The sequence below is a fragment of the Eucalyptus grandis genome, chromosome 3, assembly GCF_016545825.1.
Source record: "Eucalyptus grandis isolate ANBG69807.140 chromosome 3, ASM1654582v1, whole genome shotgun sequence".
NCBI lineage: Eukaryota > Viridiplantae > Streptophyta > Magnoliopsida > Myrtales > Myrtaceae > Eucalyptus > Eucalyptus grandis.
Window position 1 is genome coordinate 12,401,218 of NC_052614.1, and position 70,749 is coordinate 12,471,966.

General features: G+C 39.9%; 6 protein-coding genes across 8 annotated transcripts; 3 read left to right on the top strand and 3 right to left on the bottom strand.

Moving 5' to 3' along the window:
* Positions 1-16,185: 16,185 nt before the first annotated feature.
* On the top strand, positions 16,186-23,935 carry LOC104436570 (putative ABC transporter B family member 8). Its single transcript, XM_010049382.3, is given in 10 exon segments — positions 16,186-16,517; positions 16,660-16,714; positions 17,078-17,256; positions 17,788-18,245; positions 19,834-20,374; positions 20,535-20,603; positions 20,605-20,715; positions 21,021-22,304; positions 22,434-22,849; positions 23,067-23,935. Coding segments are annotated over 10 exon segments (3,726 nt in total). The 5' UTR covers positions 16,186-16,256; the 3' UTR covers positions 23,419-23,935.
* A 1,793-nt stretch (positions 23,936-25,728) lies between these two features.
* LOC104436571 (E3 ubiquitin-protein ligase RZF1) lies at positions 25,729-26,388 on the top strand. Its single transcript, XM_010049384.3, has one exon. The coding sequence runs from the start codon at positions 25,785-25,787 to the stop codon at positions 26,118-26,120; it is 336 nt and encodes a 111-aa protein (XP_010047686.2). The 5' UTR covers positions 25,729-25,784; the 3' UTR covers positions 26,121-26,388.
* Positions 26,389-31,136: 4,748 nt separating this feature from the next.
* LOC104436572 (2-oxoglutarate-Fe(II) type oxidoreductase hxnY) lies at positions 31,137-35,770 on the top strand. Of its 2 annotated transcripts, none has more exons than XM_010049385.3 (11): positions 31,137-31,355; positions 31,487-31,682; positions 32,191-32,292; positions 32,385-32,436; positions 32,549-32,670; positions 32,753-32,853; positions 32,948-33,006; positions 33,538-33,594; positions 34,215-34,260; positions 34,684-34,763; positions 35,325-35,770. In XM_010049385.3, exons 1-11 carry the CDS (start codon positions 31,224-31,226, stop codon positions 35,413-35,415), a joined length of 1,038 nt encoding a protein of 345 aa, XP_010047687.2. In that variant the 5' UTR covers positions 31,137-31,223; the 3' UTR covers positions 35,416-35,770. The 2 variants fall into 2 exon arrangements, with proteins under 2 accessions (XP_010047687.2, XP_010047688.2); XM_010049386.3 differs by having other exon boundaries at positions 32,194-32,292.
* Positions 35,771-36,193: 423 nt separating this feature from the next.
* LOC104436573 (NADP-dependent malic enzyme) lies at positions 36,194-41,245 on the bottom strand. The gene is made up of 19 exons (XM_010049387.3): positions 40,972-41,245; positions 40,027-40,147; positions 39,841-39,915; positions 39,454-39,605; positions 39,267-39,372; positions 39,102-39,167; positions 38,805-38,900; positions 38,659-38,730; positions 38,486-38,569; positions 38,309-38,407; positions 38,000-38,047; positions 37,851-37,904; positions 37,660-37,758; positions 37,470-37,559; positions 37,237-37,314; positions 37,052-37,126; positions 36,875-36,965; positions 36,602-36,730; positions 36,194-36,496 (listed from the first exon to the last, which is right to left on the bottom strand). The coding sequence occupies exons 1-19, from the start codon at positions 41,097-41,099 to the stop codon at positions 36,408-36,410; spliced, it is 1,752 nt and encodes a 583-aa protein (XP_010047689.2). The 5' UTR covers positions 41,100-41,245; the 3' UTR covers positions 36,194-36,407.
* Positions 41,246-42,473: 1,228 nt separating this feature from the next.
* LOC104436574 (golgin candidate 1) lies at positions 42,474-52,574 on the bottom strand. Of its 2 annotated transcripts, none has more exons than XM_018869838.2 (21): positions 52,248-52,574; positions 51,004-51,078; positions 50,205-50,254; positions 49,478-50,113; positions 49,336-49,398; positions 48,628-48,705; positions 48,334-48,537; positions 47,160-47,216; positions 46,943-47,017; positions 46,795-46,866; positions 46,568-46,630; positions 46,371-46,469; positions 45,516-45,587; positions 45,258-45,326; positions 44,194-44,241; positions 44,029-44,124; positions 43,839-43,915; positions 43,593-43,638; positions 43,411-43,509; positions 43,264-43,308; positions 42,474-43,008 (listed from the first exon to the last, which is right to left on the bottom strand). In XM_018869838.2, exons 1-21 carry the CDS (start codon positions 52,273-52,275, stop codon positions 42,937-42,939), a joined length of 2,124 nt encoding a protein of 707 aa, XP_018725383.2. In that variant the 5' UTR covers positions 52,276-52,574; the 3' UTR covers positions 42,474-42,936. The 2 variants fall into 2 exon arrangements, with proteins under 2 accessions (XP_018725383.2, XP_018725382.2); XM_018869837.2 differs by having other exon boundaries at positions 45,516-45,593.
* Positions 52,575-67,865: 15,291 nt separating this feature from the next.
* LOC104436575 lies at positions 67,866-69,241 on the bottom strand. The gene has a single exon (XM_010049391.3). The coding sequence runs from the start codon at positions 69,151-69,153 to the stop codon at positions 68,494-68,496; it is 660 nt and encodes a 219-aa protein (XP_010047693.1). The 5' UTR covers positions 69,154-69,241; the 3' UTR covers positions 67,866-68,493.
* Between the last annotated feature and the right edge of the window lie 1,508 nt (positions 69,242-70,749).

Below are 70,749 nucleotides of genomic sequence, written 5' to 3' on the forward strand. Positions count from 1 at the left end.
TCGCTTGCGAAGGCAACAATACCCTCACCCACACTCGCCGGCCTATGATTTTAAGAAAGAAGAATTTTTAAAAAAAAAAAAAAATACATAAATAAATCAATAAAATATTAAAATATCATAAAAATGATCTATATTAGCATCGATTGTGCCACGTAATATGATTTGTTTCCACGTCAATGATTTATGATCAAATTTGACCGAATAAATTCAACGGGTAAAACGTGAAAAGACTTATAATTCAATTGGCGAAATTGAAAGATTTATGATTAAATTGATAAAAATACAATAGGTTTAAAACTTTTTAGATAATTTCCTCATTGTTAACTTTGGTCTTATCAAATCAATCAATAATAGTTCGTTACCCTATCAGTAGCCAAACTTAGTCCTTTTGTAAAAAGCCTTTGTTTATTTATAATACCTTGAAATTTCACCAAAAATATATGGCAAAATCAGATAAAAAAAAAAATGTTAGATGCACTCATTGAATCAATGATTAGGTAAATAAAGTCAATCGATTTCCTGTTCCAATACTATTATATATATATATGGTTTGTAAAATTGGCGGAGCCGTGAAGCTGAAATAGTTTGTTCTCAACGAATTTATGTCGAGACTTTAAGTTAGCCAACCTCTAAATGCATGGATCCATCTGTTTCGACGGTTAACGAAAATATACCACGATCCTCTTTTTTTTTTTTTTTTTTTTTTTTTGGAAACAAGTATTGGTGAAAAGTCTTTGCTCCTCTGCATTATGCTGAATTTATTTATCCATGCGAAGGTCCGAACTTTTACCAAAGAGGCCAAAAAGAACAAGAAAAGGCCAAGGAATCAACTGGAGCGAAATCTAGCGACACTCATGTCATCTTTACGAACAAAAACATCTAAGCAGAAATGAGAACTCGAAAAAAGCTGGAATATTTTAAGGTGGTCTGTTGCTTCTGAAGTTAGTTCAAAACGATATTTGAAGAAATATTTTAAGGTGGTCTGTTGCTTCTTGATAGAATGTTTTTCTATATTGCATTTGCGCATTATATATGTTTGGCCATGACATCTTTATCTCTAAATCTTATAGAATAAGGTTATAGGCCTTTCACGTCCAATAAAATAAATATTTGAAGAAAGGAATTACGTGCGAAGAAAAACACAAGAGTAGAGCACACGGTTTTGTTGCATTTCAAGCATATTTTCCACTAAATAGGTGGATAGGTTCTTTTATTTTATTTTTTATTGCACATAGAAAAGAGTGTGTTTTTTCAGTTTCAAAAGGGATGAAAATAGTACTAGCTAGAACAATCAGTTCATTGTTAAACTAATATGGGAATTCACAACCAACGAATAAAACATTTTTATTTTAATTTAAAAGATACAATTTCAAATAATGAATTCTAGTTGAGCTAGTCATGTCTTAGTAATCATTTTAACTATCTATATAAAATAAAGAAAATCTCCTACTTTTAAGAGACATCAACCGCTTTCTTTTTGCCTCGAATATTCTTAATTACTTATTTTATAAAGATCGTGTCCATGGGTGAATGCGTAATTCCGTGATTTTATGTTGTGTCTCATGTTCTTCAATATTATAATTTGGATGCCTTTTATCCTAAGAAAGGGAAAAGTACCAAAATAATCCTAAACCTTTAGCATTGGTACTAATTCAGTCCTAAATTTTTTAATTGGACCAATTTAGTCTTAAACCTTTTTATATTGGTACCAATTTAGTTCATCCAACTAATTTAAGTAGGAAATTGTTGATGTGACCGCCGGCGGTCTTATGTGGCGCCGCATGGACAAATTTGATAATTTTTTTTTATATTTTTCAGATTTTTAAATTATTATTTTTTCTTTTTTTTTTTGTTCTTTTTCTTTTCTCCTTATCCCTTGGCCGGCGAGGTCGCCGGCTAGCCAACCATCGCCAGCCATAGGCTGGCCGGGCGAGGGCCTCGCGCCCTCGCCCGCCACAAGCGAGGCTGCCGTGGCCCTCACCTGGATCTAGGCGAGGGCTCGATGCCCTTGTTCGTAGCGAGCGAGGGCATCGTGCCCTCGCCTGATCTGGGCAAGGGCCGCCGCGCCCTCGCCTATGGCCAACGAGGGCACAAAGGCCCTCGCTTGGATCTGGGCAGGGGCCAACGCCCTAGCTTGTGGCCAGCGAGGTGCGGCGGCCCTCGCTAGTGGCCGGCGAGGACGCAGGGCCCCGCACCCCAACCGGCCGGTGGCTGGTGATGGTCGGCCGGCCGGTGACCTTGCTAGCCAAATGATAAGGAGAAAAGAAAAAGAAAAAAAAAAAGGAAAAAAATAATTTAAAATATCTGAAAAAATTTAAAATTATAAAATTTGTCCACGTGGTGCCACATAAGACCGCCAGCGGCCATGTCAACAATTTCCAGCTTAAATTAGTCAGATGAACTGAATTGATACAAATATAAAAAGGTTTAGGACTAAATTGGTCCAATTAAAAAGTTTAGAATTGAATTGATACTAATGCTAAAGGTTTAGGATTATTTTGGTACTTTTCCCTCCTAAAAAAACCATCTAAAAACGATTTTATATCTTGAAAATTTTATTTTTCCATATGTTTATTAATAATGTATTTCATTATTTAACGATTTAAATATTTCCTAACAGACTTCAACTTTTAAATAACAATTTCTTGCACACACATATCACATGTACATTTTTAGTTTAACATCATATTATCTTAAAACTTACCTTATATGTATTGATAATCTCCATGTGCTCTAATACATGGGCAAGATCCTAAAAAATAGCACTTAAGTGTATGTACATCAGTTTCTCCTTCATATCCTACGTGGTATATCCTAAGAAATGACAAATTGGTGCGTAGAGTTGATATGGTGTTTGGCATCAAGACTGTATATATACGTCTTGACTCCCTTTTTTTGTATTGCGTTAGCGAAAAAGAGATAAAGGGAAACCCCTTCTGACAACTATATGTGACCTCGATTTTTTTTCAAAGAAGACCTTCAAATGAAAACATACAAGAAGTGGAATGTACAACGTTATGATCTCAGTCAAGAGGGACTTGAAAATGGACTTAAGTAAGCCAAGCAAGACCCCATATAAATTTGAAGACTTGGAGGAAAAGATGGTTCAAACTGGGAAAACAATATCCAAGTACTTTATATTTTCACTTAGGGTTTTTCCTTGTAAATAAAACATCACATAAGAGTAAATTCGCTAAAGGGTCATCATCTTTTGGGGTGTCTACTTGTGTGGTTGGAGAACTTCCACACATAGTCCAACTGAGATTCTAATGAAAAAGAGGCGATTAAGAAAAAAAGTAATAACCTTTTGCATGGCCATAAATCTATAACTAGGAAAAGCCACGATGCAGTGAACGAATTGACAGATTCGAACAGCACCTCATGGTTCTAGCAGATTCAATCTGAGTATTGTCGTTCTCTTGTTGCTTTGAGACAGCAAGTTGCCTGAAATATTGATAGCAAAACAAGACAAGAGGGTCGTAAATGCAAAAGAGACCAATCAGGTGTAAAAGTTTAATGTTGGAAGATAAACTTCGCAATTTACTTTGTAGTTGAAAGATACAAAGGACGTGCCTCGAAACCCATTGCTCATACCCAGTAGGCATGCTTTGACAATGACAGAGAAAAGGGTCTTGAAAATGCATCTTATGTTTGGATAACTATATATCACATCAATTGAGTAATACCAGACTTGCTAAGACCGATTTACAAAATCGATTGACAAAGTGACATATCAAACCGTATTGATTCTTAAATATGTTCCACTTGTTCAAAAGGCCATTCACGGCCCAACACATCACTTCATAAGTCATCATTATTAAAATTTATACTCTAAAAATCAGTCTTCATAAGTCTAGCAATCCTCGAATTCCGTTGTTTGGGTATGAACCGCAAAGAAAGTGCTTTGGCAAACTTGGCATCTCCCAGCTATCGGCTTTATGGTGTGTTGCGCCTTTAATGGCCAATAACCATACAAGATTTTCGGCTTTTTATCTTTTGTCTAAAGTGACCCTTCGCTTTCATAGCACATTGTTCACGGCAATTGCGAACGGTCACAACAACTAAAAATAGTGGCTGGGGACAAAAGCAGCCATGGATTCACATTTGATCACGTCCTACTCTAGCTTGAACTATAGTAGTGATGAATGATGATGACCATCAGGATCAAAGTAAATCTAGATCCGAGATTCGCTTTATGGACCAAAGATAGGTAAAGTTAAATTGACAGTCTTAGGGCAGAATGTATGCATAGTTCACTAAAGGCGCAAGGAAAAGGCTTTGGCCTCTGCAATATGGAAAAGTTGTCTATTAGTCCTAAATCTTTTGTGCAAATGTCAATTCGGTCCTCAACTTTCAACTCTACCAATTTAGTTCTAAATCTTTTGTACGATATTCTAATTTAACCCTTCCAGTCAATTTGTATCGAAAATCATTGACCTGGCGATATGCCTTGCAAGATAGCTGATGATAATTGGACTGCAACGACAACAATTTTTAGTCAAAAATTGACCAGAATGATAACGATGGAACTTTACATAAAAAAATTTAGGACTAAATTTGCATTAATGAAAAGTTTATAACTGAGTTTGCATTGTTCAATAAGTGTGGGAATGATGGGGTAATTTTTCCATGCGATACTAGGGCTACAACGGTGAGCTATAGTTTCAATGATTCTTTAGTTTTCATCAACAAGATTAATTTTCCTAATTAAAAAAAAAAGAGAGAGAGAAAAGGCTCTTTAATATATGTTAACATTAATACTAGTCATGCTATATAAGATAACTGGTGTTGACTAAATTGTCACATCAGCGAGTTTGGTCAAAATTTATTGAAATGATTAAATTGACAAATCGTTAAATGATTTATGACTAAATTAGCAAATCATCAAAAGTTTTAGTGCTAAATTGACACAATTAAAATTTTAAGACTAGATTGGCATAATTGAGAAATATGACTAAATTGGTAGTCATACAATAGGTTCACGACTTTTTAGATAATTTGCCCATCATATGATGAAGTATTTTCAACTCATCCATGAGATTAGTTCATTGATCAATTAATGCCTCATACCACCAATTGCAAACATGTCGATCTTGCGACAACCCACTTGAGTTTTGGGCAAGGGCAAACATCGTTAAGCCAGTGGTACACCCTCGCCCAAGTGAGAGTGGCCCTTGCCTGAAGCTATCATCCATCGAGGTAACCTGGCAATGGTCGATAGAGGGAAAAAGGTAAAAAGAAAAAAGAGAAAGGAAAGGAAAAGAAGAAAAAAGAAAATGCTTCAATTTTTTTATTAAAAACTTGTAAAATTATCAACGTCAATGCCGACCGTGCCATATAGAATGGCTAGTGCTAAATAAATTGCCATGTTAGCGATTTTTGATCAAAATTAATCTAAATGATTAAATTAATAAATCATTAAAATGTTTAGTGTTAAATTGGTAAGTAATCATAAGATTTAAAACTAAATCGGCACAAATGAAAGGTTTATAATAAAATTGATTATTACTAATAGGTTTAGAACTTTTTGGAGAATTTATCTTTATCATAGGGTGAACTATTTCAACTCATCTATGAGATTGACTCATTGATCAATTAACGGTGATGTGTATTCTGTATCAGAATAAGTCATAGGGTGTGGTTTCAATACCTCCTACCACGAATTGCAAAAATGTCGATTTTTCAACTATCCACTTGAGTTTTGGCTCGTCTTTTTCTTTTTCTACTAGGTCAAAACTTTATCAGTGAAATATGTTCTCACTCAAAGCGGCTCTTCTCATCAAAGAAAATGATTCAAACTAGATTAGATTCTAAAGAAAGATAGAGACATCATAGATCTAACATCTTTTGCTAACTTTAGGTCCTATTTAACGAGATAATACCATCCTTTTGCAACCACCCAACCCACCAATTTATAATTAACCAACCTGCTCCCCAGAGTAAAGTAAACCTCATCATTATTGTGCTCTTACAAGTGTAAAAAATTCTTAATATGATCCAAGCACTCAAGATCGTGGATCTTTAAAGTTCCTACCTATTACTTCTATATTAGATTTGCAATCTCACTGCTAAACATTATTAAAATGTGATTTCTCGTCTTCGAATCACTTCCAAAGAATCCTTTTTGTATCATTTCACGTATTTTAATTTGAACCCCCATGATTTTTCCTTTCCCTTGAATAGACACAATCTTTCATACGATCTTTTTTCGAAGATGTCCCTATATCCATCGCTTAATTATTTGGAGACGCTTGTTCTGCCGATTCCTCCTTACATGGGTTTTCTCATCATTGCTCATCATTGCCTTTCGTGCACATTCGCTTTTACCAAACTTGCCCATCAGTTTGGTCCGATTGAATTTCTTGAGCAGTAGGCATTCGTTGAGAATTGTAGCTTTAGAATAAGTTATTTTGCTTATGCTGTCAAGAAGATAGCGCACTAAAAGCCTCATTCTCATCGTGCGCATGCCATTTGTTTATGTTTCTGTGTTGACCTAAACATAAATCATTCTTTGATTCCAAAAATATATATATATATATTATATATATATATATATAATTACATGAAATCTCTATATATACTTTGAATTTTGCATGAATTTAACCAAAAAAAGAAAAAGGAAAAATCTTGTTCTATTCTCCAAAATTATGGAGTAAACAACAATTTCTCAAAATGATAAATCATTTTGATCAAGTGATGTGATTGATGAGATTCTCTCAAAAACATTAGACTTTGTTTATTTCACGGAAAATTAATTATTTAAAAAATATTTTTTTAAAATGATCGTTTATATTACTTACAAAAATGAATAAATTGTGAAATTTTTTTCATTTTTCACAAAAATATTTAGATATAAATTATTATTGATAATAAAATATTTTTTATTGACTAATTATTTCAAATTATATAAGTGATCACTTTTATAATTTTTTTTCCAAATTATGAATTTTTAATGAAAAAGACGAAGCCTTAGTTTACATGCAAAAGAGGGATGGTGGAGTTCAATATTTCCATGCCATCAAAGATTAGATAATGAAATTAGATGGTGAATGCCAAATTGAATTAATCGGATTACGTCGAAAGAATGTCACAGCAAATGGAACTCTAGCTAACTTAAGTTGTCAAGCACACTTTAGGCAAAATGAATTAGCCAACTCGGCATTAGATCCACCGACCCCGGTTCCACGATAAATCACGTTTTCTGTTCAACATAAGAACACCTATTATGCTAGATTTATGTAATATCAACTCACAATTAAAGAAATAATTCAAAAATTAGGATTTATGAAACCTTCGCAGTCGTCGAATCGAACCTTTTTAACCAATCCCACTAAGTATCAAGGTTCCACTAGAGCAACACTCGCTATTGTCCATGGTCGGAGCTTTGTCCATTTCTGCGACGTTTTCTCGCGGCTCCGTCCATCTTCTCATTTTAGTTTATTAGTTTTTCCCAAAACGTGGGTGAATTTCGATGCTGGTGCTACAAGGTTGGGCTTGCCGCCGCCGGCTGCCGAAATTTGGCACGTGTTGCCTAAGAATACGAGAAGCCACTTTTTTCACGCCATTCAAAACATATTCATATCGTACGCCAACGTTAAAATTTACAAAATTGTTAAACCCAGCATGGTGGGGTTTATTTTTATGGCTTAATCTAAATGGATTATTGACCAATCATGGAAAAAAATGCATTATGCGTTAAATTATACGATTGGCATGGCATGATGAATTACCACAATTATCCCAAAATATGTATTTCGACTAATTCCTCCTTTGAATTTAAAAAAATTCTAATTTCAATTCGTTTGCTTCATGTATCTGTCTCGATGTGTGCCAAAATATTCTGTGGTTAGTAGATTAAAAGAAAAATTCTCAGGTCTCTTGCAGTCTTGCTCTCTTGCTAGGGTTTACCGTGATCCTTGTGAGCTAATAGTTACCTAGATATCTGGGCTACATTTCTAGGGTTTCTTTATAGATGCTATTATAATTAAAGCGGGACGCAATTCATGGTTTTATTTGTGTAAAAGCTGCATCATTCGAATCGTGATGGATTTGAGGCGAGAAAATTGGAGTAAAAACAATAACACAACATAAGCAAATAAAGCACGACGTGGTCTGATTAATAAGGTTTACTTGCTGGTTGCATTCAAGGGGGCCAGAATTAAGGGATTTATATAGTAATTTAAGATCAACAGTTGCTCTTAGCCAATAGAAAAGAAAAGAAAAGAAAAGAAACTGCTAGTGCTCGCACATTAAATTCTCAGATTCCCTACCATCATGAAGGTTACAAGAAGATCTCTCAAATCTTTCATATAACAAAAATTTTGCATGTCGAAAATGCAGCATGAACTCTAATCCTGTGAAATGAACTTCTTCTCCAAAAATTCTTTCGCATTTCAAGAACATATAGCATGCAAAAGTCAATTACACATAGCTAGTAATTTTATGACATGCGTGTGGATATAAAGACACTAAAAATACTAAAACTTTCATTTTATATTCACTAGAATACTATGAATTTTCAATCGATCACTTGAGTGTCTTAACTTTTGTATTCTATTTAGTTGAGTATCATGATTTTTCATTCGATCCCTTACGTGCTATAATTTTTAAAATGCCTTCACCACAAGTGTCAGAAATTTGGTGAATGTGCTTTAAAAGTGATTAATTGAAAAGTTATGGCACTCGAGCAAACGTATTATAAAATTTATGATATTTACGACATCTTTTTTCACACGTGTGATGTGCATTAGTTACCAATTGTAAAACATGCTCATGCCCATTGTGAGTCAACTCTTTTTTACTAAGCCAAACTCTAATGCAAATATTTTTGAGCCACTCAAAGCAAAACAATGTCTCCTATCTTACTCCAGCTGTCCATCAGGAGGAACTTTTGGTAGATTTTGACGCTTCCAAAGAACCACCAAAAAAAAAAAAAAAAAAAAAAAGACAAAAGGACCTTAAAAAAAGTGATCAAAAAATAAGCACTAAGAATCATGTTAGCTTTGTGCATTTAATAATGTACAAGTATACGACCAAAAAAAAAAAAAAAATCATGTACTAAAGTAGAGCGTCGTTATCACGTTCTCGAAGTTGAAGCCATCGTTCTTGTTCCTCCAACCAAATCTCTAAACGACAAGTTAGACCATACCCGGACGTCGCTTGAGGTTATTTTCAACGTTTGCACGTGAGCAATTTGAATAATCAACTGATCAAGGGATTGATTGTAGCTGGAAAAATTACCAAAAAAACAAAAATCCTAAATTTATTATATTGGCACGAATTTAATCATAAATATTTCAATTTGATCAATATGGTTCTAAATTTTTTCACAATATATCAAATCAGTCTATTCAGTCAACTTAGGTTGGAAGTTGTTGATATAGATACTGGTTGTTCTACGTAACAAAGTCAATGCTAAAATTGACATTTTTTTTGTAATTCTTTTATTTTTTTTCCTATTTTTCTTTGGCTGAAAATTGATGATATAGATGCTAGTTGTCTTATATAGTAAGATTGGTGCTAACGTTGATTTTTTTTTTTTATAATTTTTTTTTCTATTTTCTTTCCATTTTCTTTTTGCCAATGGCTGGTGGTAGAATGAGAAGGGAAATAAAAAGAAAGAAAGAAATTCAAAAAATGTCAATGTTAGTGCTGAGTGTGCCATGTAAGACTACTAACATTCACGTTAATGATTTTCAACCTAAGCCGGATGAAATTTGTACTGATGTGAAAAAGTTGAAAATTAATTTGGCCCATCTGAAAGGTTTATGAATGAATTATCACTGATGAATTAGTTTTGCAACTTTTTTAATACTTTTCCTTATTGTAGCCGGAAGTTGGCTCTAAAAGGGGCTTTTTCTAATTCTCTAATTTGTAATTTCTTGCGACCCTCAACAAGCCCCTCCGATTTGGGGGAAAAAAAATGACCATGGTTTTTTCAGTACTCGTGGTATGAAAAGATGTAAAATAATGATTGATCTTTGGTTAGAAAGAGGTATAAACTATAAACCATTTGGTGCTGTTTTGGCTTTTCTTAATATATATCTTACCTTTACCAAAAAAAAAAAAAAAAAACTATAAACCATTTGGTGCTGTTAATATGATATAATAGAGGACAACGACTGTAGATAAAAGGATCAAGGAACAACGTGACCAAAAAGATCAGTAAGGAATTAATTAAGACCTTCATACTTGCCAAATTCATTTGGGATTCTTCCTGCAAATCCATGGATGCCGAGTTGCTAGTCAAACTAAGCGTCTTGATCATCATCCGCACATGCTTCCAATTAATGTATGCATTGGATGTACTAAGTGATTCGTACTTCTAGCACTCACATAAAGCAAAATAAAAATATAATCCGAAGGATTCTCTTGTCTTTGGAGACAAAAAGTTTCTGGTAGCGTTGTCGACTAATTATTGTCCGGATTGGCCGTGAATTATTTGTCTTTTTAACATGTCCATGGAGATGAACTAGTCAACTCATCTATTGGTTCTTTTAAATGTACAATACTCAATCACGAAATATTATTTCAAGGAAGAAAAATCATAAACCCTCTCTCTCTCTCTCTCTCTCATCGCCATCATAAGGTCAAAAAAAGTGTTACAATCGTGACCACGGATGGTAGAGAGAGAGAGAGAGCGGGTAATCGGGGACGATGTATGGTGGTCATGTCCATAAACGATAGTGCCTTGTGTGTCCACGAGAGAAGCTTTTGAATAGAAAGTGGCTGGTATAAAGAAGCGGGCTGAGTCAGAGAGAAGTGAAGACATTGGTCAGGGATATCATCTTACTGAGTTTTCTTTGGTGCCAATGAGTATAAAAATCACTTATACTTTAGGTATAAAAATTTAGTCATATCAAATCAATCAATAAGAAATTGTTACGGAAAAATTACTTAATTAGTCTTAATCATATAGTATAAATGCACATTTAGTCCTTTTTTTTTTGCTAATTTAATCCTAACTATTTATGCGAAATTCCAATATAGTGTTTTTGATAAATTTTCGTCGAAATTCACAGACGTGGCGGTCCAGTCATTCTTAGTGATCTTATGTGGTATACCGTCATGTTAGTAATTTCCTGCAAAAATTACCTGACATTACTATATTGGAATTTCACACAAAGGTTTAGAACTAAATTAACAAAATTAAAAAGTTCAAAACTAGATTGGCTTCTTTACAGTATGGTAAGAACTAATTGGATAACTTCCCCAATTATTACCTCGTCCCTCATTATACTTAGCGCATTTGAAAAATGTTTTGGTACATTTGTTATTACTCTTGAAGGCCACTAAAACCTTGAATTTTCCTAAAAGAGTATGTCAAAATCGGAAAAATAATATATTGACTTGTTCAAGTAATGATGTGGTAAATAAAATCAATCAAATCCTTGAGAAAGATGTGTGCCTTTTAAGGAGGTCTAATGTGACTTTCATTATTTCTTAATAGGTGCTTCCGTTATTCTAATAGATTAAGCTGTAAAAATCTATTCTCAACAAATTCACATTGAGAGTTTAAACTGGTCAACCATCAAATTCATGGATCCATTTGTTTAAACACTTAACGAAGATATACCCTTTTTTTTTCCTTGTTTTTTTTTTTTGGAAATACGTAATGCTAAAGGGTCTTCGCACCTCTACAATTATTCTAAGTTTATAGATGTGAACGGTCCAACTTTTGGCGATAAGGCCAAAAAGAAAAAGAAAAAGCCAAGGATCAACTTGAGCGAAATTTAGCAACGCATCATGCAATCTTTACAAACAATACATTGAAGCAGAAATGAAAACGAGAAACAAGTTGGAATATTTTAAGGTGGTCGGTTGCTTCTAAAGTTAGGTCAAATCCATAATCTCTCTCGTAGAAGGTCTTAATATAATACTTTTCTATATTGCATTTGCGCGCTATGTATGTTTGGCCATGACATCTTGATCTCTAAAGCTAATAAAATAAGGTAATATGCTTATCCCGTCCAATCGAGATAAAGATTTAAAGAAAGGTAGTACGTCCAAATAAAGGGAAAAGAGTAGAGCACACGGTTTTTGTGCATTTCAAGCATATTTTCCACTAAATAGGGGCACGGACTCTTTAATTTCATTATTGCACATCAACTAGTATGTGTGTTTTCAGTTTCGAAAGGGATGAAAACATTACTAGTTAAAAAAAATTATGTTCTTAAAACTTATATAGGAATTAATAACCAACGACAAAACGTTTTTGTTATAGTTTACAAGATGCAAATCAGATAATGAATTCTAATTGCATCAATCATGTCTTGGTAATCATTTTTACTATCTATATAAAACAAAGAGAATCTCTTACTTTTAAGAGATCAACAGTTTTTTTCCTTCCCCAAATATATATTTTTTTGGTAAAGGGTAAGAATATATAGCTTGAATCACTAATTACAAAAGATCCGACACCACAAAACTTGCACTCAATAAGACAACGGTCAGAGTGAGTGGAAGGGAGCTGAATGCAAAAGAGGACCGCAAGAGCGGGCCTGAGGAAGCAGAAATAGCCAAAATAATGGCGAAAGGAAAAGAAAAGCAGCGGGAGGCCATAGAAGGCCAGATGAACCACAATCTATGCCCGATCCACTAACGACAAAAGTGAAGAGCCATCAAGGAAGCACCCACGCGGAGGAAGAGTGTCTAGACAACAAACGCCAAGCTAGGGCCTTGCCAAAGTAGAAGATTCCCTAGCTGAAAAAAATGATCAGATCAATACCCCAGCTACGCTACAATCTCTAGTTTCTATAAGTATCATCCACACTTTTGAAGGTGGTGGCTTTGTCTCTAACGACCTTGATGAGTTGATTCTTCACCGCTAGAATGGATAAGTGATGTTCTCTAAAGAGGATGCCATTCCTGTGTTTCCAAATAAAATAACAAAGAGCACCAAAAGAGAAGTGAGCAATGCACTTGTAGAAGTCTTTGCCCGCAAGGAAGGAGACGGCCCAGTTGAGGTGCTCGACCCACAAACTGTTCCGCCACGGCAGATTGCATCTTGAGGCCCAAAAGAAGGCAATGCTAGCATAGATGCGGCATCAAAAAAATAGGTGGTCTATGAAATCTGGTACCTCATTGTAGAAGGGACACAAGGCATTTTCTATCCTACCATAAGATAATAATAGAGCTTGGGTAGGAAGTCTGCGTTTGGCAATAAGCCAAAGGTTTAGTTGGTACCTTGGAGTGATCAAGTTGTTCCATATGAATGTGTGCCAGGAGACCCGTGTCTTCCTCCTCCTAGTCAAATCCCAAGCCGAGGCCACCGTGAACACGTGGGAGGTGTTTCTCTTCAAACCAAAACGATCGGAGAGGTGAGAAAGGGTGGGAAGGGGTTTCGCCTAGGAGTCCAAGACCAACTTGGTCAAAGCTCCACGGTCGGTGAATAGGTCTGCCATTGTCGCCTGCCTAGAGAGGCCATCTCCGGAAAATACAAGTTCAAAGGACCCTTGGGGTGCCAGTTATCAAACCAGAGGGACACCGAGCAACCATCCCCAATTCTCCAATAGAAGGAGCTTCTAAATTCAGTCCTAAGTTGGAGGATCTTCTTCCAAGCCCACGAACAACATGTCGGCTCTTTGGCCACCCAAAATATTCTTAGTTACTTATTATACAAAAATGGAGTCCACGGTGGATGCGTAATTTGTGATTTTATTTTGTGTCTCTTGTTCTTCAATATCATATTTTGGATGCCTTTTTGTCCTGAAAAAACCTTCTTAATTTTTTTTTTAAATCTCAATTTTTTTTCTCTTTCCATAGGTACAATATTCTTTCTATAGTGTATTTTTACCAATAATTTATATCATCATTTAACGATTCAAATATTTCCTAACAAACTTTAACTTTCAAATATCAATTTCTTGCACACTCTCAACACATGTACATTTGCTAAATTAACATTGTATTCTCTTAAAACTTACCTTATAGATATTATATGTACGCTTTTGTACTTATGACAATTTATCTTGTTTAGGTAATTTTTTAGACAATGACATGTGGATGCATGTATCTGTATCTTCACACTTTTCAGTGTTTTGGATTCAGATTGATTTTCTATGGTAAATGATTCACATTAAAATTCGATTATGGAATTTGAGAGACTTACAATATTGGCGTAAATGCTTGGCAATGTTTTGAACATGCTACTTAGCCTCTACACAAAAATCTCCATATGCTCTAATACACTGGCAAGACCCTCAAAAATAGCATTTAAGTGTTATATTTCATGTACATTACTTTCTCCGTCATATCCTATGTGGTATATCCCATGACAAATTGGTGCATTGAGTCAATATGGTGTTTGGCATTGAGACTGTTTACACATACGTCTTGACTCCCTTTACGTGTATCGGGTTAGTGAAAAAGAGACAAAGGGATAGTTCTTTTGACAACTATATGTGACCTCAATTTTCTTTCATTGAAGAACTTCAAAATTGAAAATAATCGAGTAGTGAAATATGTTAGCCAAGCGTGATCCCGTAGGAATTTGCAAACTTGGAGAACAAAAGGGTTATAACTGGAAAACAATACCCAAGTACTTTATATTCTATTTTAGGGTTATCCCTTGTGAACAGGGTAAGGGTCATCATCTTTTGGGTGTCTGTATGCGTGGTTGGGGAGCTCCCACACTTGGTCCAAATAAGGTTCGAGCAAAAAAGAGTTGATCAAGAAAAAAACAAGAATAAATCAGTTTAGAAAGAAAAGGAGCAAAGAAAGAGACAAAGCCTGAGTAATAGGTCCAAAGAGGTTGAGGGTCCAAATTGAACAGCTAAGGGTATAGTGGAATGTAGCTATAGCTCCCAAAGATGCAGGTGACCCAACCAAGATTTGGAGGAATATGCCTCCAAAGAGAGAAGGGTCCCCATCTTTCATCACTTTTTTTTTTTTTTTTTTTGATTAGTTTTCGTTCTTCATTTCTCCAGCAGGGGTCCTGTTCTTCCATTTCTTTCTCGAGGTTGATGAATATGCAGATGTGCTTTCTCAGGGTATCTTGAAGCATGTTTTTATGTCAAATCACTGAAATATTCTGAGCCACATATTTAGAACACGTGACGGTCGTTCATGCGTTTCCTTTGTCATGGAAATGTGACTTTAGTTATGACATGTCTTCATACAGAAATTGGTGGAGCTAAGGCTGCTGATGATTGGGCTCAGTTATAATGAGCTAAAATGATCTAGCATCTCCTGGTTGGGAGCTAAAATAATCTAACTTGTAATCATGGTCGGATGGAGTTGCCCCTTCTGACCTGGTCTGAAGAAACATGGCCCTTACAAGTTTTATACCCATTTAGCTGGCCGGCATTGAATTCACTTGGAGCGAATTTTCTTGGTACTTTAAACGAAAATGCAACATCAGATCTAGAAAAAGATAACACTGTGTTTCACACAAAAATCAGAGTGGATAGGTGAGTATATTTGGAGTACCAACAGGAAACTTACTCTGGCAGCAACTGAAATTTTTTCCACCGACCAAACCTTCTTGGGGCCCGATGATCATTGCATTATTATATTTGTTTTGGTTAATTCTGGGAAAATGGAGACAAAACATATAGTCATCCTCCTCATACTTTCATGAAAGATCCATCATTTACAAAACCTGTAATTTTCCATATTTTCTTGGTGCTTGCTTGAGGCTATACAGTTGTGTGCAGCCACAGCCAATGAGACCAGAGCACCATGACATATTATAATGCGAAACCAATCCTCTTTTCCATATAACACCAAAAGGAAAAGAGGGAGACTTTAAGCAACATGCTCTTAAAGCACGCCCTCATCACATTTACTAAACTAAACCCAAAAGTAAAGGAAATGGGACAAGGACAAGAGGAGAAACAATATATTTTGCTTCTGCCACACGGTGGTCTCAGTCATCTTTCTTTGACAATCTACAAAAATGGGGGTGGTCAAGTCCTTCCTCTATCAGACCAAAAAAACAACCAAAAAAGAAAACAAAGAAGTCCTCCCCTTGATGCTGCCTGAAAGTAACAACCACCAAACACACATGATTGTGCATTATTATTCCTTCTTTTTTCTACGAATGCACACATCAATGAGTTGATAATTGATGGTGAGGCTGTTTTTTTAAAAACACACTTAATAATCATCCTCATGCCTCACGGCTCCCTCCCTATATAGAGGTGAGAAGCTCAGGTGTTTACTTTTGTGCGTTCCTCTTCTCTCTCTCTCTCTCTCTCTCTCTCTCTCATTTCTTAAAGGGTTACATCAAACGGTTTTAAGTTGCAGTTGGCCAAATGGGTTCTCCACAAGAGGGTGAGATAGAGAAAGGAGATCGAATGAGAAATAGAAACAAGGGCACAAAAAAGTCAGTGGCAATAATCTTCAGATATGCTGACTGGGTTGATGTTGTTCTCATGCTATTGGGAACATTCGGAGCTATTGGAGATGGCATGTCCACCAACTGCTTGCTGGTTTTTGCTAGCCGTCTCATGAATAGCTTAGGGTTCGGTCAGACCCAACAAAACAATGGCCACTTCATGGATGAAGTGGAACAGGTAAGTTATAGTCAACATTTATAGAGAAACCCACCTCTCTCTCTCTCTCTCTCTCTCTCTCTCTCTCTCTCCCCCCCCTCCCCCTCCCTCCCCCCTCCCCGAGTTACTCACAAATTTCTATTTTTGGATTTTGTGTTCACAGTGCAGCTTAAGCTTTGTGTACTTGGGATTAGCAGTCATGCTCGTGGCTTTTTTGGGTAAATTTTTCAAGCTTTCCTTTTGCTTTGCTTTCCAAGGACACGAGGTGTTTTGATTCAAAGGGTGCATGGTAAATTATTCTCACAAGACCCACAATCTATAAGTTCATCAAAGTGTTGTACTCAAATGGGGAGACACCATTGTCACTAGAATGGACAAACAAAGTATAATTTAAAGAAAAGAAATAGACTACTTTGGAGAATGTCTTTGGTGGGTTTTCTTGGGAAACCCTAAAAGCCCAAAAAATTTCTAGAGAAAGTATCTCAAGTTACACAGACAGTAAAATTTACCCATGCTTTTAATGTTCTTGAAAAAAGGGATCAATCTAATTGATGAAAAGTTCTTATTATAAATGCTTGCAGAAGGATATTGTTGGAGCAAAACGAGCGAGCGACAGGTACTAAAGATCCGGTATAAGTATTTGGAGGCCATTCTCAGACAAGAGGTTGGCTTCTTTGATTCGCAAGAGGCCACTACATCGGAAATCATCAATAGCATCTCAAAAGATACCTGTCTGATTGGTGAAGTTCTTAGTGAAAAGGTACTGTATTTATTGCACTAACATAAGCTTAAAAAAAGGGCGTGTTTACCTTTTCATGAGACGACCTTATGACTATTTTCTGATTCAATGTTTTTACCTTTTTTAGAAAACATTCTCGTTCATATTTCTTTGCATCAAGGTTCAATTCACTTTGTTGTGCTCACGAAAATGATTACATTTCTATGAAATTTCACCCTTGCTAAAGTATATCAAGCCAGGAATCAAGGGAACTTTTTTTCAGTTTAGGAGAATCGCCTTTCGTGTTGTGTGAAGAAACTGAACAACAAGAGTAGACTGAAAAGTGAAAAGAATTTATGCACGAGACAGGCCTTGAACTTCTAATTCTTGAGTTACAAGGAACTATATTCTACGAAAATCAGCAGAAGCAGCTTTTTTTATTTTTATTTTACCATTTTTCTTCAGATGATAGTCTGTCAAATCTTATTGTGCTTTTGTACCACAGAACTTATCAACCTTCTATCAACCTTTTTGGCTTGATTCATGTTGATCGTTTGTTTCAATCTTCTTCAGGTGCCGATATTTCTCATGCATGCGTCAGTTTTCATCTCGGGCCTCGCATTTTCCACTTACTTCTCTTGGAGGCTCTCCCTGGTGGCCTTCCCATTGTTGCTTCTCTTGATAATACCGGGATTGATATACGGCAAGTACCTTCTCTTTCTGTCGAAGAAGTGCCAAAAGGAATATGGTAAAGCCAACTCCATCATAGAGCAGGCCTTGAGCTCCATCAAAACAGTCTATTCCTTCACTGCCGAGAGACGTATTCTTGAGAGGTACTCTTCCATTTTGGAGAGAACAACAAAGCTAGGAATTAAACAAGGCATAGCCAAAGGTCTGGCCGTGGGAAGTACCGGCCTTTCTTTTGCCATTTGGGCTTTCTTGGCTTGGTACGGAAGCCGCCTGGTCATGTACAAAGGCGAGAGTGGTGGCAGGATTTATGCAGCAGGCCTTTCCTTCGTCCTCAGTGGATTGTAAGTTAATTTCCTCAATTTACTCACCCAAAATACATTTGCACAATATAGGCATACACTCCCAAGTAAGAAACAAGTAAGCGCTTGTGTGCTTATATCTGTCAGTATATGTCCATATATGAGAGTTGTTACATAATCTAGAATCTAGAAGAAAATGTTATATTTAATTTGTACAGACTGTATCCCAAATCGAATAGAATAGCAAATCCATGTTACCTAGACTGTGATAATAAATGAGTCAGAGAATATTCTCTCCATTTTCTCACCTGTGACTTTACTGAAGAATCATTTCCATAACACTCTTAATTACATACATACATATATATATGTATATATATAAACCCATTTTTCTATTTGATCAATAATTCCAGCAATTGTTTTGGACTTCAATATGCTCCTTGCTTCTTTATCTAAGCATAGGCCCGACCACCTTTTTTAATTTCACCGAATTGTGGATGCATGAGCCAGTTTAAGTGAAATTTGGTCTTGACAAAGCAAAGGATGTACATGTTCCACTTACCAGATTATAATCTTTTTATGCATTGTTTACAGTATTTCTGAATGTTCTCCACTTCAACCTGCTTTTATTGCATTTAAAAGCTTTTTCTTGATGAGGTTAGCTGAAGATGAGCATAGAATAATCTTTTGCAAGAACTTACTAATTATAGACTAATATAGAATCATGAATAATACTTCAATTTAAACCAAACTCCATTAATGTTTGCCTTTTATCCTTCGTAGGGTGAAGCTTCCAAATCTAATATTGCATTAGATAGATTAAGCACTTTTAATTTCTTAAAAGAGATCTACAGCTACAGCTCAAAGGAAAGTAAACGTAAATTACAACGTATATAGAGCCAAACGTGCCTGTTCTTAACCTGCTTGCCATCAGCAATGCTTTTCAAGTTACTTCATGATTCGACAAAATTTCTCATTTTCAGTTTTGATTCTATGGCTAGAGAATCTCATCTTACATCGTCAGTTGCCAGAACTGTTGTGTTCAAAAGTATTCGAACTAAAGTTTTGGCATCGATGATTTTTCATGGAAAGGGACCCAATGTTTGGCTAATAAAGGCAAGCAATATTCTCTCCTTTTAGGCTGCTCATTGACAAACTCACTTTAAAGGCCACTCTTTTGAAAAAGGTACATATGTCTAAAGAAGCTGCAGACGAAACCATATTTCATGTTTGTACTACAAATCATGCACAATTTGGAAAAAAATGACAAAATTTATATCATATCAACTAACAGTGAATTTTTTTTTTTTTTTTTTTTTTGAGCCTAACTAGCAGTGAGAATTTGAATTTTTCTGATCCTTATGTTGCAGTTCATACTATTTCCAAGTACCTATTGCTTTGCCACCATAAAGGCTAAAGATTATATCAGTTTAAGTTCTTGCTTGGTTGGATCGACATAAGCTGTATTATGCACTGTGGACTCCTAAATTTTGGCTAAACTAGTAGCAATAATTATTGACTATTGATTTGTTCACGCTTGAGAAAATCGAGGCATGCGTAATTTGCAGAACCCTTGTATGCATATCCGCGCATATTGGTTACAAATCTGAAATTGTCGATCTTGATGTAGATCCCTCGGGATGGCGCTTCCTGACGTGAAGTACTTCACCGAAGCATCAGTTGCGGCAGCTCGAATATTCGACAGAATAGATCGAGTTCCAGAGATAGACGGTGAAAGTCCTAAAGGACGTGTCTTGGACAACATGTCAGGGGAAATAGTTTTTGACCATGTGAAGTTCACGTATCCTTCTAGGCCAGACTCGGTCGTCCTTAGGGATTTCCACCTGGAAGTTGAAGCAGGAAAAACCGTCGCCCTCGTCGGAGCGAGCGGGAGTGGTAAGTCCACTGCGATCGCGTTGCTGCAGCGATTCTATGATCCCGATGGAGGAGTCGTGCGTATAGATGGAGCTGATATAAAGACGCTGCAGCTAAAATGGATAAGGCAAAAGATGGGATTGGTTAGCCAGGAACACGCTTTGTTCGGGGCATCGATAAAGGAGAATATAAAGTTTGGGAAGTTGGATGCTACGATGGAAGAAGTCACTACCGCGGCAATCACCGCGAATGCTCATGACTTCATAAGACAGCTTCCTGATGGATATGAGACCAAGGTAACTCGAGTGCATTTTCCAAATAATGCATCATTTTGGTATGCAGCGTATTTGTATGAATAGACTAATTCCCGTTGATAATCTATGGTGTTTGAGTTAATTACTTCTAGATTTAGCCTATGCAAACGAGGGAGTGTTTTCATGGTGATTAAACTTACAGGTTGGTGAAAGAGGAGCATTCTTATCAGGTGGACAAAAGCAGAGAATTGCCATTGCGAGGGCCGTCATTAAAGAACCCAGTGATTCTCCTACTAGATGAAGCGACTAGCGCGCTCGACCTGGAATCGGAAGGGCTTGTTCAGAATGCCCTTGATCAGGCCTCTTTGGGAAGAACCACACTGGTACTCATCTGTTTTTTTTTTTTTGTTTTTTTGGCTCAATAGGTAATGAATTCGAATCTAGATCAGACTGTAGTTGTTTTTATATCTAGATTCACATATCTAAAGAAAATATATCTCTGTCAATCTTAACAAGTTAATAAATCATGCATGATAACTCTCGCTCACTTTATAATTAAGTTAATCATGCTGTTTACGATATGATGTTATTCACAATTGGAGTTTCAAATGAAAACGATTGAGTCAAAATCGGGTTTGTTTCTATGTCACAAATCAGCCCTGATCAGCTGCCTATTTGGCATCCTCAGGTGGTTGCACACAAGCTATCGACTGTGAAAAATGCGGACCTCATTGCTGTGGTCAATGGCGGCTGCATCGTGGAGATAGGCTCGCATGACGATCTGATCAACAGAAAAGATGGCCACTACGCAAAACTGGCAGAACTACAGAGTCAGTTCAACTGCTATGAACAAGAGCAAGGATCCGATATTCCCATATCTTCTGTTGTGAGAAGCAGCGCGGGCAGGCTGAGCACGAAGTCGAGCCCGGGTATATTCGCTTCACCTCTGGCGGTGTTGGATAGCCCACAGCTGGTCTCTCACCCTCCACCATCCTTTTATCGGCTCTTATCATATAGTGGTCCGGAATGGAAGCAAAGCCTTATAGGAAGTCTTTCGGCCATGGCCTTTGGGGCGGTCCAACCTGTCTACGCCATAACCATTGGTGGCATGATATCCGCCTTCTTTATACAAGATCACGCCGAAATGCAACAGAGAATCCGAACCTACGCCTTGATTTTCTCCTCTCTTTCCTTGGTTTCGATCTCTGTCAATCTCTTGCAGCACTACAATTTCGCCTACATGGGAGAGCACCTCACAAGGAGAATCCGGCTGCGAATGCTGGAGAGAATCCTGACTTTTGAGCCCGCTTGGTTCGACGAGGAGGAGAACTCGAGCGGAGCATTGTGTTCTAGGCTGAGCAACGAAGCTTCCACGGTCAAGTCTCTCGTAGCCGACAGAGTCTCTCTCCTGGTCCAAACCACTTCCGCAGTCACGATAGCAATGATCATGGGTCTCGTGGTGGCTTGGAAGCTTGCGCTTGTCATGATCGCAGTGCAGCCCCTCACGATCCTGTGTTTCTACACCCGCAAAGTCCTGTTATCAAGCTTTTCAGCTAAGTTCATTAAGGCTCAAAACCAAAGTACTCAAATAGCCGTGGAGGCAGTGTACAATCACAAGATAGTGACTTCCTTTGGGAGCATCCAGAAAGTTCTTGAACTGTTCGATAAAGCTCAAGACGAGCCCCGGAAGGAAGCCAGGAAGAAGTCGTGGCTGGCCGGGATGGGCATGGGGTCAGCACAGTGCCTAACGTTCATGTCGTGGGCTTTTGATTTTTGGTACGGTGGTACGTTAGTAGAGAAGGGACAGATATCGGCAGGCGATGTATTCAAGACGTTCTTCGTGTTGGTCAGCACCGGCAAAGTCATAGCCGAAGCCGGAAGCATGACATCCGATTTAGCCAAAGGGGCAGCCGCGGTCGCATCAGTGTTTCAAATTCTCAATCGCCAATCGCTTATCCCATGGTCCCGCCAAGTAAGTACATGTTTATCATATCATATGACCCGTGCTTTCAAATTCAGGCCTTGAAAAAAAAATACCAAACGTTTGACAATGTTTTGATGAAAAAACTTATTTTTCTTTTGTTGGCTGAAACATGATCAGGCAGAGGACGGTGGTAGTGGAACCTTACTGCAGAAAGTAACTGGCAAGATAGACCTGAGGAATGTTGATTTTGCATATCCAAGCAGGCCCAAGAGCCTGATACTGAGGCAATTCTCACTGGAAGTGAAACCGGGCACGAGTGTTGGGCTTGTGGGCAAAAGCGGATGCGGGAAATCAACCGTGATCGGCTTGATCCAGAGGTTTTACGACGTCGAGAGGGGGTCGGTGAGAGTCGATGGCGTGGACATAAGAGAGGTCGATGTCCACTGGTACAGGAAGTACACGGCGCTCGTCAGCCAGGAACCTGTCATTTACTCAGGCAGCATCCGCGACAATATCGTCTTTGGCAAGCTCGATGCCACCGAAAACGAAGTGGTGGAGGCTGCAAGGGCGGCCAACGCGCACGGATTCATCTCGTGAGCTTTCTCTTCTTCTGTCATGCCCTGTTGGTCAATGACCAGAAACACTGGATTCAATTTGAGCACGTCCAAACCTAATAAAATTAAGACGCTAACGGCTAGAATACATAGGTCAAGCCACTAATTTGACCCGCATGCTAATTTGTGGATGAATTGTACTTAGCATGCTGGCAATTCTGCAGATTTTGACTAAGTTGGTAATTGAATTGTTCAGGTCTTTGGAGGATGGGTATGAGACAGAATGCGGGGAGAGAGGAGTTCAGCTATCAGGAGGCCAGAAGCAGAGAATAGCAATTGCCAGAGCAATCATACGGAACCCGACCGTGCTGCTGCTCGACGAGGCAACCAGTGCACTCGACGTGCAGTCAGAGCAAGTGGTGCAGGAGGCGCTGGACCGGATCATGGTCGGGCGGACCACGATCGTGGTGGCTCACAGGATCAACACGATCAAGGACCTCGACTCGATCGCGCTTGTTGCTGATGGCAAGGTGGTCGAGCGGGGGACCTATGCGCAGCTCGTGAACAAGCGAGGTGCTTTCTTCGACCTCGCTAACCGTCAGATTTAGGCATATGGAGTCCTGCTAGAGATGGCGTATATGAAGTAAACCTAGTGTGTGAGGTTAGTACCAGACGCATCTTGTACTGCATAAAGAGGAGGGGTAATCGGCCTTTTTGCATCTGAGGAATCTTCAGGCCCTGCAGCAAGTAAAGAGGGGCTTGTGTAGAGGTTATCTTGGTGACTATGGCGGAGTCGGATCAGGATCGAAAGACCGGACGCCATCGCAAGCGACTGTCGTAGTGACGCAATTGGCAACTGCAATTGAATGTTGTACATGTGTGCGCGCGCGCGCGTAGCTGGTGTAAGCAAGATTTTGAGACTTGTCATGTGAAGATTGGTGCAATTCGACTGCTGATCAAACCTACCGACGTCGTAAACTGTTGGATTTGTAACATAATAATGTGATATGCGATCGTGTTCGAGGACAAGCTGATGTGAGAATTGGTTATGATGCTAACTTTGTAACTTCTCTCATATCTCAATAACCCTGAACAAATTGGCAATCTTTGTCGGCAGTAGTACTTCTCAGTTCTCGCACTTGATGTTCTTGACATCAGAAACAGTGATTTCCAAAGCACCGACAGGATTTAAACTTAAAGGCTTCCTTGCTCGGGTTGGACTTTTCCGTGATTAAAGAAAACAGAGAGAACATGATCTCGGGTTCATAGAGAAGATCACTAATTGTAGCCCCGTGGAATTCTATTGCTCCGTGTCAAAAAGTAATGATTTTTTATTTGTTGGTAAATGTTAGGGAGATCAGTTCCTAATGCAGTCTAGTCCGACCCCAAAACTGACAACCAATTTCCATTTCCGGAACCAAGGACTGGTTCAGACCAATCGGACCGGTCCATAGTTCTCAAGCGATTCAGTGGAATTGATCGAGTTTAAAAGAGAGAATGTCTTGAACTTCATAAGAGATGATAAGACCCAAAGAAAGGGAAAGATTCACAAAGGAGAGGAGATGTGCATGAGACATTTAGAAAAAAAAAAAAAAATTGGTCCGGGCAATCCTTGAAATCGGGAACTAGACCCAATCCAACAACCGATTTGGTATGGTCCAAACGATTTCTAGTTTGATCGGTCTGTCTTGCTCACCTCTAGGTTAAGCGTCCACAAAATTATTATGGAAAAATGGCCAATGATTTTTAATTTCACATAACTTAACAACAACTTACAACACTTACATGAAAAATTACTAGCTTTTTTTGCCGTTTGCAAATTAGCAATTTTTGTGCTCACTAACTCTTATATGTCGATACCAAAAAAAGTCAGAATGGTTTACCCACTTTTTGTCATGTTAAATTATCAATTAATTTAGGATTACTAACTCTCAATTAGGTTACTTACTAATGTTTAATCGTTTTTTCTCTAATTTATTAACTTTTCTACTTGACGTACCAATTTCTATTTGCTTCGATTAGCAAACTCCGTATCACAGCTTGGACATGGCTGCATCGACCTCGATTCGCCCTTGATCTAGGACGACGATCATTGCTAGCCTCAGATTTAAGGTCGACGACAGCCCTCGAAGGGTAACAGCAGCTCGCCTGGTGGAGAGAGAGTAACGTGGTGGAGGGATATGTTGAACCAAGCAAGTCTGTCGTGTGGGAGATGATGGATTTTTTTGGGATGAGGATGGTTTGGTAAAAAAAAAAAAATGACAATTCGCTCAATTATGTGTGGACGAGAGATGCAACCAATTCATTGCAAAGAGTAATCCATTCATAGTTTTGATTTATTAAAGACGAAATTTATTATTATTATTATTTTGGGTAATGGATTCTTTTTAAAGAAATGTTCGAATGAAATATCAACTACCTAATTGCGTACGATCGGATGCAATTCCAGGAAATTCTGGCAAGACTATACGCATCGTCACTTTCATTTCTACGTACATAAATCTAGTTGACCTCTCTATGGCCGAAAAACTAGAACTTTGACCTTGACAGATTCAGGCAGGGCTTAGGAAGAAATGTTCAACTTTCTGGATATATACAAAACCTGCCACATATGATATGCGCCGCAGTTCCATAAATATATGTTCCATCCGAGTAACTTTCATTTCTCGATATTTTATCCTTTTTCCTCAATAATTTCGCCGCTCTCGTAATTATTGAAAGTAACTTTTCCCTATCTAAATTGGCCGCGGCCTCTCCTGCGCTCCGATCGTCCTCTAAATTAGAACATAAAAATCTCGAGTCTCTTTCGTGAATTTGTAGTGGTGTCGCAAATGTCATTTCCACTCAACTTGTAGTCTTAATGAAGAATTAATTGACCGCCAACGTCGTTCCACCTATCCAACTTGTTATATATAATCCGTGTGACATATGACTCTCTGTCTCTGTCTCTCTCTGTCTCTGTCTCTCTCCGATCATGGCTGCAATGTCTTCGGAACCCGTCTCCCTGCCGAAGCACCCGCCCTTACCGATCGAACTCCGGTTTGACCTTGACGAGGTCCTGACCGATCTAGCCTCCTGCTCCAGCCTCCGGCTCAACCTGGACCTGTCGCAGGCATCGATCTTGGCCATGCCGACGGTGACCTCCACGACCGGGGGTTGCCCGATCTGCATGGAGGCCTTCCGCGGCAACGACAAGCGAGCCTCCTGCGGCCATGTCTACCACGAGCCCTGCATCGCGACATGGCTCTCGCTCAGTAGCTCCTGCCCTCTGTGCCGCTGCGAAATCGTCTCCGCCGCCTCCCGACCCTAAACCGAGAGGCCGACGGAACTTTCTAACTCCCCTTTCGTGTACCACTCTTTGCTTTTTTCTTTTTCTTTTTTCCCTTTTTTGGGAAGACATATTTCCCAATTTATGTACTTATGTTGAGATCAGTGGATCGTCTTTTGTTGAGTTTTGCGTGCTTGACCAATTTGCTAAATTATGGAATGAACGCAGTACGTGTCAGTTCTAATGTTTCTTCTTTTCTTTTGAGAGCATAATCATGTGTATAATTCTAGCATTTTATCTAGATATCTTCATAAGTGTTTAGTATTGTAGCATGTTTATTCGACTCGAAATTGCATTGAGACGATCTTTCATAGATTTACATCTATAGGTATTTGAGAGAGGTGATTAAATTCGATAATCTTGGCCAGCAAAAAAAGAAAAAGTTTCATGGAAATCTTTCTGCCGTGGATCTTGAACCGTTTTGTGTTCTTCCTTATCAGACTTGCAATAATGTCCCTCGAAATTTATGATCATGACCTGGATAAGGCACGAATTGAATGTCACTCCAGCATGATCGCAATTAAAAAACGGAATAAGGTTATTTTAGCACTGGAAAAAGTCATCATTATATCGATTTCGTAAGAATCTTGTTAACGGCGGCACTTGTACAGCCAGAAATATCTCTTCAATGGATAAAATTAATAAGTGCTCAAACTTTTCGTTAATAAAACTTATTTTAAAAGAAAAGACAATAATTAAGACCCATCGCGACCAACAAATAAAGATTATTTTTTTCTAGCCATTGGGTCGAATCCTTCAATTTGTGGTTTTTTTAATCTACATAAGTCAACTTTTAGAAAACGACAAAGAGCGTGCATTAAAGTCAAATCGCAAGTTGCCATCTAATCCGGATACACATGATGAATTTCACATCGAAAAGTTGGCAACAAACACCATCTTGGCTTGCATCCGTTCGGCGCCCTGATTTCTGGGTTCATTGTCCAGGACATCACAATCGTCAAACTCAATCAAAAGGGTTCGAATTGATAATCGGTTCTCCTTCCTTTTTCAAATGTCAAAATTGATGCTCACGAAAGTTATCAACTAATAGGGATGTACATCGATCGCCAAGATTGTTTAATTTTCTTTTTTTTTTTTCTTTTTTTAATTCTGAAGCAAACCTAAATTTATATATTTATTTATTTGTTGGAAAGCTCCCACCTTATAGAGAATAGAAGCAACCACTCCGAAATTGACCCTTTTGTCGGTCGGATTCTATTGTAGGATCAGTTCTCGATTCCACAAACTAAGAACCAACCTACCTACTCTAATTCTAGGTTCTAGGGTGGAAATTGACCCACCCTAGAACCGATCTCCATTAGTATCCACAGTTGGGTTCCGTTGTTGTAGTATATTGTGTGGCCATGAAGAAAAAAAAAAAGTAGGGGCATTAAGATCCAATTTTGGAACAATCCAATATGATCATCACACATTCCCGGTTGAGAGGGAATCATAACGATAAGAAGTGTAGATACATCTCTTGGCATTCTATAATTGAAAGATCTCAAAAAACCTCAGTTGTGAAAGTTCACATGGAAAAACAAACACAATTATCATGAACTATTGAAATTTTGAAGGTCCGGTATTGTAGATTGCCATGGTGAATCAAGTTTTAGCGAAAGCCCTTTGCAGCTAAGCTTATTTTCAAGTAGCCGGGCCTCCGCATGCATGTCCAGGATGATCAAAAGAAGTTATCTCCTCTGTGCTCATTCGATTTCGATTGTGGTGAACTTATTCGCATCATATCTCTCATCAAGTCTAGCAATACAGATGTACTGAAAAAATGAGTGAATGTTTCTTCACTAGAATCAGATGGGCAAGCCCCCATCTAAAGCAAATCGGGCTCGAATTCGATCCGTTCGAAAATGGGCCTTCTCCAACAACTGGGCTCAAATTATTCTTGATATTGAGCTCAAATTATCGTTCTTGCGTTATCGATCATTAATTTTGAATGTGATTGCTGGAGACTTTTTGGGCCATCAGATTGAAAGTTTGCCCGTTCCGTCGTCTCCGGGCACTTCATCGATTATAATTCATATTATAAATGACATAAAGACGTGATTTATTATTAAAATATTTAAGCATCGGGAAGGTATAAAAATGATCCTAATGTCATTCTTTTGCATATTCGGCCCCTCTTCTCGCCCAGTTCGATGTCTACGAGGACCAGTTGATTATCTATTATAACAAGCCAGCACCTACTTTAATTATGAATTCTCGTGAATCGAAGGAGAGAAAACCTTCTAATTTCGATGCTGAGATCGATTCCGACAAATGGCTTGAATAAATCAAGAAGCCTCGAGAACAAGATCAAGAAAACGGAAAATGACATTTTTCTGAGTTTATCTGCTGCGCTTCTCGATTTCTCCCCGACAAAATCCTGTTCCCTCGAGCTGGAAGAACCATCAAAGAAACGTGCGCATTGTTCTAGCGAGGGAAAAAAAAAACGTGTTTATTTTAGTTGATCGCTATGGTTCTCAAATGCGATTTGTCTTTGCTCTTCATTTTATTTTTGAGATAACAATAAAAATGAATTTGGCTCAATGTACAATATCATTTTTTAATTGTATATTTTTTTAATTTTAGTCTAACGTACAATATCATTCATAAATTTTTAATTTGTTTAAGTGGTGCATGAATTTTTTATAAATGTTTAATATAATTCTTAAATTATATGAAAATATCCAATATTATCTTTATATTAATTTGAGTTGAGAGACGTACTGAGTATTTTTATATAACTTAGATATTATATTAAACCTACATCAAAAGTTCAATAATAATGAGTTAAAGTTCAAGAACCACATGGACTAATTAATAGTTTATGTATGATAGTGATAAGAATCTCAAAACACAGCCTGCACAAGCATGCTCTATTGCTCTTGCACAAGCATGCTCTGTTGCTGTTTCAACGAAGGAAACGAAGGAAAATAATGAAGGTGTTGCTACTATAACAAAGATAAGAGGAAGTGAAGTATGCAAGTCAAGAAGCAAGTCATCAACCATGCCAGCCACATATGGGAGAGGAGTTCAGAATCAGTCAATGGGAAAAAAGAGGAGTTCAGAATCAGTCAATGGGAAAAACTATGAAGTCGGTGATGGAACTTCTAAACTTCATATGTTCAACTCTAAGTGAAGATCTGTTGAAGAACAGTTATTCAGTTTTGACTTATATAACAAAATGGGTAACAGTTTTCTTTTTTTTTTTGTTTTAGTATAAGTCGATTCCTTCTCTCATTAGCCTTTTTTTCTTCTTCGTAAGGCGTATGTACTATATATAGAAAAACAGAGCAAGCTAGACATTATGCTATTAGATGAACACTTTATCTTCAGTACAAAAAGAATAAAGCAAAAACTTCTCGATCGTTTTCATTAGCCTTTCTTTCTTTCACTTTGATTCATCTTCAAAAATAGTGTATGTGGAGTCAAAGTTCAAGAAACATTTCTATACTTTGTATTTTCTTTTATTTTCTTTTATTTTCTCGCTTGATTTATAAAGGTAGGGGAGAAAAAAAGAGAAAAAGGAAAAAAAAAACTAAGCGGAGCACAAAGGTGAAACGCACTGATGTTGTCCACCGCAAAGGGGGCCCACGACATCTTTTTTTTTTTTTTTCCTTTGGTTCTAAAAAGCGCCCACGACAAGTTAGTGGATGACTCGAACAGGAAGCCACGTGCAAGAAAAAGCAAGCCGAAGAGACCGCGTCGTCATTGGCGGCGGGACCTTTGTCAAAAGAGGTCCTTTCATTGCTGAATATATATATATAGAGGGTTGTTCTTTTTTGGCTTCAAATTAATTTCATTATTAAATCTAACGAAATACGAGAAATTAAAATGACTAAAAACGGCATTAATAGTCCAATCCCAAACGCTAAATTTTTTGAGAGAAAAGGAACTAAAACTTTAAAAATAAAAGCCAGTGCCGAATGCCCACGTGGTCATTTACCATTAGAGGAATGTCCTTTTCGAGAAGATAACGAGCGAGATATCCTCATGCATTATTTAGTATTATGGTTTTGGATGTTCCTGTAGTTAATTGGACATTTCGATAGTACTAGACTACCATTTCGGCGAGTGATATTCAGGCCAATCCTTTCTGAGTTTGAAATTTCGGAATTGGCCAAGTCAAAGATTCGATGAAATTTTCTTTTCTTAAGCATTTAGGACAACAAGTTGAGTAAAATGAACGACGTTGAACTGCAGACTTAAAAGTCCAAAGTGAATGCATTCAAAGACTACACGTGGACCTAGAGTTGATAGACGTCAAGGACCAAATCCACAACCCTCCACGTGCCTTGAAATCGCTTCTGATGCCAACAACTATGGCCGTGACCGGCACTAAAATTTCATCTCTCGGCAAGTTTAAATTTAAAAAAAAAAATGAGATAATAATAAAACCAAAACACATTCAATGATCCTCAAAAAAAAAAAAAAAAAAATTTCATCTCTCGGCATGAAAATCATAAAACACATTCAATGATCCTCAAAAAAAAAAAAAAAAACATGAAATCATAACTTGTGAATAATAAAAATATTTACAGTCAACTTGAAAGTGTGAAGCATGCAGATATCGACATATAAAAATAAAAAATATAATCCTGTTCGGCGCCTCTTTCGGGGATCACCGAGGATGACCCTCGCAGGGGCCAACATCTCCTGGCTTCCACCACCGGTCATTCAGCCGGCCGGGATTCCGTGGCCCCCGGTTAATGAAAGAAATTATATAATTTATATGAATTAGCAAAACTTCTCGCATAAGCATTACCCCCACTCACATACCAACCATCAATTTTTCATGGAATATTTCTAAAAAGAAATTCCACACATTAAAAAAAAAAAAAAAGATAAATAGCGCCTTTTCGCGGAGCCAACAGGTGGCACGCGCGCGACCGCTACATTCATTTCCGCCCCGCACGCGAAGAGCCAGAGCCGCCCGAGCAACGACGACGTCGTTCGCCCTTTCCCCCGCCGATACAAATACGAAGAGGCCCCTCGCCACCCGTTGCAACGAAGAAGAAGAAGCAGATAGAGAGAGAAAGAGAAGAGAGAGAGAGAGAGAGAGAACGTCGGCGTGATCTGGAAAAAGCGATGGCGAAGCAGAGCGGCGGCGACGGCGACGGCGACGGCGACGGCGCCTTCGAGGTCGCGAAGGTCTCCAACCTCAACTGCATCGACCTCTCCAGCTCCGACCTCCACCAATCCGTCGCCCTCCTCAAGCAGGTCCCTTCCTCTCGATCCTTTCGCCGGCCGATGAGGCGGCGCCGGTTTCTTCTCTCTCTTTCCGATCTCGCGGCTGATTTTCCCGAGCTCGATGTTCTCTTCTTCTTTTTTTTGTGAGCGCGCGCGCGCAGGCGTGCTTGGATTGCGGATTCTTCTACGTGATCAACCACGGGATAAGCCGGGAGTTCATGGAGGAGGTGTTCGAGCAGAGCCGGCGGTTCTTCGATCTGCCGGCGGCCGAGAAGATGAAGCTCCTGAGGAACGAGAAGCACCGGGGCTACACTCCCCTGCTCGACGAGCTCCTCGATCCTGGGAATCAGCTCCACGGTTCGGTCTCTCCGACGTCTATATCACTTAGCATCTCCTCGCGTGCGTGCGTGCGTGTCCGTGACGTGCAATGTCGGGATGTACATGTGTTCGCGTCGCGCGCTGCAGTGCATGCGCGTCTCTGTTTGTAATCTGGAGCCAGGAGAATTCTTCAGGCGCGTTAGAGAATCGGTCATAGCGGATTCTGCTTCCGGAACCAAAATCTTGCTCCTGAAAAATCGGTAGGGAGAAGATTGGTAGCAAGAAAATTCTAGACGCGAGCTTTTCGGAAGTGGAAAGGCTATGAGTCGTTTATAAATAGCTTGTTCTGTGGATAAGAACGCGGATGGATATAAGCCGTGACTCGAACCAGAAATAGAACAAAAGCATGTGGACAAAAGTGTGTTTATGCTTCTTTTGAAAAAAACATGTCCCTGCGCATCAATTGGTGAATAGGTTGACTTGTAGCATTATCCTGATTTTTCCGGCAGATGCTAATCGATGATTTTGATGTTCCGTTATATGTCAGTAGGAGATTACAAAGAGGGGTATTATATTGGCGTGGAAGTTCCTGAGGATGATCCTGAAGCACAAAAACCCTTTTATGGGCCAAATGTTTGGCCTGCCTCCGGTGAGAAATCGAGAGGATGGATTAGTGGTTATTAGCTTCTGCAGACATGTCAGTTATCCTTCAATTGTTATTCTTCTTCCCTTCTTTGCTAGAAATATTGCCTGGATGGAGAGAAACTATGGAGAAGTATCACCAAAAGGCATTGTAAGTCTTACAAACTTACCATACCCACAATATATAATTTGCATTTTCTTTATTCTGCTGTTTTGTCATAAAATCAGCCACCTATTTTTTCTAATGCTTGATGTGCATTTAGAGAGGTAGCAAAGTCAGTGGCAAGGATCATAGCACTTGCACTTGATCTGGAAATCGATTTCTTTGATAAGCCAGAAATGCTGGGGAAGTCTATTGCCACCTTGCGCTTACTACACTATGGAGGTGAAATTTCATTTCACAGTCTCTGCAGTTAAACAAGATAATTTTTTTTTTAAGTTATACTGACATTTTAATTGTAATGTAGGAGAAGTTTCTGATCCCTCACAAGGACTCTATGGAGCAGGAGCTCATTCTGACTATGGTTTAATTACCCTATTGGCAACAGATGATGTGTTAGGTCTACAAGTATGAAGCATGCTGTAACATGTTATATTAATCATTTTCTGTGCACCAACTACCTTGTGTGCTTATTTTCAGTGGATTCTATTGTGTTTTGTAGATATGCAAGGATAAGGATGCAAATCCTTGTGTTTGGGAATATGTAGCACCAGTCAAAGGGTAGGTCATTGTAAACTCTGCTGAAAAAAATTAAAGTTCTAGCTTTGCCCTTCTTCAGTTATATTCTCTTTAAGATACATTGATTTTATCGAATTCCTTTTTTGTGAATAAGTTATGAAATATTCTGGTTGCACACATAATATGTCATTATGCCATATTTTTTTGAGCTCTTCCTCTTTTTCATGCCAAGCAATTTCAGTGTTTGCCCATATTGTCTGTAATCTCATGAAAGGTTCTCTGTGTCTTGGTAAAATTAGGTCATGGTATTGGCTTAAAGTCATGTACATTCCCCAATGCACGTCGACATATGCATTTTCTAAAATCACAGGTTCTTGATGAACCATAAGTCAAAGTCTTCCAGCTTGTATTGGTGTTAATTCTTTCTAAGGAAACTTCTTTGCATGGCATCGGAGCTTGCTAAGTCAATAAGGTTAATTGACCTTGAAGTTTTGGTATAGAAGATATCGTAGAAAAGAACTTATTATTTTCTATGAAAAATGACAAGTTTTGCCATTGGCTTGTTGCTGGCAGAGCTTTCATTGTGAATCTTGGCGATATGCTGGAGCGGTGGAGCAACTGTATCTTCAAGTAAGGACATCTATGATCTCTCAGCTTAAAAGTTAGCTGAAAATGCATCTGCATGTTAAGTGTGGCATAAGTATACTGCTAGGAGCTAGGAGTGGCTTAAGACTGAGCGCCGCATTTAGCTGGTCTTAAATCACACGTCTTGTCTGGAGGAAAAAAAAATGCTTTGGCCTGATCTTTTCTCCTAAATGCCAGTTTTACAGATACAGCTAGTTTTATGAGTCCCAAATGTGTGGATAGTCTTGTTTTCAGTTAAAAATTCATTTCATGAGTTTGCATTCCGAGTAAAGCAATTGTCTAGCTGTATTTCTTTCCCACCAATGTTCTCTGTATTCAATGAAGTAAAGACAGTAGTCAAGTCAGTTTCAAACCCATCAAGAAAGTTTCTAAGAACATTTTTTAGGCTCCATGCTTATTTCATGGCCATATTGTAATTCATGAAATGAGCATGAAGACCCCCCAGAAAGCTTCAGAGGAAATGGGTTTTATGGAATGCTCATCTCATTACCTTGTCATATTTCCTTCACTGAACACATCTAGACCTCTTTCCTCAACTCGCTTTTATGTTCTTTCTATGTGTTTAAATTTCTTTTCCTGATGCACTTTGCTTTTGCTTTTATCAGGTCCACGTTGCACAGAGTTCTAGGAAATGGCCAGCAGAGATATTCCGTAAATCTCCTGCTTTATCTCAGGCCTTGAAGGCCTCTTTAAGCATTTAACAATTTCCTCCAGCTTTTTCATCTGAGATAAGCTCGTTACAAAGATATTTTAAATCCAAATTTCAAGTACTAACCCACCTTTTTCCTCCATTGAGAGCAATCACTTGGTTGTTGTCATATTGGGAGAACCGTAAGATCCTGTTTCTTTAGCACTTTGATAAGTTGGTTTGAGCTCAACTTGAAATAGCACATTATCGTTGTTCAACCTACTCTTTAACTTCATATTTGTTCTTCACCATTACTTGGTATTCTGCTGTACTTATCGCTGCAATAGAAGATTGCTGCTGCTTTCTTTTCAGGGTTGAGCAGATAAGATTGCTACTTGAGAAAATCAAGGATCATCCGTTCCTTAATAACTCTGCTCTTTATGCAGATTGCGTATTTTGTAGAACCTAGTCATGATTGTCTTGTGGAGTGCCTGCCGTCCTGCAAGTCAGATGATAATCCTCCCAAGTAAGTCAGAATACCATGATCCAAGTAGGAGCCTGGTTGTGCTGATAATAACTGAGTACTTTGTTGTTGATTCTAACCTTAACCAAATACGTGACCCATTTAGTCAGTGCTAGTGAATAATTTCTATAATAAGTCGTGTGAGAGCATATAATTGGTGTTTTTCTCAGTTTCTACTTTTCTAGTCCAGGACATAATATATTTCCTGCATCATATTCTGGGAAATGGTTTTTCAATCTCTCCATACATTTCCTATAGATCTCCATAATAAATTTTCTTTCCTGTGATGCTCAGCATTTCATACACATGCCTTAATCTCCATAAATTCTGATTTTGAATTATATCTGGATTGAAGTCTTGGTGTTAGGCCTGCCAGTTTGTAAGTCGCTGGCAAGATAGATTAGGCCATTCTTGCTTAGTGCTGTATAATTTGGCGTGTACATTGTGGAAAACTCCTTGTTTTGGCTGTTCTTTTTTGCTTTTCTGGGATATTACACCACAAATCTGGTGTGCTTGACCGGCTGCGGCTCTTGAACTGACTAGGAGTTCTCTCTATGTTACCAGGTTTCCTCCTATCAAATGCGGGACTTACCTGAGCCAGCGCTACAGCGATACTCATACTGACCTTAATACATACAGAGCAGGACAGACTTGAGCGGGCCTCATCCGGCGGCCTTGGCCATCCACACTGGTTGGTGATCTAAATAGGATTTTAGTATCATTCATTGTATCATATAGGCGCCACAAGGCACGTATCCCATAATAATCTTGATATCCCTCGGCCATTCATGGTTGATCTTTCTCATGTAATGACTGCCATCCTGATAATTATGGGGATCAGAATAGCAAGCTGTCATCTGAAATACAACCATGGCAATTTAGGCATGCCAATGCCCGGTAATTTTCGCCTTTGTTTCGAACATGGGAAACACAACTCGTGGCTTTTGCTTGTAGAAGGCTCGACATTTCCTATAAAGCAGCATGATACCATTCAGAGGCGATTCTATTCAGACTTCAGGAGTTTTGGTCTTGAACTTCTCTTTTAGGTCAATCCCCAAAAAAAAAGGTTAATTCAAAAGGTAAGGCTTTTCCTTACACTTCTCTCACATTTCTTACACTTATAACTTAATCATTAGTTACTTTGACAATCGATGTGGACAACCTCAATAAAGTTCACTACAAGGATTAATTTAGGTGTAGCTTCTTGAACACCTAAGCTAAAAGTCAATCAAGTTGAGAGAACCAAGCATCCCACTTACAAATTTTGTCGCAGTCGAACGAGAACTACACAAATATAATGGTCATGTTCATGTTGTGAGTCAACACTTCTGAGGTCGTTTGACTAGGAAAAGGCGTACGCCAAAGTCCATGCACAACGATCGGGGTTCGAACCCACCGGGACAGGGGGAGGGAGAAAGGGAAAACCTTTGAGATGGATGAACAGAACTGCACCGAAGCACTCGTATTTAGAAAGATGTGGTGTCCGCGGTAACATGAGGCACCTACAGTCTGGACATACAAAAGAACTCGACGAGACTTAGCATGATGAAAGCGAGGACAACAGCTCATGACAGATTTATTGTTGCTACAAGCACCTCGAGAACGCGGCCGACATAACCACATAGCGGTAGCAGACGCCCGGTCACTCTAGCGATACATTCGGTAGACTGGGCTGTACATGCAGCTCTCGGCATACTTGACGAGATCCACGGGGCGAGGAAGATGCGACGCCAAACCTGTCGAACGAGAACCGTGAGCAAAGATATCATAGCAAAAGATAGCATGGCAAAATCGCACACCTAGAGAGGAAGTCAGAAGGTGGGAAACATGTAAAGGCTCACCGAGGTCATATGCCTTGGTCGCGACTTTTGCAGCTATGTCGGCGGAGATTTTCCTGATATTGGAGAACGGTGGGTAGATCAGCCCCTTCTCAAAGTTCTCCTGCGTCACTTGCCCAGCCAATGCTTCCGCTGTATCGTAGAGACAGACGGTGAGGGGTCGAGATAGAAGGCGCGCAACCGCGGCGGTTAACTTGCACTTACGAATGTAAGGGGATAGAAAAAAGGATTATGCATATGTAAGTGTCGGTATCATCGGTATGTTAATGCACTTACAGGCTGCCAGGAGCATTTCGTCGTGGACTCGAATCGCCCCGCACATGACCACGCCGAGACCGAACCCAGGGAAAATGTAAGCATTGTTGGACTGAATCGATGGAGGCAGCCAAATCTAAGTCTCCGTAAGCCGAAAGAGTAAACTTGAAAAAGCCACTAAAGGAAGAGGAGGATAACCTGGCCAGGGACAAAAACTTTGCCCTCGAACTCCACCGGATCGAAAGGACTTCCGCTGGCAAATATTGCACGGCCCTGCAATTCCAGAACAGGGTAAAGTAGGAACGGTACAAGTAGAAATGCGTAAGCGGACGGCTTTGTCAAGTTTGTGGAGGATAAATACTCAAAATGCCATTTCAGATTACCTTGCTCCAGGTATAAGCTTCTTCAGCAGTACACTCAGATTGCGATGTCGGGTTGGATAGAGCCATGATGAGAGGTTTCTGCATCGAATTACATCACAGAGATGTGAGAGAGTAGAGGTTATTGAACATGCCAAACGCAAGGTCGGCATGCCGCAGCAAATCTACTGAAGGATGTTCTTCGGGCATTATTAATTAAATGCGATGGAAAACCCAAAAAAAAAAAAAAAATTTACCTTGTTAAAGGAGCACAGTGCCTCAATGACCTCCTTCGTAAATGTTTTTCCTACTCCAGAAGATCCGATCAGAATTGTCGGCTTGATTGCCTGAGGAAGTAATCAAGTATGCATAGTTAGCGGCTTATATTAAAAAAGCAACAAAATCCGTGAAAGTTTAGAAACAGAATGCAGATTCAATTTCACACACCTTGACAGCACCTAAGAGATCCTTGACAGGTTCGTGTTCATGAGCCCATGGCTTCTTGAATTGTTGAAGCGACTCTTTCCTAGAACCAACGATCAATCCCTGCGAGAACATTTTGACAAGATTGATGCCAAGGTCGTATTCATTCCGAATTTCGCCATCGAACAGCCAAGTCGTATCAAACCAAACGCTACCTTAGAGTCGACCAGCCAGATCTTCTTACGAGCCTCCTCCACAGGTGCTTTCGCCTACAATGTACCAGGAAAAGCTACTAAAAGGGCTAAAAGTGAACTTTGTACAATTAGGAGAATGCTAGTCTGCAAGAGTCCATTGGTCAAATTACCTGCTTTGACATCTCAAGAGCGATCAGCTCGGCTATGCCTGTTCCAGCCTGGATTGCCAGAGGATGTTTGAGTTGAGCAACGAAGCAATGTCAAGAACAACCAATATGAACATCCCAGGTGCATAATCAAAATAAAGCCTAAACTTTATCAAAAAAGATGAAAAGGGGGAGACAAGAGAGAGCATAATCGGCAAGGAAATTCATCACATTTCGATAAAATACATCATGTCAAAATGAAAATCCAAGTCCGGGTCCATCTCCAAATACAATGCTAAGAAAGGGGGAAGTGCCAAATAAAAATTAACTCACTTCCCCAGCACCAAGGAACAAGAAAGTCTGATCTGCCAGGGTGCCGCCTAGTAATTTTAGTGCAGCAACAACTCCTGAGAGAACAACAGCTGCTGTTCCCTGCCAAAAAAGAAGGAAAAAGCTAAGTGCTGAGGAATAGATCTGCACGCTGCCACTGAGAGTGCTTAAAAGTGATACCTGTATATCATCGTTGAAGACGAGATGAGTTGAGCGATATTTTGCAAGCAGTTCAAAGGCATTGTGGTTTGCAAAATCCTCAAACTGCAGAGTTCAGGAAACAATGAATCTGGACCAAATAAAATATGAAACAGCTCTGAAAACTCCGTGAGTAAAGAATGTAAAGGCTTGACCTGCACAAGGACTTTTTCTCCATAGTTCTGCTTGACAGCACTCATAAACTCATGAAGAAAATCAGCATATTCCTGCAAATTGGCAAAAACTAGCTCAATTAAGTGGAATACATAACAGGATTAACAAACATGAGAAGTAACGGAACCTGTCCAGTTGCTCTTTTCTGTCTGAGACCAATGTAAAACTCATCCTGTAACAACTGCTCATTGTTTGTTCCCACATCAATCGTTATCGGCAAGCACTAGAAAACAAGTAAAAATAAGATCAGTCTTATAATGCATGCATCTGTAGCTACAAACAGATGCCTCATTCCAAACTTTCAAATTTGTAGATTGTGGCAATGTTCTGATTGAAAAAAAAAAAAAAAAAAAATCTATTGGAAATGGAATATGGAGTTGGAATAACGAATGTAGGCAAGAATACACCATTCAAAATTACTTACTGCCGAAGGACGAACTCCTCCAAGAGCTGTGTACAGCGATAATTTCCCAACAGGGATGCCCATACCCTGGAAAAGTACTATCTTGTCAGGTACCAAAGCTTGTCACACATACAATGTACCGTCTATATGTTCATGTCCCTTAAAACTAAAAGAGCTTAAAATCACCTGGCATCCAAGATCACCAAGTCCTAAGATTCTCTCTCCATCAGTCACGACTATAACTTGGATGCCCCTCTCTGGCCAGTTCTTCAACACTTCCAGAATTTTACCCCTGGCAAAGCCAACAAGATTTAGTAGGTTGACATACTTACATTGCTTGGGGAAAGTCAAAGCTCATTGAAACAGTGCATACTTCTCTTTTAAGCTTATGAACAAACCCTGAGGTCGCCGGAAGATACTTCCATATTTTTGGCAAGCCTCACCCACAGTTGGAGTATAGACAATCGGAAGTAACTCCTCGACATTATCAATAAGAAGCTTGTAGAAAAGCCGCTCATTTCTCTCCTGTAGATAAAGAACAGATGCATTTGAAACCCCCCGAAAAACAGAAAAGATGGGAAAGAAGATCATTCTTGTCTTGATCTTCTATGAGCGCAGAATGTCTCCTACGTCTTTGGTTGCCATATTTCTTCCTTAGGATGATTGAAGTAAAACTCAACACATCACTTAGACTTAGCTACATTGAACCAAATGAACAACTGTGGATCCCAACAAGTGTGATTGTTTGCAAAACGCATACCTCCAGGTCCATCAGGGACATATACTTCTGCAACGGAACTTGATATTCTCGAAGATTTTTCATCAGTTTCTTCTCCTGTTATTACAAATTCACGACGAACGGAATAGTCAGAACAAATTATACATAATCATGGAGTCAAGGCGCGCAGAAATAGGATGGAGACTAGGGAAACTGCACTCATCCAACCTGAGCTTGCTGAGAGGAAATAGTAGGAGGCAACAGGCCACGCAAGTAGTGGGCATCTCTCTCTCTCTCAGTGAAAGCGAGCCCCTTGTTATGGCGAGGATCTCTCAATAAAGAGTACCCACTGCATCAGATCACCGAAGTCAGGAGAAGAAGTCAGATCGGGAATCAATCGGAAATATCATAATCTTGAATGGCCGATTTTCCGCATAAAATCTGTAAGTTAGTAACCATCCATCTTCAGTTTTTTTTTTTTTTTTTTTTTTAACTCTGACCATGGCGATCATCATTACATCGGAGGCAACGAATCGACACTTTTGCAATGAATTTATCTTTGTCCGACACGAGGTCAACTTTCGCGTTCGTACACAACAATAACATGAAGAACTAGACAGACAGTACTTTACTTCGTGTATATATCTGTGTACACATAGGCAAACATAAACTTTTACTGTAGATACATCTGCACAATCATGATATGCACATGCAGAGAGAGGGAACGCAGATGATTCCACGTGAAGATCCTCGCGATCTACGGGAAAACGATCCGACTCTGAGATCGTCTTACTCGAATTGCGTATCGACCGAGCATCCGTTACTTTTCTTAGTATAGCATCGAAATCTCGGGGATGACATAGCAACCAAAAACATAGCACATCCATGTCTGACGTTGACCAGATTGGAGGCGCTACGTGAGTTGACCGAGCCGCTGTGTCGGACCGGTGCCGGCGCGAAACGCATCGGAACCGTCCGAGCGACGAACTCAAACCGGAAAAACAGAGCAGACAACTGAACAGAAAGCGACAGGAGCCGAAGCTCGTGCAATCTAAAACCAGAAGCCACGGCCGAAGCTCGGACTACTCGCGAAACGAGAAAAACCAGAATCCGACAGGTCGGAGATCGTCGTCATCGTCATCATCGGTCGAAGGAGGAGGAGGAGGAGCTGACCTGGCGACGGAGAAGGTCCAGGGAGTGAGGAGCTGGTCCTCGCTGCCGCGATCCTCGCCGTACGTGTCCCCGACGCCGCCTCCGACGGCGGCTACGTCGCTCAGATCCTTCGTCGTCGCGCTCGCCATCTCCGCCCTCCTCCTCGCTTCTTCGAAAGCTCGAACGTCGAACGACTACCGCGGCGGAACTGAGAAGAGAGGACCAGAGAGCACGCGAGCAGTGTGAACTAGAAAAGGTACACGGATCACCAGCTCCTCTCGGGAACGAATGCGCTACGGACACGTTGCATTGGCTCTCTTTTTGTAGGAATGATGATGCGCGTCGCGGGAAAGTCCGGATCGGGACAAAAGGTCAAAAAACCGGATAAGCTGTAATAAAATATCCTGCGCGCGCTGTCGCTGCTAGGCTGTCAAACTCGTGGTCAATTGCATGGACGGGATAAGAACGCGTAAATTTCAGGGATGAGTTTTAACTTCTACGCTCTCTCTAAGAATAGAAAAGTAAAAATTTGAAAGTCAACGTACAATAAAAATAAAATAGGATTAATAAATAAATAAAAACTCGTGGTCATTTCGGAGCTGTTTGACCTCAGTATTTGAGTGACTCTCGTTAAAGCGGAAGTGGCGGGGGATCACGATGATCGGGTTCGATGCAGATCATCGCGGCGGATAAAAAGGCGATCGATCGAGAGAGAGGAGAAGAAAAGGAGATGGCGACGTGTCATCATTTTGTCATTTTTTTTTCTTTTTTGGGTGTCAGTAGGGACGGTTTCGCCGTCGGCAAAGCACGATCGTCTCTCTTTGTTTTGGCTGCTTTCGCGGGGATCTCGTTCGTTTCGTATTTTTAATGAGTGACCGGGGGCTGAGGACGAGAGACGTGCACCCGCAGCTAGCGTGTCGTCTCCACTCATCGTGGAGGTTGGACGGTCGGTAGCGCTCGAATGTTCAATTTTAGTTATAATTATTCACTTTATCTGAATTTTCAATGTTCATGATTGACGAATTGGCCGACATGTGCCAAATTTTAAAGAGAGAGAGAGTGGTGGAGTGGTCTCCCCAGATTGGTCATGACGACAGTTAAGTTTAATGGTGGCACCACCTTAGAGGCAGGGGTGGCACACAACAAAGTTTAAGTATCGCATCTAATGTCATTAATTTTTTTTTTAACGAATTGATTATATGAAACTAATTTTGAGAAATCTGGATATTTAATCGAAATGAGAATTAGAAAGAAAGGTGCGTGAACCGACCAGGATTTGCTCATGCAAAGCAAAACAAGTACCCCGCATTTACAAAGAAGCCACCGAACCTGACATAGATTGGGGCTTTAACATGATTTAGTCGACACAAGATGTCCATGGCAATGATGCTCCTAATATTCGAGGTAATTGTCGGCATTTCGCAGTCCAGGGATGCATATGTTCATCCACAGGGCGACATTTATCCAAGGAAATGATGACAATGACAATGGGTCAAATTTAGCAATTTAAGGTTCGCATCTCATTCGACACAAGAAAATTTTTGAACTACCTTGTATATACACATTATATCACTGTCAAGTCGCATAGTCCAGATAAAACAAAGACATCCACCTATAAGTTCAAAGTAAAATAAGGGGGTTAGCAAAAAAAAATTGAGATGACTGGAATTAGGGACCTGGTCCTGTCCAGTTCAGACAATGAGAATACTTCGTATTTCTGGGGCAATCGAAAAAACGATATTTGAATTTCAAGGAATATGACTATGACTTCAAAGAATGCTGGACGAATGATTTAAGTTAGAGAGTGAAGGGCTTCCTCCACTGAGGCTTCTCGATCACCTGAGTTCTCGTCTGGAGTTTGGGTCGTCTGGAGTCTAGGTGGACACTTTCTTATCGTCTATGCGTTCTTTGAAGCCACTCTTGAGTATTTTAAGGGTAAAGGAGATATATCACGCTTAAGGACCAACGGCTGACAAGCCCAGACAATCACGGTAACGTGGGGTTGGCAAGTCCCATAGACTCTGCGACTTCACTGGCAGAAAATTTGTCTGCTTGTTCCTGTTACAAAGGCAAAATAAACAAGCAATAAGGTTGCAGGATTTGGCAGATCTAGCATATGCAGAAGTTGATGCGGCTTATCTATCTACATCCTCATTCTAAGATCAATCTAGCATGGTTTCTCACTCAGAACTCTTATCTCATCATTGATCTGATCATCTAATTTAGAAGAATAAAGAGTCGGGAGTATATCTGATCCAGTCAGTTAATCAAAAATGCTACATGCTTATTATGAATGGCCACAATAGTAAGTACCTGAAGGTGATGCAGAAGATACATCAAGAAGAGATGTACAAATACCTGCAAAATTACAACAGCTATCATGAGAAAAACCATCATGAGAAAAACCATCCGTCAAAACTGTCCCCATCATGAATTCATGTACTAGCGTCAACTAGTTACCAGGTAAAAAAGTAGAAGCAGCCGAGCTGTTGGGTATCTCCAAAGAAATCTAGTTGCCCTTGCAGCGCCGGAATCTAACAATTTAGCTGCCTTTTGCAACTGCATTGGACATGTTAAACCAATCAAAACAAAAAGGAAACAAAAAAGGAGGAAAGTTGGATGGGCAAAGTGAGAGGAATCACTTGTATGCTTGCCCCAGCCATATGACGGTGATGCAAGGGAAGAGGCCTGCAGATTAAAGTATTGAGAGCAACTCAAATTAAACTTGTTCTGAAGTGAGGTACAACACTGTGTAAGGCTCTATCTCTCTCTCTCTCTCTCTCTCTCTCTCTCCTCCTCCTCCCACCCCCCCAAAAAAAAAAAAAAAAAAAACAATGGCCAGAACCATATTGCTAACTACATAAGAAATACAAGACGAATCAACATACTCGAGCGCTTTCATTTCAGCATCCTCTTCCCATGACGATGAAGCTCTGCGTGAAACCCTACTTCTTTCTGCCTCTACCTGGTCAATCAAGCAGTTCATAAACCAAAAAGAACATTGATGTAATAGGTTCTACAAAGATTCAAAGTACAGGTAACTGTCGTCAATTAAGGGACATAAACCATATACCCTACCTGTGCTTCTTGAGTACGCTTCAGTTCCTTTTCCAATTGAAATTCTGCCGCAGCCTTTTCACTAGCCATGGTTTCTAGTTGTGTTTGCTTGTAGTACTGTCATAACAATGAACATGTGAGTTGAATGTGGTAACCAGACAATTTGAAACAAAGAGTTTAGATTACCAATAGATCAGTAAGCTCACGATAACGCTTCTCAAGCTCCATATGCTCCTGCAAAAAAGAAGTAAACAGAGAAAAAACTATTCACTGATAGCAAAAATATTTGCATAAGATGGAACAAGACGTTCAGGCAAAATCAACAAACTGAGCAAAGACAAGAAAACTTGCTGAAGGAAATCCTTAATAGCTATTTCATCTTATCTCGGCAACATAAATATATCATCATTCAGAAGATAGGCAAAGATTGTCAAGGAACACTAGCAGGTGGATAACTTTAAGGAAAGATGTGATTAAGTGAATAATGATCCTAAGAGACAACAAAAAGAAACAACATCTAATATGACCTGCAGAACTACATGTGGAACTAATGTCATCTAAAAGGAAGGTGTGACCTATGGTCTAATGCAACCTGCAGGACTATATGCATAAAAACATTACATCTATTTCAGATTTTGAAAGGAGATGGTTTAAACCGCATCCATCTAATTATCCTCCCTTTCAATCCCAGGGACTGTTGCCATTTCCTTCCAATGTCAACCGCACTGAGGATACATACGCAAAGTAATTGTTATTTCTTACAACTATGCCTGTTCAAGTAAGAGAATGAAATACCAAGCTTGGTGTCAGACCAAATTCAACCCAAACGTACTGCCAATTAGAAGCTACAACTTCACCTATATGGCCATAGATTCACCTTTTTCCTATGATATTGAACCTTAACATTCTTCCACGCCTACATTTACTTCTGCTGTGCCACTGGACAATACTCCAACTCTTGAGATACCAGACTTGATGAAGCAAGCAGTAAAAGTAGAAATTTGGAAGACCATGCTAAAGTCAGTGTCACTGCACACTTGGCATGAGCCATGTACAGAGTTGTTAGCAGTTCCTACCAGTTTTCATGATTTGGTCTCCAACCCAATAAACAAACACTGCATGAAGGCATTACATGACCCGGATAGCCGCTCCTTAAATGTGCTTTAAGTGAAACTTTAGCTCCATTTCACGGATATGAAAAAGAGAAGAAGGATGCCACCATGATCTACAGAAATTAGCTTAAAGATCACCTGACGAGAATAGTGCTCAGCATCCCTCTTCATGGCAGCCACTTCAACCTTCATCTTTTGCAATTCAGCCTATAGATAAACCAGGAGCCATGGTATTAAGTCAAAATACACGTGCAAAATGGTCAAGTAAATTTACTGCAGTTACAAGCTCAAAGATTTATCTTAGAGATTCCAATTACGAGGAAATCAAAAGTGGAAGTCTCTCCAGTCCTCTTTTACAAGAAGAACAGAGAGAAGCAAGGGGCAAAGAACACCTGCCTCCATAGTGGAAACCTTGTTCTCTGCATCTCTCTGGCCTCGACGAGCGGATGCTACTTCTTCCTGCCACGCCTGCATCTTCATAATTTAGGGTTTACATGAATGTACAGGGGTCATGACAACATGCAAAATCTAGACAAGTTAGAAAAATTCCATTATCCATTTTGTTCTCCAGCCACAGTCAAGGTGAGAATGGCATGAGCAGAAGTTTAAAGAAGCATGATGCACTAAGAAACTGCAATGGAACAACTGGCTATATATATTTATGTCTAAAGCGTGTATTGAATAAATAGCAAAGCCAATCTGGTATGATTCATGTTCCTTAGCAGCAAAAGTTACTTGTGAGAACTTGGGTGAATTTTTTCTTCAAATTGACCTCTGAAATACACCTCCAATTAGCAGCAACTATACCACAAATCACACAACAAAGATCAGGTCATTCTAAAAGGATACCAAGGACCCTTAAGGATAGGTGAAACTATTACAGTGCTGTACTTTAAAAAGGCAGTAGATTTTACAGAAAATAAGTCATTCCATCAGTGATTTCCCTCATGAAGTCCATCAACAACTAGGCTCGTATGTGCATGTGAAACAGAAGCTACTACTGATGGCATAGAGTAACGTGCAAAACTCGGGATGTAACTTAAGCTTTAAACAAGTAGACAAAAACCAAGCCAAGATTAATAAACTAGAAGCAATTACCCATTGACCATATCTTCTAAAGTGAAGAATAGACATTCCAACTGCACTTTTTAACTGACCCTGTTCTGCATTTTTCCAAAGGGCATGTCTTTGTACAAGAGACTAGACATTTCAAAAGACTCTACCACAGAAAAGCACGACTCACATTTGTACCTGAATCAGTTTATTTGTCTCTTCTGGTGACTTCTTTTGTTCACGTCGAACACGGGCTTCCATATCGTGCAATTCTTGATTTAAGGATGAATTTTCAACCTAATGTAGTCAAGCTGATAAAATGTAAGCTAAAGCTGCATTCAACTCATATAGTGTCCATGATGAAAGAGAAAAGGCAGGTTTAATATTAATCGTACCTCCAGAAGGGCCTTTTGCTGCTCAAGTTCGGCTATCCTAGCAGTCCTCTCATCTATGGTCCGCTGAATAAGCAAGCAAATATGGCATGAAAAAAATTTAGCATCGCTTCACACTCATTTCAAGGCAGAAAACCAGTGTCCAGAGATTTTAGAGACTGCCAAAGCATTGCCCCATTGATGATAATAAACAATACAAGGGAAAAAAAAAATCTGAGTGCTCATGTTACCTGGATTCTTGCGAGTGCCGTGGATGAGTCAACAGCTCTGTGTTCTAATTCTACTTCCCTTTCCATGGCAGCCTATAAGCAAAAGTTATCTGCCATTGAACAAAGGAATAAGAGAGACAGAAGGAAAGCAAACAAATCCAGTTCAAACCTTTTTGCTAGCATTATGTGCTGCACGCTCTTCTTCTGCCCTCCTTTCTGCAGAAGCCAGCTCCTCACGAAGGGCCTATAAAAGACTTGCATGCTTACAACAAGGAATCAAATTATCAAAGCAATAAAAACTCGCCCATGCTCTCAAATCAACACAAGACGTCCCGTGTCTTTTTGGGTCCAAGTAGAAAAGGCGAGAAGCAAGAGGGCCAACTTACTTGCATCATCCTCGTCTCAGTCAATTCTCGATTTCTCATGATAGATTCCATATTCACCTGGTAAGAGAAAGAGTAAAGTCTCATCAGATGATATTCACAAGTCCAGGAGAAGATATATGGGGCAGGAATAAATTACAGCTGAAGATTCTAAGGCAAAATAATTGGAAAGAAGCATTCTATCTAATGAAGTGTAAGGTAGAGGAACAACAAGCAGGATTGGCGAGTCTGTGCTCATGCAATCTTGTTAATATGATAACTTTGTCAGGAAAAGTCTACTAGATTTGATCGAGATAATTAGATGCAAATTAGGAGAAGATCAAATATAATTTTACGATCTCTCCACTTACATTCATGTGAAGTATTATAAGCACTCATGTAAATCCATAGGCAGACAGATCAACCCAGCATTTCTTAAGAGAAACATGATGTTTCCAGAAGGAACTTAAAATGATTGCAGGGAAAAAGGAAATCTGGTGGAGTCGAGAAAGTTTATACAAAGCCAGAGAAATATGTTGAAGTAAACTTTACCAGGAAATTACTAAAAATTCTCACTCAGCATTAACCTAATTCTCTGATAATCCTCCTCAGAGGCTCTAATAACAACAGGATGCTATAAAAACTATCATCTCAGAATCTAATTGCACACAATCTTTTCTCAAGATCATTTAAAATATCCCACTGGAAGTCTCATTTATGCTACAGGACTTCACAATACTGCCTCTGATATCAAATCATAGAGATTTGTCCTCTTGAATTAAAAAATCCCTACCTCATGGGGAGGAGAATGGCTGAAAGATAATTGGTGCAACTGAGTGAATGATAATTGGTGCAATTACTTAGTTAGCCATGCTCCAGTGTATAAAAGACAAAATGCATCAGTGAACCAAGATTAAGATTCAAACTGAGGGACCACAACCAACATAAGGCACATGATGCAAAAAATTGCAGCCATACGACGGAGCAGCAATGAAAAACATAAAGCTACGTTGCACTCCAAACAACATTACAGCAAAAAAAAAAAAAAATGACCAAAGCAGACCCATAGTACTCCTTCACCACATACTAAAGCTTCTTGATGATTGCCAATTTTTTGCAGAAAAATGAGAGACAGCAAGCCGATCATTTCACATTGTGCAAAATTTATGTGTGTGTAATTGCTAAAGATGTCTTGAACCTGCATTGAAGCCAGATTTCCTTCAGATAAAGCAAGTTGTGTCTTCAGGGAATCTACTGACTTGAGAAGTGCTTCAATTTCAGAATTTTTTGCCATAAGGGCTTCGGCCATGCTTGACTCTACTCTTGTGGCTTCATTCTTAGCTGCAGATAAATCTTGCTGGAGCTGCTTTATATGAGCCTCATATGATTTACTGAGCTCTCTCTGTTGGACATTAAATTCAGTTTTCACATTAGTTGCTCAACATCATTGCAACCTAAAGGAAGAAGTGCTCCGTAGCAACTTAAAGTTTACCTCTGAAGTAAGAAGTTCCTCAAGCTGTTGGTTTTCTAATTTGTATTCCTGAAGACGGGATTGAAGTCCAGTACAAACCTGAACAATTGAGTAAGCATCATCAAGTTACAACTTGGGTACCATCTCAGTATTTCTATTGTGGAATAAATCCTTCTGAAGTAGTCTTGACTGAACAGATGGCTTGTGTATCAAGTAACTACTTGGGGACCATCCCATTTTTATTGTTGAAAATGTCCATCTGAATGGTCTTGAGTGAAAAGAGGGCATGTGTCTCAATTTAAAGCTCTGTTGCATCAATTGAGGTCTGTAATCAGAATTAGTGAGGATCTCTCATTTATTCAAAAACCTCTTTTCAGTGCACTTAAAAGGTTAAACATAATATAGTTGTACTAGGTCTACTGGAAGCACTATAAGCAAACAGATTCAGTAATTGAGTCTATCTTATTAGCAAAATGTCTCTGATGGTTTCCAAAATTCCATCAAATGAATGCCAACCGACAAAAAAAAAAAAAAAAAAAATGTAAAAGTCAATGTCCACAAACGTAATTTCAACCCTGCAGAAAAAACGTCATATGTTATCATAACTATACTCTTTTTTCTTTTGTTGATAAAACCTTACGTAATATAATATGAGTTACAAGTTTTTCAAAAGCAAAGTATCATAACAACCACATTATATGAGATGACTAACCTAAGATTAGAACTTACCCTAGCTAACCTGGCCTCTTTAGACTGACCAGTGGAAGTTGCAGTTTTGAGAAGACCTTGAGCCTGCACAGACAAGAACTCACAAATATTAAGAACATAAGGAATAATGAAAAATCTGCTTGCTGGATTATAGCTAGCTTGCCTCGTCAAGCTGCTCCTGCAATTGCATTGAAGCTGGCTCTTTGTGCTCTGAGTTCTTCTCTCTCTTGGGTGAAGATCCAACAATTTGATTAGCGTTTTTCATTTCACCCCCATTGCTACTGGGAACTTCATTGACTGCAGTTTGAGACTTTTCCTGTTCAATTTTTGTAGGAGCATTTGCTGCTTCCACTTCAATAATTTTCCGTTTATCAACCGAACCATCTTCATCAGCAACCTCAGCTACTTTAGTAGGCAGGGGTGAGGCAGAGCGTTCATCACGGGCATCTGGAGCATTTTTATTGACAAGGTCATCACTTAGACTTGACTCAGGAGTCTCAACAATTGGTTCAGCTGCTGGAACTTCATCATTACGCAGCTCATGGTTGATCATGTTATCCGCCTGCTTCTCTGGAGATGTTGCATTGCCTTCAACAGGTACATCTTTGTTTAGGTCATTGAAATGTTCATCAACTGTTAAAGTAATTGGCTTATGCAAATGGCTCCCCTCATTTTCAACTAAACCAGAGGAGGTGTCTCCATCAGGTTTGGCATCTTTATGTGGACTTTGGATAGTACTATGCTCCTCTGCAGTATCAATTTCTCTGGGATTTTCAGTTGAAGAAGCATGCTTAACAGCCTGCCAAAGGCATGCACCAAAATGTGCTCTTAAGTTATTTTTCCCAAATAGATGGATACTTCTTTAGGAACAGAGACAGAGAGCAAAGTACCTTTTTCCGTTGCTTTGTCCTCTTGGCTTGAGATCCTTGCCCATTAGAAGCTTCAGATTTTCAAAAGGAAAGTAAATAATTAATTAGAGACACGAACTTAACATATAGCAAAACGGACCTTCATGATTCACACTACGACCACAAGAGATTGCTTATTTTATAGCATCAGCCCCGGTTCATCACCTACATCAGCAGCATCTTAAACTTTTGGTATTTACTCAATGATCTAATAGAGTTTCTGGTGACAGTCTTGAATAGTAAAAGACAACAGTTTTCCTGGATATACAGCAAGAAAAAATCCACATGAAAGGTATTTGCCAGTCCATATTTAGCAACCTGAGTGGTAACTAAAAGGAAAATATTGTAGTCAAACATGAAATTTAGCTTCAAAGCCTCTAAAAATATCAGATGAGATGATTTTTCATATTCCTCTTTACTGACTCTCTTAGTGTTTAAAGAAATTTTGAATTTTAGAAGTATGTCCAAAGAAAGTCAATATCCACCTCTGCTGTGACAATCCTACCCCACCAGGAGCAGTCCCAAAACTACTAAAGCTTATCTTTCATGAGAAGTCCTTATAAATTGTAGATTCACCAAAATGAGTGACCTGCAAAGAGCTAATTCACTAGATATGGGAAGCTGGCTCCAGACACAGGGATTGAAATGCATATGTTCTAAGCAAATAATGGTCATCCAACCACAATCATGGGTTTAACAGCTACAGGATTAAAATCTAAGGGCATGATTGTTACGTATTGAAGTATGAGAAAATAAATCCAATGAAACCAGTGATATCCACCTGGTGAATTCTTCTGCTCTTCTGCCAAATCATTAACGACCAGCTTTGCCCTTCGATCAACAACTTCAAACAAATCTGTACAAAAAGAATTCACAGTTCTTGTTATCCCATCATTATTAATAAGCTTAAAACACTCCACAGAATGCCAAGTTCATATCACGCTTTTATGTGTGGATTCTCTACCACCCTTTATGGCAAGCGCACAAGAAAAGGTTCAAATCGGGTAATCAACTAAACACATGCACTGGGAAAAGGAGCCTAATTCAATTTCTTCAACAAGTCCTGTCTACTTTCATGGAAAGAACTTGAGACTTTATATGCAATACAGGCCTGGATAGAACAATTTGATGGTGTGACTCTATGACTTGATATATATGTAAACGGTGATCTTTTACCTAAGAATTTGTGACAACATTCTACTGTGAAGCTAGGAGAGAAAAAAAAGAGCTCCTGGCATTGCTTCCAAGCCTATAATGAGCCTCCCCTGTCTGAATACTGATTAGATTTTTTTCATGTCAGAAGGCTTGTGACGTCTGGTTTCATGAGGTGCTTTCGAAATCAAGAAGTCACACACTTAGCAAAAATTTCAAAGTTAGATCACCGACTTGTGTTTTCAGGCGGCGCAACAGAAGCTAAACTAATTTTATCTCATCCATCAGTAAATTTATTGGTAAATTACAAGTAGAGATATTATACTGGGAGCTCGTTCAGCCAAAATCCTCTTCTGTCAGAAAATCGAAAGAAAGATCCGGTGTATACTACCAGTCAATGCTGGAACATTCCGAACCTCTCGTTTGATCCCGAATGACAATCTAACGCAAGGACGATATCAACTAGCATATACAAGGGAAATGTCACTAAGTACGTCGCAAGTAGTTCCAATCACACAGTTCAAAGCAACCTAGCTTTCCACCTCCTTTCACCAGACCAAACACATATCGACAGCTTCATTTCGATGTCGATTATCGAGATGGAACAATCCGAAACTAATGTCCAACGGTGCATGATTCGAGGCATCACGCCTACACAGTGCCACCAAAAGCAACTCCACCTCCCGCGGAGCACGCCGAAGCACCAAACGACGCTCTATCCAAGCGCGAGCGACTCCAAAAGAACTCTCGGATCGGACGTTACGAGCGTCCGCGATGGCCGGAAACGCACGCGAACGACGAATCCACCGACGTCGGAATAAATAAATAAAATAAAAAAAAAGAAAGAAAAACAGCGAGATTTCGAATGCGCACCTTCGGCTGCTTTAAGCCAGGAAGCCATCGCGGCGGGGGGCCGCGGGGCCGCGCACTGATCGGCGGCGGGGCTTCAGCGATCGAGCAATGGAGCTCCCATGGAATGCGAATCGACGCGCACCGACGGACTCGGAATCGGATCAGCTCGAGATCGGAGTCCGGTTCAGCTTCGGGACGCGAAGGAGGATTGGAATCGGGAGAGCAGAATCGGGCAGCTCGTTGGATTTGAGCTCTGCGCGCATGCGCTCTTCTTCTTCTTCTTCTTCTGCGCACCAAAAAAAATTTGGTTTTCTTCCTCGTCGGTAGTTGTCGCAGGGGTACGCTACAAGCAAAAATGGCAGAAAGGGAGGGGGAGGGAGGCTAGCTCCTTGGTTATCCGGTGCCGTCGAGACTATCGAACGAGAGTCTCGTGAGAAATGGAGGGCTTCCACGTAGCATAAGCGCAACGTGGCAGTTTTCCGTTGGTCGGTAAGTTGCGGTTGTAAGTGACATTAGTGGGCTTGGTGGTTGAGGCGTCGGCTTCAAGTCCATGGGCCTTCCCGGCTTTTGGGCTTCGTGCAGAATTTCCTTCTTTTTTTTTTTTTTTTTTCGCTAAGACCCATCAAGCATGCTTTTCAAAATTATGTACATCCGGGCCAAATGCCAAAAAAAATTTTTAAAAAAAAATTTTTTTTTTTATAAAAAATCCACAAACCTATGCTCACGGGATGAAAATAGTGCTACTTTTCAAACAATCCAAAAGAATGCATGCATAAAATTTTATTTGAGAGGCGTAATGCATGCATAAAATTTTATTCAAGAGGTGTAAAAACCTAACGTTAGAGTTTCTGAATTTAAAAAATGATGGTGTCTCTCGAAATCGTGGATTTGGAATACCAATATTAGATTTGGGCCAAAAAGATCTTAGTTAAAAAAATATAGCTCCTCTGATTTGGGACAGCTCATTATTATTTCTCTTTTTTTTTTTAAATTTATTCTTGCTACAATAGACGAGTTCTTTGATAAGAAAACTAAAAATGGCATAATTTTTCTTCGTAAGAATTTACAACATTCTGCCTCACTTGCGTGTCTATCGTAACCCGTCAATGCCATGAGCTATGTCAAATCCCAGATCAACTTGCATGAATAAGGAACTTGAAAAAGCTGGGTATTTTTTTTCCTTTGAGTAAAAGTTGGTAAAATTTATTGGACATTTGTAAAATGGGAATAATTTCATCTTATAAGTATAATTTTTTTTGTTTTTTTGGCCATTTGGCTTGTATATCCATGTGTCCATGTGCATATGTTGTGTGTAAGACTGACAACAAAAGTGGGGTAACATCATAACTGTTGAGCCCAATAAGCCAACTTGGGCTTACAGGCCTTGACATCGGAGATAATTTGGACCTTGAATTTGTAAGATATTAATGTCCAGAATGCATAGGTCTCGTTAGGTTCAGCATAGACAATAAAGTCAATTCTCTAGGGAGCACCATGAAAATGATTCTTAAGATCTCCACAACATGAAGAAGGAAAGTTACAAAAGAGAACATATTTTTCTCTATAGCTCGTAAAGTCCACCTGATCTCATCTACTTCTCTTAAGTAGAATCACGGCACTTGTATGTTGATTTAAGGAAATTCATATATGTTGAGGGTTCATTTAGCATAATTATGATCATACTATGCGATAATTGTGCTGAGTAATAACTATGTCGTGAAGTTATATAATTAGTGTGTTTGGCAATATATACTTCTATGATACAATACTTTGAGACCACATCCTGTTGTAAGACTTTTATTAAACAATTTATAAAAGTTTATGAGGAAAAAGTATCAAAAAATTCTTAAACTTATTGCATTTACGTCGATTTAGTTATAAACTTTTTAACTTAATACCAATTCAATCCTTCCATATAATTTTGGTTGGATTTTGTTGATGTGGACTTCGATCGGGTTACGCGGCACCGTTGATACTAACATGGATAATGTTTAATAATATTTTAATATTTTGTCAATTTTGTCAATTTTTTACTTTTCATGTTTTTGGCCTTTTTCTTCCTTTAGCCAATGGCTGGCCATTGTCTATGGCCAGTCACCTACTAAAGAAAGAAGAAGGGCCAAAAATAAAAATAAAAGAAAAAATTCAAAAAATAATTAACAAATTAAAAATATATTAAAATATTATTAAAATTTGTATGTGTCAGTGCCGATTAGTATTTATGTCAGTTAAGTATGGTCAAAATTAACCGGAATGACTGAATTGACACTTGGTCAAAAGATTTAGAACTAAATTAGTACAAATACAATATTTTTAATACTCTTTTAACACTTTTTCTGAAGTTATAGAGATCATTCTCACTCTTCTCAACTGAAATTGTTGTAAAAAAAGCCATATCGAACAATTTCTATAGACACATAAAAATTGTCTTTTTATAGAAACCATGGCATTTTGATGTCTTACAACGGACATCAAAAGGAGCTCTCAATGTGCGAGAAAATATTAGTTGCATCTAACGTTCTAGCGTGGCAAATAGGAAGGCACTCGGGAAGGCGACACGTGTCCGATTGTGGGACCCCACAATCTTAGAAAAAATTTTGAAAAATTTTGGCTGGCAGAGAGAATGCGTGCCAGCTAGTAGGGTTTCTTTTTCTTCTACACAATTTGTCCCTTGCTCTTTCTCTTTCCTTTCTCTAATCAATGAACCATTGCGCCCAATTAGCAAACCATTCGTGCCCCTCTGGCTTGGGATCCGAACACGGCTCGTCCTGCACACACTTTCTTCGCGCTCGACCCCCCTTTCTCATCAGCCTACTGATCTCCAAATCCACTTGCATCGCGATCCTGCTGGGTCTTAGCCCGAGCTCCTTCCTTAGGTCCCCAGTTCTCCTCTTCAATGTCAAGGTCATTTCTCGCTTTTGCTTTTCTCCCTCCTATTTTTTTGGATCAAATTCAAGTGTGCAGTGCTTTGTGCTTTGGTATTGGGGGAATGGGGTTTTAAAAGTATAGACATAATTATATACCTCATTAACTCCTAGGTGGGTACAGAGTGGTACAAGACACCCTAGGGAAAAATAAAACATGAAGGTCGGATGCTACTTTGGCAGTTTGGCACTTGATAGGTTGGTTGGTTGATTAATGTTTTTATTTGATGAGGAAAAAAAATCCTTCGTAAACTATTTATTTATGAGATGGTTAGTTAATTCATTGGCATCCTTGTTTGTTATGTTTGGGATCGTTAACCTTAGATCAAGCTGTGTCTATTGGAAGATTATTCAAAGTACCCTCAAATTCTTAATTTTATCAAAACATCATCTTGCATTATTGAGATTTATGTTTGAATTCTAGTCATAGTCCATTGTAAGTGGCAAAAATCCACCATTAGTGCTTTTAGGGACTTGTCATCTTTATAACTATTACCAAGATACAGGCTAGTGCTCTTAGCTATTTGCATGGTCCATATATTGTTGAGAATTCAAGATTGGCAATTATGTCTTCTCCTAGAAGTGATGAGAATGATACCTTACTTGTTCTTTCTTGGTCTATGAATTATAATACTTTCCTGTTTATTTCTTTTCCTTCATTTTTTGAGGCTTTGATTCAGGTGCATATTGAGCTTTACTCTTGCAATTGCTATTTCTCTTTTAAGTTTCATAGTTTGGTTATTCGGTGTTTAGGGGATGAAGAACTTGAATAGTTGATAATAGTCATGGGATAGTTTAAGAATTGTTAAACAATGTCCTTGAAGGCATTTGCTTTGAATTTTTCTCTTTTGCTATTTCTAGTATGTTAGAACATTGTCCTAGACAATGCAATGGTTGGGTAAATATGTCATGGCTTGTTTTGTTAATTTTACTCTTTTTATGTTTTTAATCATATTATCAAGGCTTTTTGTATGATTTTAGAGTCAGAGCTTGTTTTTGGGAGAGGCAACAATCTTAATCCATTGTTAGTTGGTGGCATTATGTTGTGACCACCTTGTTCTGGATGTGCTTGTTGTGATATTTTGCTTCTTTTCCAATTATGGATTTAATTGGTTTTATTCAAATATTCCAATATCATTAATGTGTAATGGGGCATAGAAACCATTGGGGAAATTTAGGTTTGCTTCTTAGTAAATTGTGACGTCCTTATTTTGTCTCGCTTTTGAAAATTTCTTTTGTCAAATTAATTCTACATTTTTTTAATATTAAATGAAATCCATGCGCCACATTTTTGCCGTTGAGGGATTTTATCTAGCATAGCTTTTAAATTTCTATTTAGTGTTGGATATGTTATATGCAGATCAAACTTTTGCAAATTCGATCTTCATCTTTATATTATGTCTTAATAAACTTAATGAGTTGATCATTCAAGTTCTTCATATTGGCATCCAAAAAATTTGAGAAATTGTTATAACTCAAATAGGTAAAGAATATGATATTGTGTTGAGATAAATAAGTCTATTCTTTCAATACTATCAAAAGATAACTAGGATTTATTAGTTTTTCTAACGAATCTAAAAATAAATTCCTAAAAGCATTTATGGTGGATTTCTGCTACTTACAATGGACTATGACCAAAATTCAAGCATAAATCTCACTATGACCAAAATTCAAGCATAAATCTCACTAAGGCAAGATGATGTTTTCATAAAGTTAAAAAATTGAGGGTGTCACGACCTCTTTTTTTCTGGCGCTCGCAATCGGGTACGAGTGCCTAAAGAGGCTAATGGCTCAGCTGAAATTAATTATGCCCGGACTCTCCCAAGTCTACCAATTCACGACCTTAATAATCTAAATTTTTAACCTATAAATTAATTTTAAAACGAGTCGCCACTAATCGATTTGGGGTGGGTTGATTAGAAACCCAAGTGAAGTACCGGGAGAAATACTCACTCTGCGTAACCAGAGAAATTAGGATCGGGGACTTGATTACACTAGTTAATCACTAATGCCCTTTCGGTACCTAATCTTGTTTAAACCCCGAGGTTTTTGGATGTTCGAGGGATTTTCCTGCATTTTGGGAGGGAAAACATTTTCTAGGTCTTTTTCTAATATTTTGGACACAAAAGGGATTTTTTGGATTTTTTTGGTATTTTTGGGAAAATACAAGTCTTTTTTGGATTTTCTGAATTTTTTGGCTTTTTCATGAAATTTTGGATTTTTTGGATTTTTGGCATTTTTGGAAAATATGGAATATTTTTATTTTTTTTCGGAAAATAAAATATTTTTTAATATTTTTGGAAAATAAATTATTTTTTGATTTTTCTCGATTTTTAGAAAATAAAACATTTTTCGACATTTTTTAATATTTTTCGATTTTCTGGAAATTAAAACACTTTTTAATATTTTTGAAAATAAAAACACTTTTTGATTTTATTATTTTTTAAAAAAATATTTATTATTTTATATTAAAATAATAAAATAAAACCGACCGGTCGGATCCGCGGTTGGGTCCGACCCTGGGTCGGTGACCCAAACACGGGCCCGACTCGGATTTTTCATCTTTTTTATTTTATTTTTATTTTGTTAAAACGACGCCGTGGCGGGCGTTTGGGGACGCCGCCCGGCCCGACGACCGGGTCCACGACCCGCTTCCCGGGCGAAACCCTACCGGATCCGACCCGTGCGACCCGGTCTTCCGCCGTGCCCGCAATTTGCGGAATCCCTACCCGGTTCTCGATTCGGGTCCGACCCGACAACCCGAGGTCGCGACCCGAAAAATCGGGAACCCTAGGGTTCCTGAATCGCGGCGCCGAGGCACAACAGCGGGGATGACGGCGACGGCGACGGTGGCGGCAACAGCGACGGCGGCGACAGCGACGGTAGTGACGAGGGTTGGACTACGGAGGGGGAAACTATGGCGACGGCAACGGCGGCGGTGGCGATAGCACTACCTGTTCGTGGCGATGACGTCCGGATGGTGGTGGCCGGGCAACTCGGTTTCCCGATCTGCGCGGCGTCGGCGGACCGATCACGGCAACGGCTGCGGGTGGGGGCACGACAACAAGCCGTCGAAGCAACGGCGTCGGGAGGCGAGGCGAACGGCCGCGGCACGGCGTCCGGCGACAACAACGGCAGCAAAAAAACAGATCTCTTTGCGTAGATCTTGGCCGGACCCTCCTCGGCCTTGATTCCTCCTCACTCGAAAGCCGGATCCGAGCCTCCACCGGCCGGATCTGACCTTCTCGAAGTCACTCGCCGCCTGCCTTCCCCGAAGTCTCTCGGTGGAAGGTGGGCTAAGCTCGCGACTCGAGCTCTCTCCTGCGCTCGCCCTTCAACCCTTCCCGATGTCTCTCAGTGAAGGATCTCCGAGCTCGCCACGCCCTCCGACGATGCTTGCGGCCACCTATTTATAGGCAAAGGAACTCCGGTCAACGGAGGGGCTCGGTCGCCGGCCTCCGGCTTGCCCACCGGTTCCGCTCGGGCCGAACCGGTGTCCCATCGAGCTTTCAAAATGGCTCGCTCGGCATTAATGGCGCTTGCGATCTTATCCCCTCCGGCCGACGTCGCCCTACACTCCTCGGCCGTAGGCCGGAGCTCCTTCGCGCGCGTCGCCGGCCACCGCGCATGGGATGCAAGCGGCGAGGAAGAAGAAGACGGGAGGAAGAAGAAGAGAGAAAAAGGGCCGGGCCAAGGGTGAAGGAAAATGGGCCATATAGGCCACGCGGAGGGAGAAGAAAAGGAGAGAAAAAAAGATGGGCTGGGCTTTTGCTTTTTTTTTTTTTGTGTTTTTATTTGGTTTTTGTTGTTGTTTTGTCTTTTTATTATCTATTTATCCGAAAAGACAAAATTAAAAACTTAATTAATAAAACTAATTAAAATTGAGGTGTCAACAGAGGGTACTTTGAATAATCTTTCAATAGATATAGCTTGATCTAATGTTAACAATCCCAGACACAACAAATAAGGATGCTAATGAAGTTAACTAACCATCTGCTAAATGAATAGTTTATGACAGATTTTTTCCCCTCAAAGAAAAACATTAATCAACCAACCGACCCATCAAGTACCAAACTGTCAAAGTAGCACCCGACCTTCACGTTCTATTTTTCATAGGGTGTCTTGTGCCACTTTGTACTCACCTAGGAGTGCATAAGCGAAAGAATTATGTCTATATCCTTAAAACCCCATTCCCCCAATCCCAAAGCACGGAGCATCATATGCTTAAATTCTATCTAAAAAATAGGAGGAGGGAGAAAAGAAAAAGTGAAAAATGGCATTAACGTTGGAGAGGAGGATCAGGGACTCGAGGAAGGAGGTCAGGCTGAACCTCGGTGGGATTGTGATGTAGGCAGACCTGGAGATCAGCAGGCCAGTAGGGGAGAGGGGGTTGGGTGCGAAGAGAGAGTGTGTGCAGGACGAGCCAAGGCTGGATCCGGAGTCGGAGGGATGGCACGGTGATTTGCTGGTTGGGCGCGGTTGTTCGCCGATCAAAGAGAGAGAGGGCAGAGAGAGACGTAAAGAGAGAGAAAGAGCAAATAACAATCTATGCAAAAGAATAAGAAACGCTACTAGCTAGCACGAACTCTCTTTCCTAGTCAAAATTTTCAAAATTTTGGCTTAGATGGTAGGTGCAAGTTTGCCTGCATGTGACTCATCCGTGCTTTCCGAGGCACTGTCTCTTAGGTATCAGCATCACACATATAGCATGTGTGCCATGAGTGAGAGGTCAATCACTCTCAAGTCTTCTCTCGAAATTCTTGAACATGATGAAGAGCTCCTATCGGCTTGAGGCATCTTTTCAAGTTGAGTAGAAATTTCATAAGAAAAGAAAAATTTCTGTATAGACAAGAAAGGAGAAATAGTTTTGATTCGAGACGGATCCCTTTTTTGTTTGAACAAAGCGAAGGAAGCTTGATTTCACTATTCCTGTGTTTTTTTGTGTGTTAGTCAAGTGAAAGGCTCACTTGGCCGGCAAGGCCTTTCACCTTTAGCTAATCTCAAATGAACACGTGTCACTTTCCAAGACACCTTCCTATATTTGCCATGCTGAAACAAGAAGGACAGTCAATATTTTCTCGTTGATGTGTTATGTGCTCAAACTTTTATTCCCACTTTTCTTTCCCACCTCCCGCAAAGCAACGACAATTTCAACTAGCGGTGTGCAAAATACTCGGGATCTACCCGGACCGCTCGGAACCGGACCGGAACCGCCCGGAACCGGCGGTTCTTAAGGGAACCGAACCGGTTCCCACCGGTTCCAGGCGGTTCTTGAGGGAACCGGTCCGGTTCCCGGTTCCATGGGCGGATCCGCTCGCCCGCCCACACGAACTGAACCGGTTCCCTTTTAATATTAAAAAAAAAAAAAAATTACTAAAACAAACCTAGGTCTCTCTCTGTCTCTTCCACTTCTCTTCGGTTTCGCGGTTGTCTCTCTCTCTCTCTCTCTTCCTCGGTTCCTCTCGCTATTTCGATTCCTCCTCGGTGACCTGTGGGTCCGCCTCACCACACGAGCTGCGAAGCCACCGTAGCCTCGTCCGCCACCCTCCCGCCGGCGCCGCTCCGATCTCATACTCCGCGCGCCCACCGACACCGTGACAGCTCCGCACCTCTCGCCATCGTCGTCTGCCGCGATCCGCCTTCCCAATGACGTGTAGCACCGCAACCGCCGCTCGTTTCTTCACGTCGGTGGCCGCGACTCTAGCAACCCACGAGACCCATCCGCGACCAACGCTCGGTGTCCCCCGCTTCACCGTGCCGATCTCGCTCAACGACTACAATCCGAGCTCATCTCGGCCCCGCCGTTGCCGTTCAGCCTCCCCCGAATCCGCCTTCCCCCGACGTGCGGCACCGCAACCGCCGCTCGTTTCTTCACACCGGTGGCCGCGACTCCAAGAACCCACGAGACCCATCCACGACCAACGCTCGGCGTCCCCCGCTTCGCCGCCGCGCGATCTCGCTCAACGACTACGATCTGAGCTCATCTCACCCCTGACGCCGTCGCCGTTTAGCCTCCCTACCAAATCCGCCTTCCCCCCGACGTGCAGCACCGCAACCGCCGCTCGTTTCTTCACGCCGATGGCCGCGACTCCAAAGAACCCACGAGACCCATCCGCGACCAACGCTTGGCGTCCCCTACTTCAGCCGCGCTGATCTCGCTCGACGACTACAAATCTAAGCTCATCTCAGCCCTGACGCTGTCGCCGTTCAGCCTCCCAGCGACCCATGATCCAGTTCAGCGACCCGCGACCCAGCTCCGCCGCTGCCTCTTGCCCAAGCGACCCTTCTGCAGATCCCGAAGAACTAGTGTTGCTCGCGTCAAGATCGGTTCCATGGATCCACCCGGGAACCGGACCGAATCGGCGGTCCGGTTCCCGAGTGGATCCATGCAACAAATGGGTGGATCCTAGTTTCAATTTTTCGGAACCGGTACTTAGCGGGCGGTTCCCAGTTCTAGGTCGGGAATCGCCCACCCGTACCATGCACACCCCTAATTTCAATCAACGACAAGAGAAAACAAGAAACAATTCCGTAATTATTATGATGCTCCAAAGGCCCCCATGACTGTTGGCCGGGCATCATATCCACTTTGACCTTTTTAGGAGCAAAACTCATCGATTTTCGCTTCGATTGCGGGTCTGCACCAAACCCCACGGCTAAAGGCATATTCAACACTGTCCCCATATTTTTCTTTTTGCTCTTTTTTTTCTCGTTAACATGGACAAACTCTTGATTAAGAAAACTGGAAAAATGACGTCATTTTCTTCACAACAAATGACGTCATTTCTCCCTGCTTATGTTTCTATCGGACCACCTCAGATCAACTTGCCCGGATGAAGAACTCAAAAGTGGGGGTATTTTTGTCCCTCGAGTAAAATTTCGTGCAATTTGTCTTCCACAGTAATAAATATAGAAACATGTAGTTACAAGAGCCCAATTAGCCAATTGGGCTTACAGACATAGGAGATAACTTGAGCCATATATCTACAAAATGCTCACGCCCAAAATCTGCATACGTAGGTACCTCACTTGGGCGTGATGTTTCATTCACAGGCTTCGTTTGTTTCGGCCCAGAGTGGAAAATCCATTCTCAAGGAAACATCATGAAAATGATTTTGAAGATTTGGACAGCATGAAGACGGAAAGTTACAAAAGAGAACCTTTTTTTTTTTTTTTTTAACAAAAGCTTTCACAGGACTTAGAAATTCATAAAAGTTACCTAATCTCGTTTTCTTCTCCTAAGTAGAATCACTAACACTTGTCATGGTTATTGATTCAATGCTATTCATATGCGTCAAAAGTTCGTTTAGTGTGACTATGAAACGATACAATTCGTGTGCTTAGCAATACATCCTTTTAAGATGGAACACTATAAGACTGAATATGATGGCTTTCTAGAATTATTGTAAGGGCTCGTGTTGTAAAGGTGCCCATCAAACAACCTACAAAAGTCACAACACTCTTCTTCATGGTTGCACTATTTTCATGAAAGCTATACCAAATTATTGCAGTGTGGTTCATATTCCCCATCGACTAGAAAGCACGGGAGTCTCACTATTATAGTTTGGGCTTGTATTTTGTAGGTAATTTGGGTTTAGGGTCATGAATAACTATTGAGCATGTATAATCTATATCTCTTCTAATTGAAAGTTATAATAAAAAGGTGGAATGTGCTACTTATAATGAAATCTTTTTTGTTGAAGGTAACCCTCGTCTAAAGGCGAACGGATATAAATATTGTGTCTCAATTTCTTTATTTCGTTGTGCTTGTGTGCTTAATCCTTGTACAAACAATCTCCGAGAACATCATAAGGACAACCAAGTTACTGGAATCATTGGTCATTTGAACATCGAATGGAACTCTCAACAATACAATCACGAGACTCGAGTTCAACGATGTGCTCAAACTCTTTTACACACACATTTCTCCAACCTCAAGACAACATCAAGTAACCCTAGGAAAAACAAGCTCCTTTAGGAACACAACTCCATAGCTCTATCTAAAGCTCCGAAGGCCCATGACTTTTGACTTGGCACCACATCCCCCCTCTTGACTTTTTAGTCACAAACCTCATCGGTTTTCGCTTCAATCGCGGGTCTACACCCCACCCCACAACGAAAAGCATGCTCATCACTTTGCCTATCTTCTTTTTTTTCCCCTCGTTCCTCCTTTATTCTTGTCGGAATACTATTTCAACCACGAAATCCCGACACCAATTTGCCTAAAAGTGGTGCTATGCTTTTTAGAATCTCGGGCGGCAGCGGCAGCAGCAGCATTACCAGGCTTGATTTATTCAAAAGCGAAAGCGAGCGAGACGTATCTCCCCCGTAGATTTCTAGCTTTTCCTGATTTTACTGTGTCTCTTCAATGTTCGGGATCCTTTGGGAAGACAAAACCATGGCCTTCTTCCCAAACCATTTGAATTTGTGATCTATGGTATGTGGTATCATTCTAATTTCACGTCGCTTCCTGTAACTAATGCGCTATTATAGTCTCATCCAGCATCGTTACTGGGAAAAGAAACTGTCGAAAATTGATGTTCTCATCATTGTTGGAAGCAAACCATCCCACAAGCAATGGGTCGATTCTCTTACCCAAATCAGCTAACAATTCACGTCCTTTCGCTCGCCTATTCTCTCTTTTTCTTTTGGCCATATGTTTGGTGACTTTGTCTCTATATCTCTTTATCCGCCAACCAAATGTCTTTATGCGTCAATAATGTTAAAAGCACAATAGTTACAAATGTAACTATAGTATTAGACTAATATGAGAAAGCGGCATTTCATATCAAGATAGAGAGAGAGAACAACACTGACGTTTATCTCACGATGCAAGTTGCAAAATAGGCATAATTAAACCGATGCTGTGGAATTGCAGAGTGTTACTTTCCATCATTATCAACACATTAATTTGGTGACTAATAATGGCCAGTACCAGATCTAGGGTTACGAGGAGTAGGCACTGAGAAAGACCGCTTCAGTCGAGCACTGTTGATCCCGAAAATATCTTTCTTTAGTTTTGAAACGTCGTTTCATCAAAACTGGCTTAGAACAATCTTAGGAATTGTCCCTAAGATTTGCCAACCAGAATCGTATTCAAGTAGGGATCAAACGTGAATGCTTGGTCGAAGTACACATCATTCAGGTTGGACATATGCGATGCAGTCAAAAGCTTGGTACAACCATTTCACAACGAAAACATCATAATCACTAATAACCCAATTAGCAAAGTTAAGGAAAAAAAAAAGGATGGATTGAATTTCGACCAATAAGAGAAGAGAAGCAAGTTTCGAAAGAGTGATCGAAAGCCTCAAGATCAAGCCAGACACAAGACATGCCCCCACCCCCATTCCCACTGTCGGAATCAGACTGTCGGTATCGGGAGATCGTGCACTGCACGTGTCTCTTCATTGTTTCTAACATTTCTCTCTCTCTCTTCTTCTTTTTCCTTAAATTTTTCGTTAATTTTCCTCGGCCACAAAAAATGTGGAAAAAACGAAAAATGGGTCGAATTTAAATGTGAAGATAAGAAGCATTGGCTCAAAGCTTCAATTTGCTTTTGATGGAGGGGCCTGGTCGTCTTAAGTGCTTTGAGAGAGACGGAGTCCAATCATGGAGCACACCAATCTTATCACTAGTTTTTCAACCTTTCACCTGCTCTCGGATTCGAGTGCCTTTCTCTCCAAAACTCATCTCCATTTCCACACCTGTTTTCCTTTTGATCTTAAGTCTACTCTAGATTCCAAAAGCTAGAGATCTTAGAGCATTTAAACCTTTCTAACTTTTGTCTCGTGGTTCTGCTAAATATTCATGTTATTCACGAATACGTATTATAATAGCAAAACGGTACAGTAAAATGTACACAATAATACTTTAGTAAATAAGATAATTTAACAACATTTGTCATCTCGCATCTTAGGTTTTTAGAGTAGTTGACTTTAATCTTATGAAATTTTACATGATATGCAAGCAAATTGTCTTAAGTGCAACTTTTAACAACGCTTTTCATCTAAACTCCTATTTTAATCTCTTATTATATATAATTAGGCAAAGAAGTCTAATTAATGTGCAAAGGGAATTTTAGATATTTAGATCTTAAATCATACATTTATTAAATAGTTTAAGTTTCAGACCAATTTGTTTCAAATGTAACATATAAAAGAGTAGCCCAAAGCACGGAAGTATTAAGAAATACTAGTCCTTCAGTTCACTTAATAAATCGAATTTTTTGACCAATTTTCATCTACCTACCTTTGCTCTTACTCTTTGCAAGAAAAATGAAACACAAACACATTACCCTAATCGACCAAAAAATAAGATCGACCCACTAAAAACGAGATGCTTAGGTTTTTGCTGAAAAAGGTAGAGCGATAAGTAGTGAAAGCGCTAATTTCAGATTCCTTAAAAGCACAACATCATTTTGTCCAACTTTAAGGCTAATAATTTATTTCCCCCAAAGACATTGGAACCCTTCGACTCTATCGATCTCATCCCCCAATAATTGATCTGATCATTAATGAAATTGACGGCACACCTAGATATTTCCCTTTGAACTACTATTGTTTCCCCTATTGATTTAGCAAGAATCTTTGCTAAGAAACTGGGATAATTATCCAAAAAATTCTAATAAGTTATATGGTAGCCAATTTAATATTGAACCTTTTGATTTAAACAAGATTTCTATGAATTTAATCCTAAATTTTTGAAGATAAGTCAATTTAATCATAAACCTATTATTTGGATATTCGGCTAGAAGGACTACATTGACAAATCGTCAAAAAGTTTATAACTATATTAGCAAATCATCTAAAGGTTTAGGACTAAAATGGCACAATTAAAATGTTTAGGACAAAATTGGCACAATTGAAATATTTATAATTAAATTAATCTTTATAAAAAAATGTGTAATAATTTTTGGACAATTTTCCCCTAAAAACCTCTATCCTCAAATTTGAGATGATTAAGAAATTTAAGCCACTTGTTATTAATACGGTGTGGTTCCACGCGCAACATTAATTTAACCCTAAACAACATTAAGGTCAGCAACATGCCAGCTCTTGCATCTCTAAACCCTAATCATATAATATGCACAACATAACTTGAATATTGCTACCTAGCCCACATCTTTCAATTTTGATAATATGAATATAAATGAATGTATTTTTGCACGTGTGCCAATCATAGTACTCGACCCATATACGATGTGATCCACAAAACTTTGTTCAAGCTGTTAAAGAAAGTGTCCGATGCCAACTATCATGACTTTGCAATAATTGAGTTTGAGTTATTAATGCTTGATAATAAATAAATAAAAAACCGGTCGTGCAATTAATGTGAAAAGCAACACGATAAACTCTCGATAGGTTTCTAAATAACCGAGACATACTCAAACACACTCTGTTATAATTTATATTTCTCTTTTCCAGTCGCATGATATGATGGTTAAGCGAGACATATTTAAACGAGCAGCCTTGTCGGAGTAACAGATGACCGAAGACCATGGTTGCCCACGGAAAGGTCTACAATAATTTTGATGACCTAATTTGGCGTCTAACATCATATTTTTCAGCAAAGACTAAAAAAATATATCTCTCTTCATAATTGAGGTAGATCTGCTATTTAGGGTTTGGCTAGAGTGGGAATTACTTTTCAATTTCAGTCGGGACCAGTCGAAAATTATCAACAGCTTTGAGCACAAGTTTGTCTAGAAGTTCTTGCTCAGTAGCTTTATCGGATTAGTTCGCCCAACAACTACCGCTTTTAGCTCGTGGTTCACTTCACCCAATTCTTAACATGATTTTCTATAGATGATATTGTCTAGATTCAATTTGATAGACCACCACAATCATACTTTAAAAAAAAAGAAGCAAAGTTAATGTTGAGTTTCTCTTTTCGATTGAGAAGAATGTCGGATTTCTCCCACACAGTTATATAATGTATAACCGATTCCTTCCACCATGAAAGCAATGTCGCAAGTTTATCTAATTTGAACTTCATACTTCACATCAGGGTGTCTTCGTGGCTGCCAAGATTGTCCACAACCATTTCAAGTCAATATTTTTCATAACAAAAGTACCAATGTCATCATACGAATGCCGTGAATGAAATTTATAAATGCTCTTAAGATGTGGAGCAATGTACGATTGCAGATGTTATACAGGGCTCTTACTAATTCATTTTCTTTTGGGTGCTTGCTCTTGAAATGATGTGGTAGACCCGAGAATTTCTTTCTTTCCCCGCTGCCTAATTAAACTCCTAAATTAGTTTCTCATGCAAAACTCATTAAAAAGAAAAAAAGACCCAAAAAAATAAAAAAATAAAAACCCAATATACATAGTACCAAAAAGCATCCTCGCCTGCAAACCGTAATCCGAAAACATTATTCGGACCGGACCAAGATTCTCTCGGTTACTGAATTATCCACGGAAGTTGGGGAAAAGCTTGTAGGATTCGCCAGGCCGACGAACGCTGTCGTAGAACGCACGGTCTCTCGCATGTCATTAAATTTTGAGTACCACTTGGGCAGTGACCTTCCAACTAGGCAAGCCGAATTTCGACCACTAGAGCTTATAAGGTACCCCATCTCCTCTTTCTCACCAACCTCTACAGGCTACCGCATTCAAAACGACGTCAAGAGAGTTCGGTGCCGAATTGTGATCGGGATTCATTTAGATGAGTGGTACACATGTGATTTCGCTTAGCATGATCGCGTATAGATCGGACCGGACATTGCCGGCATCGTTAGATGGAAATAAGACTAGGATTCGAGACCATATCTCTTTGGTTCCTCTCTTTTTTTCCCCCTTTTATTATCGAAAGTAGGCAACAAGAGAGGAATTGTCAAAGAAAATGACCGTAGAACTAAAAGACGGAAAAATAAAGAAAACCCTAGAAAGAAAAAAACCAACTCCTCCTAGCTTGTTGCATTTAGAGAGTGCTAGAGCTCCACGTTGTAGCCCGAGTTCTTTTACATGACCAAAGCATCCTCGCCGCCACCGTCCGGAAGTGTTTTTCCGACTCGACTAACGCTAAACAATACGAAGATTAATTTACCAACTAGGTTTACGAAGAGGCCATGCAAGCCGTGAGCCGACATCCGAACGGTCGTTTTCTACGCCCGGCAGCAGCTCCGGTCGCGTTTTGTCCCGTCGTAAACCGATTTGGTAATCCGATCTTCACATATTATAGCATTCGCCACATCAGGGTTTGCAAAATGCATCCGAATTTATGCTTACGACTTCCCCTCCGGCGATGGCGACCCGCATGAAAGACATTCCTCGAGATCCACGACCACGAGGAAGAAAAACTACACCGTGTCCGAAAACGTCGACCGTCGCTATCGTTCAAACCCACACGCCATAATGATACGGGGAGTCCACGGGGGCCATGTTTTTCTGCAGGTTGAGGTCCTTGTAGAACCTCCGGATGAACTCCTCCGCCGCCGCGTCGACCTCGCCGCCGTCCCCGTCGTCGTCCTTGAGCGGGAACGGCGAGTCCGTGATCCGCAGCTGCCGCACCGCGGGGCTCTTCCCGAACCCGGGCAGCAGCATGGGCGACGCCTCCACGACGTCGGCGCTGTTCAGCATCTCGAGCACCTTCTGGACGGCGCCGATGGCCACCGCGTCGTTGTAGCGCGGCGCGAGGCGGCGTCGCCGGCCGCCGGCGCGGTGCTGGTGCTGGTGCCGGCCGCCGCCGCCGCGCCTGGGGAAGAAGGGGTTGTTGGCGGGGGTGTTGCTGCAGCTGAACTCGTACTCGCGGGGGGCGTAGGAGGAGGCGGAGAGGCAGGCGACGTCGTCGTCGGAGCGGCAGGTGAAGGCGGAGTAGTGCTGGAGCATGAGGTCGCCGATGGCCTTGCCGGCGATCTTGCCGCGGTTGAGCAGGACGTGGAGGTCGACCATCAGCTTGCTCTTGGAGAAGAGGCCCTTCCGCATCGCGTACGCCACCGCCCGCACGACGCTCCACATCTTCTTCGCCACCTCCGGCGTCCTCGGCTCCATCTCCATTCCGACAGAGCAGAGCAGAGGGAGAAGAGAGAGGGGCTTTTTCGTCTTTTTTCACGTTTCGGGTTTTGTTTTGGTATGAGGAGGGAGATAGGGGGAGGGAGCTATTTAAAGTGGGAGGAAAATAATTTATTTATTTTTTTGGGATATGAGATTAAGGGAATTTTAAATGGGAATTTAATATTACACGCGTTCCGCCGTGGCGCGTGGTCCTCACGCTAAAAGTGAGAAAGGAAGAAAAGCTTCGAGACGGTGCCCTGGTTTTTCTCTCTTTTTCTTGGCCACACGACTTGGAATTTTTCTTGCGTGTGTGGATATTGCCCCTTGAAAATAATGATTTCTACGTGCCATTTTCTTTTTCATTTTTTTTTCATAGTTCAAGGACATGAGCGCATATATCCGATACGGCAAAGACTCGTTGAATACGATACATGCCCACAAATTTATTAAATCTATGATTTAGCCTATTGAGGTGATACTTTGATTCAGGGTAGTTTACGTATAATCAATAAGATTTGAATTAGCTAGAAAATATTGGATGGCCATACCGACCGCACCAACCCTTAGGGATTTGCATGTAACTATCGATGTACATAATAATTGTCTCTTTCGTTGCAACTAATTATGTGTAGGGAGAGCAAAGTAAGTACATATATTTTTTGTTTCTAGAAATTAGTATAGAAGATTAGTAATCTTGAATGAGAAAAAATAACTTACACTCATTTGGTTTTATTAATAACTTCATGTGGTCAGTAACTTTTCAAGATTTACATACATCGATACCTACATTTGTTAATTTTTCATCGTATGTACTTCTTTGCTGCGCATAACACATTTTGAATTAGAAAAGTGATTGTACTCATTGATATTTAGTAATTTCCAATGTGCTTACTAATATTCTTAGAAAAATAGTAAATAACTTATGGGAAATTAGCGACTTTTCACGATGAAAGCAAGTTTTAACCTATAACAAATTAAGAGTTCATCCTTTTGGTTGGTAATCTTTCAATGTAACAAATAAGTCTTTAAACTGAAAAAAAAAAAAAAAAGCATCTCAATGATGGTAAATTTCTTTTATGACATGATAGTAACCAGTGTATAAAACTACTTTACAATTGCCTTAACCAGCTTTGTACATATATGTATATACATATATATTGCTTAATTCGATACAATAATTTACATTGTTTTAACTAAAAGCTGGTGGTTTCAAATTGCACTTGCATAATATCTATTTTAAGCTCAATGCTGCATGGAATCTACTGCACATGTCAATTTGCTATTCAATCTTGTCGAAGGATCCACAAAAGTGCGAACCTTCCATGGCATTGGTAGCTGATTGTCTAAAGCCAATTCCGATCTGATTGTCTCCCTATCTATCCGAATTTCAACTTGCTCAACTTTCTTGATACACCACCTAAATTAGGTCCACTTCTGCAAAAATACAAGGATGTCGATATCCTGTCTCGAGATTACGTCTCCTTTCACAAAAATGAAACTCAACAACATGCCTAAAGCTAGGGTTTAGGATCGTACTGGGAGCAAGCTGTCGCTGCTCTGTACAAGTTGAGGCTTTCAAGCGATCAAAACAATGTTCAC

Excerpts from the sequence above, each read along its gene's own strand:
- LOC104436573 (XM_010049387.3), bottom strand. The coding sequence starts at position 41,099 with ATGGCGAGCGCGACGACGAAGGATCTGAGCGACGTAGCCGCCGTCGGA. Across the intron at positions 39,916-40,026 it reads TTTCCTCTCAGCAAGCTCAG|GAGAAGAAACTGATGAAAAA; the intron begins GTTGGATGAGTG and ends TTGTAATAACAG. Across the intron at positions 36,731-36,874 it reads CGAAATGCTCCTGGCAGCCT|CGGAAGCATTGGCTGGGCAA; the intron begins GTAAGTGCATTA and ends TCTACGATACAG.
- LOC104436572 (XM_010049385.3), top strand. The coding sequence starts at position 31,224 with ATGGCGAAGCAGAGCGGCGGCGACGGCGACGGCGACGGCGACGGCGCC. Across the intron at positions 34,261-34,683 it reads ATGGCCAGCAGAGATATTCC|ATTGCGTATTTTGTAGAACC; the intron begins GTAAATCTCCTG and ends CTCTTTATGCAG. Across the intron at positions 34,764-35,324 it reads TCAGATGATAATCCTCCCAA|GTTTCCTCCTATCAAATGCG; the intron begins GTAAGTCAGAAT and ends CTATGTTACCAG.
- LOC104436574 (XM_018869837.2), bottom strand. The coding sequence starts at position 52,275 with ATGGCTTCCTGGCTTAAAGCAGCCGAAG. Across the intron at positions 47,018-47,159 it reads CTGAGACGAGGATGATGCAA|GCCCTTCGTGAGGAGCTGGC; the intron begins GTAAGTTGGCCC and ends AGTCTTTTATAG. Across the intron at positions 44,125-44,193 it reads GTGAGCTTACTGATCTATTG|TACTACAAGCAAACACAACT; the intron begins GTAATCTAAACT and ends TTGTTATGACAG.
- LOC104436571 (XM_010049384.3), top strand. The coding sequence starts at position 25,785 with ATGGCTGCAATGTCTTCGGAACCCGTCTCCCTGCCGAAGCACCCGCCC.
- LOC104436575 (XM_010049391.3), bottom strand. The coding sequence starts at position 69,153 with ATGGAGATGGAGCCGAGGACGCCGGAGGTGGCGAAGAAGATGTGGAGC.